This window comes from Lissotriton vulgaris, chromosome 1_1 (genome assembly GCF_964263255.1).
Source record: "Lissotriton vulgaris chromosome 1_1, aLisVul1.2, whole genome shotgun sequence".
Taxonomy (NCBI): Eukaryota; Metazoa; Chordata; class Amphibia; order Caudata; family Salamandridae; genus Lissotriton; species Lissotriton vulgaris.
The window spans coordinates 2005794235-2005866323 of NC_141685.1; the positions used below are offsets into that span (position 1 = coordinate 2005794235).

The 72089-nt window shown below is 45.7% G+C and overlaps 1 pseudogene; it reads left to right on the forward strand.

Moving 5' to 3' along the window:
- Nucleotides 1-20379: 20379 nt before the first annotated feature.
- LOC147751529 (uncharacterized) lies at nt 20380-52390 on the forward strand (annotated as a pseudogene).
- The last annotated feature ends 19699 nt before the right edge of the window (nt 52391-72089 follow it).

Here is a 72089-nt window from a genome sequence, read left to right on the forward strand (position 1 = left end):
AGTTCTGGTTCGCCTATTGTCCTGACGCGTTTCGAAGGCGGCTGCCTTCTTCTTCAGAGGGTGACGAACTGATTCTCAGAGTGGTAGCAGGAAGGACCTTTCTTTATCTTTATGACACGCCCCTGGATGGGCGCCGTGCCTTCTGGTACTTGTATTCCTGCTGTAGTTCTTTAACGCTTGATGCGTCCGAGTCCTGTGTTCTCATATGTGGTGAAAGAGCCCCGGCCAGGAAACCCCTCGCCTGCCAAGCGGCGTCATGGTGTTGGAGCAAGGGGTACGTGTATGAGCATATCCCAACAAGCTGTATCCTCGCCATTTCAGGGCTCCTTCCATCTCGTCGTGTGGCGGTGCTCAGCGCAATGCAGGTTCACTGCGACGCTCAATTCCCATCAGGGCGCTGTACACTCTTCAATGGCGGGTGCGGCAATGAAAGGTGATGGGACCTTTCAAATGTGCAGGCTCGTGTGTTTGAAAAAACACTAACCACACTTGCGGGGCTTCTGGTAAGGGCTTTATTTCCCAACAAGTAGCTCGATAGCGTGAGAGCAAAGGAACAAGGTTCGTGATGCAGTTCTGGTTCGCCTATTGTCCTGACGCGTTTCGAAGGCGGCTGCCTTCTTCTTCAGGGGGTGACGAACTGATTCTCAGAGTGGTAGCAGGAAGGACCTTTCTTTAACTTTATGACACGCCCCTGGATGGGCGCCGTGCCTTCTGGTACTTGTATTCCTGCTGTAGTTCTTTAACGCTTGATGAGTCCGAGTCCTGTGTTCTCATATGTGGTGAAAGAGCCCCGGCCAGGAAACCCCTCGCCTGCCAAGCGGTGTCATGGTGTTGGAGCAAGGGGTACGTGTATGAGTATATCCCAACAAGCTGTATGCTCGCAATTTCAGGGCTCCTTCCATCTCGCCGTGTGGCGGTGCTCAGCGCAATGCAGGTTCACTGCGACGCTCAATCCCCATCAGGGCGCCGTACACTCTTCAATGGCGGGTGCGGCAATGAAAGGTGATGGGACCTTTCAAATGAGCAGGCTCGTGTGTTTGAAAAAACACTAACCACACTCGCGGGGCTTCTGGTAAGGGCTTTATTTCCCAACAAGTAGCTCGATAGCGTGAGAGCAAAGGAACAAGGTTCGTGATGCAGTTCTGGTTCGCCTATTGTCCTGACGCGTTTCGAAGGCAGCTGCCTTCTTCTTCAGAGGGTGACGAACTGATTCTCAGAGTGGTAGCAGGAAGGACCTTTCTTTATCTTTATGACACGCCCCTGGATGGGCGCCGTGCCTTCTGGTACTTGTATTCCTGCTGTAGTTCTTTAACGCTTGATGCGTCCGAGTCCTGTGTTCTCATATGTGGTGAAAGAGCCCCGGCCAGGAAACCCCTCGCCTGCCAAGCGGCGTCATGGTGTTGGAGCAAGGGGTACGTGTATGAGCATATCCCAACAAGCTGTATGCTCGCCATTTCAGGGCTCCTTCCATTTCGTCGTGTGGCGGTGCTCAGCGCAATGCAGGTTCACTGCGACTCTCAATCCCCATCAGGGCGCTGTACACTCTTCAATGGCGGGTGCGGCAATGAAAGGTGATGGGACCTTTCAAATGTGCAGGCTCGTGTGTTTGAAAAAACACTAACCACACTCGCGGGGCTTCTGGTAAGGGCTTTATTTCCCAACAAGTAGCTCGATAGCGTGAGAGCAAAGGAACAAGGTTTGTGATGCAGTTCTGGTTCGCCTATTGTCCTGACGCGTTTCGAAGGCGGCTGCCTTCTTCTTCAGAGGGTGACGAACTGATTCTCAGAGTGGTAGCAGGAAGGACCTTTCTTTATCTTTATGACACGCCCCTGGATGGGCGCCGTGCCTTCTGGTACTTGTATTCCTGCTGTAGTTCTTTAACGCTTGATGCGTCCGAGTCCTGTGTGCTCATATGTGGTGAAAGAGCCCCGGCCAGGAAACCCCTCGCCTGCCAAGCGGCGTCATGGTGTTGGAGCAAGGGGTACGTGTATGAGCATATCCCAACAAGCTGTATGCTCGCCATTTCAGGGCTCCTTCCATCTCGTCGTGTGGCGGTGCTCAGCGCCATGCAGGTTCACTGCGACGCTCAATTCCCATCAGGGCGCTGTACACTCTTCAATGGCGGGTGCGGCAATGAAAGGTGATGGGACCTTTCAAATGAGCAGGCTCGTGTGTTTGAAAAAACACTAACCACACTCGCGGGGCTTCTGGTAAGGGCTTTATTTCCCAACAAGTAGCTCGATAGCGTGAGAGCAAAGGAACAAGGTTTGTGATGCAGTTCTGGTTCGCCTATTGTCCTGACGCGTTTCGAAGGCGGCTGCCTTCTTCTTCAGAGGGTGACGAACTGATTCTCAGAGTGGTAGCAGGAAGGACCTTTCTTTATCTTTATGACACGCCCCTGGATGGGCGCCGTGCCATCTGGTACTTGTATTCCTGCTGTAGTTCTTTAACGCTTGATGCGTCCGAGTCCTGTGTTCTCATATGTGGTGAAAGAGCCCCGGCCAGGAAACCCCTCGCCTGCCAAGCGGCGTCATGGTGTTGGAGCAAGGGGTACGTGTATGAGTATATCCCAACAAGCTGTATGCTCGCCATTTCAGGGCTCCTTCCATCTCGTCGTGTGGCGGTGCTCAGCGCAATGCAGGTTCACTGCGACACTCAATCCCCATCAGGGCGCTGTACACTCTTCAATGGCGGGTGCGGCAATGAAAGGTGATGGGACCTTTCAAATGTGCAGGCTCGTGTGTTTGAAAAAACACTAACCACACTCGCGGGGCTTCTGGAAGGGCTTTATTTCCCAACAAGTAGCTTGATAGCGTGAGAGCAAAGGAACAAGGTTCGTGATGCAGTTCTGGTTTGCCTATTGTCCTGACGCATTTCGAAGGCAGCTGCCTTCTTCTTCAGAGGGTGACGAACTGATTCTCAGAGTGGTAGCAGGAAGGACCTTTCTTTATCTTTATGACACGCCCCTGGATGGGCGCCGTGCCTTCTGGTACTTGTATTCCTGCTGTAGTTCTTTAACGCTTGATGCGTCCGAGTCCTGTGTTCTTATATGTGGTGAAAGAGCCCCGGCCAGGAAACCCCTCGCCTGCCAAGCGGCGTCATGGTGTTGGAGCAAGGGGTACGTGTATGAGCATATCCCAACAAGCTGTATGCTCGCCATTTCAGGGCTCCTTCCATCTCGTCGTGTGGCGGTGCTCAGCGCAATGCAGGTTCACTGCAACGCTCAATCCCCATCAGGGCGCTGTACACTCTTCAATGGCGGGTGCGGCAATGAAAGGTGATGATACCTTTCAAATGTGCAGGCTTGTGTGTTTGAAAAAACACTAACCACACTCGCGGGGCTTCTGGTAAGGGCTTTATTTCCCAACAAGTAGCTCGATAGCGTGAGAGCAAAGGAACAAGGTTCGTGATGCAGTTCTGGTTCGCCTATTGTCCTGACGCGTTTCGAAGGCGGCTGCCTTCTTCTTCAGAGGGTGACGAACTGATTCTCAGAGTGGTAGCAGGAAGGACCTTTCTTTATCTTTATGACACGCCCCTGGATGGGCGCCGTGCCTTCTGGTACTTGTATTCCTGCTGTAGTTCTTTAACGCTTGATGCGTCCGAGTCCTGTGTTCTCATATGTGGTGAAAGAGCCCCGGCCAGGAAACCCCTCGCCTGCCAAGCGGCGTCATGGTGTTGGAGCAAGGGGTACGTGTATGAGCATATCCCAACAAGCTGTATGCTCGCCATTTCAGGGCTCCTTCCATCTCGTCGTGTGGCGGTGCTCAGCGCAATGCAGGTTCACTGCGACGCTCAATTCCCATCAGGGCGCTGTACACTCTTCAATGGCGGGTGCGGCAATGAAAGGTGATGGGACCTTTCAAATGTGCAGGCTCGTGTGTTTGAAAAAACACTAACCACACTTGCGGGGCTTCTGGTAAGGGCTTTATTTCCCAACAAGTAGCTCGATAGCGTGAGAGCAAAGGAACAAGGTTCGTGATGCAGTTCTGGTTCGCCTATTGTCCTGACGCGTTTCGAAGGCAGCTGCCTTCTTCTTCAGAGGGTGACGAACTGATTCTCAGAGTGGTAGCAGGAAGGACCTTTCTTTATCTTTATGACACGCCCCTGGATGGGCGCCGTGCCTTCTGGTATTTGTATTCCTGCTGTAGTTCTTTAACGCTTGATGCGTCCGAGTCCTGTGTTCTCATATGTGGTGAAAGAGCCCCGGCCAGGAAACCCCTCGCCTGCCAAGCGGCGTCATGGTGTTGGAGCAAGGGGTACGTGTATGAGTATATCCCAACAAGCTGTATGCTCGCCATTTCAGGGCTCCTTCCATCTCGTCGTGTGGCGGTGCTCAGCGCAATGCAGGTTCACTGCGACGCGCAATCCCCATCAGGGCGCTGTACACTCTTCAATGGCGGGTGCGGCAATGAAAGGTGATGGGACCTTTCAAATGTGCAGGCCCGTGTGTTTGAAAAAACACTAACCACACTCGCGAGGCTTCTGGTAAGGGCTTTATTTCCCAACAAGTAGCTCGATAGCGTGAGAGCAAAGGAACAAGGTTCGTGATGCAGTTCTGGTTCGCCTATTTTCCTGACGCGTTTCGAAGGCAGCTGCCTTCTTCTTCAGAGGGTGACGAACTGATTCTCAGAGTGGTAGCAGGAAGGACCTTTCTTTATCTTTATGACACGCCCCTGGATGGGCGCCGTGCCTTCTGGTACTTGTATTCCTGCTGTAGTTCTTTAACGCTTGATGCGTCCGAGTCCTGTGTTCTCATATGTGGTGAAAGAGCCCCGGCCAGGAAACCCCTCGCCTGCCAAGCGGCGTCATGGAGTTGGAGCAAGGGGTACGTGTATGAGCATATCCCAACAAGCTGTATGCTCGCCATTTCAGGGCTCCTTCCAACTCGTCGTGTGGCGGTGCTCAGCGCAATGCAGGTTCACTGCGACGCTCAATCCCCATCAGGGCGCTGTACACTCTTCAATGGCGGGTGCGGCAATGAAAGGTGATGGGACCTTTCAAATGTGCAGGCTTGTGTGTTTGAAAAAACACTAACCACACTCGCGGGGCTTCTGGTAAGGGCTTTATTTCCCAACAAGTAGCTCGATAGCGTGAGAGCAAAGGAACAAGGTTCGTGATGCAGTTCTGGTTCGCCTATTGTCCTGATGCGTTTCGAAGGCGGCTGCCTTCTTCTTCAGAGGGTGACAAACTGATTCTCAGAGTGGTAGCAGGAAGGACCTTTCTTTATCTTTATGACACGCCCCTGGATGGGCGCCGTGCCTTCTGGTACTTGTATTCCTGCTGTATATATATATATATATACTAGCAGCCCGCCCCAGCGTTGCCTGGGGCAGAAAGGGGCTGGGGGCAGCATTTGATGCTTGCGTGACCATCCCTCTGTGCACACCCGCTCCCGACCCCCTCCCTCCTCGACTCCCTCCCGCCCGACTCCTACCGCCCGTCCCTCTGTGCACACACGCTCCGACCCCCTCCCGCCCGACTCCCTCCCGCCCCCTCCCGTCCCCTCCCGCCCCGACTCCCTCCCGCCCTGACTCCCTCCCGCCCTGCCTCCAATGTGCATTTACCTTACCTGAGCTGCTGCTTACTTCCCGCGCTCCTCACTTCACCGCAGCTCCATGCCCGCCGCTCGTCATGACGCACCTGAGCCGCCGCTTCTCCCCACGCTCCTCACTTCTCCGCCACTCGTCATCACGCACGTCGCGGCAAGCGGTACGTCGCGGCCAGCACAGCGTCGCGGCCGGCGCTACTTTCAGGGCACTACTTTTAAAAAAAATTTATATTTTTAAATGTCCGTTTTGAAAAAATGTTTTTATCGCCTATGTCCATCTGCACACCCTGGCAATTTCTACAATGTATCGGGTGTGTGGATTGGCGCTGTGGTTCCCGAGTTTACCTGGCTCAAAGGTGTGTGTTCTCTCTTTATAATAGTAGTATATATATATATATATATATATATATATATATATATATATATATATATATATATATATATATATATATATATATATATATATATATATATCGGAAAGTATCTTCTCCCAAAAGAAAAGTGCAGGCACCCGAAGAGGAACGTGAAGAAATGCTTTATTGAGGGTTCTTGTTGGGCGGATGCATTTCGGCGTGTCGTGCCTTCTTCAGCGCCTCCTCACACAGTGTTTCCTCTGCCGTTGTGACGAGTGCAATCCTGTCTCGTTTAAATTCACCCTGCTCCGCCCCCTGATGCTGATGCGGCTCACCTGTGCAGTTCTCCAGTTGCGGACTACACCGACCAGAATGCCGCTGTAAGGTGCATTTTGATCCAGTGAAGCCGGGGGAGGGAAGGCACTCGGGGAACAGGGAAACGTGACAGGCACAGCGCTGGAGGAAACCACGGAGGTAATAGGAGTCCCGCAATCAGCGCTTTCCTTGGGTCCTCTTCGTAACCGCCGCCACCCTTCTGCCAAGTGTCCATCACGGGGGCTAACATGGCGATGCATGTCGTCCAAAATTGGAGGTAAAATACCTACAAACCGCAGTCTCCTCCTGGCGTAGTGGTGGATCTGGACTTAAGTGCAACCACACTGAAAAGTTCAAAGCCCCGTAGAGCAGCCAGGAAGTCCAGACCTCTTTATGCGGCGGGGATGCACAGGGATGCGCACTGGCTGGCGCATCATTTATCGGAAAGTATCTTCTCCCAAAAGAAAAGAGCAGGCACCCGAAGAGGAACGTGAAGAAATGCTTTATTGAGGGTTCTTGTTGGGCGGATGCATTTCGGCGTGTCGTGCCTTCTTCAGCGCCTCCCTCACACAGTGTTTCCTCTGCCGTTGTAACGAGTGCAATCCTGTCTCGTTTAAATTCACCCTGCTCCGCCCCCTGATGCTGATGCGGCTCACCTGTGCAGTTCTCCAGTTGCGGACTACACCGACCAGAATGCCGCTGTAAGGTGCATTTTGATCCAGTGAAGCCGGGGGAGGAAAGGCACTCGGGGAACAGGGAAACGTGACAGGCACAGCGCTGGAGGAAACCACGGAGGTAACAGGAGTCCCGCAATCAGCGCTTTCCTCGGGTCCTCTTCGTAACCGCCGCCACCCTTCTGCCAAGTGTCCATCACGGGGGCTAACATGGCGATGCATGTCGTCCAAAATTGGAGGTAAAATACCTACAAACCGCAGTCTCCTCCTCGCGTAGTGGTGGATATATCCAGTTACTCTCCAATGTGCAATGCGAGCACAAGAAGGGAACGGACAACTTTTTTGCTGGTGCCAAAATGTAAGTTTTATCATTTTAGACAGATAAGTGCACAGTTCATGATGCGTTTCGGGCCTCCTGGCCCTTGATCAAATTATCGTGTTACGCTTGAATCATGATTTTATTGGGTGAACACCACCGGTCACCTGATGTAATTGGCAGTACTACAATGGAGATAGACAAAATACTAATTTGAGTAGTTCTCTTTTATGAGACATAAACGTAATGATAATAAAAACGTACAATAGAGTGTATTCAACACAAACTACATCAGAATCATTGATATATATAATTTCATTATACTTTGTACTTTGAGGGTTAAAAAGAACGAAAAAAGGGCACCAATGCCGCTATGGACACATAAATGTAGATAAATTAGTACTTTCTCTTAATTACCTCGATTCTTTGTACATGAATAAAAATAAACCATAAATAACCACATAAATAAAAAACATATATACATATAGTTTTCTTATAAAATATGGTTTCAAACATATGATAAGGGTGCAAATACCGCTTGTGCAAATTACAGCTAGTGCAAAGAATCCGACCAGTGATGGTCAAGTCACTCATTTTGGATAACTGTGCCAAGCCAAATTAAATACTATGTACTAAAGTGCATAAAGTGTTTGTGGTAAAAAAGGTATAAAAATATACACATAAATGTCAATACTAAAAACGGCAGATACATAAAACCAATTGCTATCTGTTTTTGATATGATCATGACCTGCCGTGCTGGTGCTAGTAATGGGGAGACCCCTTAAAAACTTTATTGATCTGTACATAGGACAAAAAAAAACCAGGCAACAGAACACTTTTTTAGCATATCCTTAACTGTAATTTAAAAATTTGGAGTAAAAATGTATGTTATTGGGATGCCTATAATTTGTGTGACCATATGGATATGTGCAACAAAGACACCATATAGTCCTAAAGTTTCTTTTTAAGAAATTGTGCATATCCTCCCCTGTATTTAGATCCTGGGGGTACTTGGTATCTATTTAGATTATATAACGCGATTCTAATTGTCGTAATCATTTTTCTCGATTACATTCCCTTTCACTGATAGGTACTGAGTCTCGGACACAGTATTGGAGACAATTCAGATTATTAACCTGCTCCAACTTGAAATGTCTGCCTACAGGGTACGTGGGGTCGAATTTGACAATGGCCCGTAAGTGTTGTAATATACAGGTGTACACTTGCAACTTAGGGCTGCCTGTATACTGTAGTCTACATGTACCTTGTAACATGTAGACCGCGTATTCAGTTGGGCAGGCATAATGACCCTTAATCTCAATACTCTCAGTTGAAAAAGCTGTAGTGGTGTTAATGCCAAATTTACAGGCGCGGCAAGAGCTGTAGCTGTAAAATCCTCTTTTTGAGGATAACCAGCTGCTCTTATTATCTAACTCAGGACTCATTTTGACTAAGTCATTATACATAGAGTACGCTCTACGGAAAGTAAAGTTGGGCTTTTCAGGAAGCACTTATTTCAAAGTTGCGTCTGTCAAGACTATAGGCCACTGTTTGGTTATGATTGATTTGATCTCTTGTGCCTGCTTACTATAAGTGGTGATAAGCCTACAGGGAGCCTTGTTTTGTTAATTGTTGTCAGTCTCTTGTTTGGATATGGTACTAGATGTATGGTCGGCACCTCTCTACAGTATTTGTCTATCTTTACTGTTGGCTTTGTTCCTTGCTGTCTCTAATTTTCTGGGACTATGGGGCAGATGTTTCAAAATACCTATTTGCGATTCTCAAATAGCGAATTTTTGAGAATCGCTATTTGAGAATTGCAAAATGGTATGTATCTAAAAAATCGCAATTTTTAAGCGATTTCTTATTATTCCTTATTTGCGAATAGCAAATTGCGAATTCGCAATTAAGGAATAATTTCCCATTCATTTCTATGGTCCAGGAGGCCCATAGGAATGAATGGTAAGTTATTCTCAATTTGCGATTCGCAATTTGAGAATTGCAAATTGAGAATAATTTCAAGTGTGCAAGGGTGTCATACGGACACCCTGATGCACCCATGAAATGTACTTGTGTGCGCATATGGCGCACATACATGCCCTGGTGGCTCTCTGGTTTTCCAGCGATGTTCCCTGCAAAATGGCGATGACCTTGCTGATACAAACCTGTGGTCATATCAGCATAATCCACCCCCTATGTCAAACATAGGTAAGTCAGGATTTTAGCAGACATTAGATTTTAGCAAAAACGGCTGCTAAAATAATGTGGGCTGTCTTGTAAATATCGCAATGTGAACATCAGCGATATTTGCAAGATAGTCCATCCAGGGCACGCCCACTGACGCCCACTTTGCATGTCATTAGAAATGCAAAGGGAGGCGTTGGGAAAAAGGGTGCTTATATGCGATTTTGCATGTTTGCACCCTCTATTAAATAGGGCGATAGTTTTAAAACGAAGATAAAGCGCATGTAAATATGCCCCTTTATTTGTTAGAAGGGTGGGCTGGATCGGAACCTTGCCAAAGGCTCTGTTGGGTGAATGTGAATGTCTTGCTGAACGTTTAATGTTCTCCCATGCCTGCCCTGCAATGGACCTCACCATAAACAAGAGCATAAAGGCACTCTCTGTAGGTTATTTTTATTGTCATTCGAATGTACCCCAACCCAGGAATGGAGGCCCATTTAATGGACAAATACCTCTGAACTCACAAGGTGGAATATGTCTCAAATGCCAATCCCTGTAGTACGGAGCACCTGGATCTTGTTTATGTACCTCCAACAGATTTAGCATCTTATCAGGCTGGAGGAATTGGATTGACTGGGGCAACAGCCAGGGGATTTTGACAGGGCCAATCAAGCTTGGGACCCTTCATCCCCAACCAAGGAGGGTGCTTTGGAGGGTTCATCTGCTATATCCCAACTGACGTTAATTTCCTGGAATATTTTAGGGTTACAGTCCAAACAGGATGATCCATATTGGTTTGCCATTGTTTCTAGATTTGAAATCCTTATGATGCAGGACACCTGGACCACAGATGAGATGATCTGGGATGGATTTGAATTTTTTTTTACAACTGCTATACATGCAACTGTAAGGAGGGGTGAGGGGGGTTGGTGACTATGGTACAGATCACAAACTATTTTACAACCTAACCAATTGTATGCACCCATCCCGGGATCCAGATCTTATGGTTTGTCCATTTCTCCACAATTCATTTTTTTGTATTTAAGTTTTATAATGCTGTCATGGAAATGGGATGCCACATACGTGCACTTTTTAGTTCTATCAGGATAGTCAAGCATTGAGTCAGGTGCAACCTGGACGGGTTTCTGGCAATTGTGATAAGGTATTTTAATGCAAGGCCTGGCAGGGGGGTTGATTGTAGGGGGGGTGCACTACTATGTAAAATATATTGGATTTCAATTTTTGCAACTTGACTGAAATTGGAGGCAGCCAAGAATCACATATTCTAACATTTATAGGCTGGGGCCAAGGTACCACTATAGATTACATCTTCTTATCATAGGAGATAGCTAACTGGATTGTGTACCGTGGAGTTTTCTCAAGTGGTTCTAGTGATCACAACCCTATAGTAATGACACTCAGGGCCCGATTCCGATCTTGCTGTGAAAGTGCTCTGAACGACTCGGATCCAGAGGGCTTTCTGAGTGAAATGTGCTTCAGGAGTCCGACCAAGCGAGAGAAATGCATCTGTATGCTTACGGACTCAGTTCGCTCGGACTCCAATTAACCTCAATGGGAGCCTGTGTTCCGACGCACACACAGGTTCCTATTGCAAAAAGGGGTAGGTGGGGAAAAGCATACACCCTGTGGCACACTTTGCGTGCTTGGATCGGGGAGGCCCATGGGCACCCCCATGACAGATTTGGAGGCCCCTGGATAAAGGGGGGCCTGCTACGACCCCCCAAAGTATGATTCCGATAGCCGTTTTGTCTTGCTGAGACCGAGGCGATGCAAATGTCTGAATCGTGGATCGCACTTGCTCGGTCAAAATCCGGCTCCATTGCGCAGCACGATTCGGCTACGAACGATTCTTACGGACAGGATCGGGGTCAGAAATGAATCAGTGCATACACGATTTTTGCATTGTACTTGGTCGTTTGTACCTGTGTGCAATTCAGTCGGGCGCAAGGGCTACGAATCGGATCCGGGAAAGCCAAATCCGATTCGGAGGCCAACCAAACAACATTGGAATCAGCCCTCAGTCTCCTCATAGGCCATCAACCTGTTCTGCTGAAAGGTGTTACTAACCTGACCATTAATGACAAGCGACTAAGGCTGAAATGGAAGGGTATAGACATCCCTGGCGTCACAGCCAAGTTAGTCATGGCTAATTTGAGCCTGGTCATGGATCACCTCTTGGATGTAAACTGTTCACCCCTACAAACCATTACCTCCTTTGAAATGTTCAATAATAATAATATCAAATCCTCAGGCTTGGGCTGGCAAGCAGCCCTGAGTCAAATGCGACATCTTAACATTGCCCATTGTCATTTTACCCAAGTCAGGCCTGCTTTGTTGTACCTCCAAATGCTATCTTTCCCTATAGTCTGTTTTGGGGTTGTAAATTTTTTAACAAGAGCCATTAGGCGCAGGTAAAAATTGTTTTATAGCAGCCATCTGTTTTTGCCTGTTTTGTTTTCCAGGGCCCATCTCACGCTAATATTGGTAGTTTTACAATACACTGTCAAATGCACTTGGCCTTAGCACTTTGCACTTTATATGATGCCTTCCGTCTCTTTTTACAATTTGAATTTTGTCTTTTATTGATATTAGGAATGTTCCTATTTTAATCTTCTTTTAAGGTTTTAAAGTTTGTTGATGAAATGTAACTTTTTAACATGTTCACTTTTATGGCATTGAGTTGCAGAATAAAGTACCGATTGATTTGATTTGAACCGGAGGTTTCACATACCCTTGCATTTTTGGACATCTCCAAAATAGGTGGTCTTTTTGAGGAAGGAATAGGACGATGATTGGGAGACTTAGGGGCCGATTATGATTGCGGTTTTTCCGCATCCTCGGGGCCGGCGGAAGCCACCGCCGGCCCAGAGGATGCGGAAAAACCGCAGCGGACTGACCAAGGACCCACCGCCACATTAGGATGGCTGGTGGGTCCTGGTTTCCGTCCGCAGCTTTTCCGCCGCGGTCGGCTTACAACCGCGGCGGAAAAGCTCTGATATGGTGACGGTGTCTCTCAGACACCGTCCGCCATATCAGGATGGGCTTTAAAAAGTGCTTTTCCGCGGCGGGTTTTCTGCCGTGGAAAAGCATACGGATCTTCACTGCGGGGGCCCGTTGCGGGCCCCCTAGGTGAAGGGGGGGTGGGGGGTGCACATGGGGGGTACCTATGGTACCCCCCTGCATTTGCATGCAGAAAGCGGCAGGCACCGCGCGGTGCCTGCCTCTTTCTGCATGCAAATGCAATGCGTGCATTTTTAACATTGCCGCGGGTGCAGCTTGAAGCTGCACCCGCTGCAATGTTAAAAATAGAGGATGTGACCGCCAGGGTGGCGGTCACATCCTAATTGCACAGGAGGGAACTCCGCATGCCATGCGGAGGTTCCCTCCTGCTCTGGGGTCGCGGACGGACGCAAGTCCGTCCGCGATCCTAATCGACCCCATAGTCTTAGAAAAACAACATATCACTCCACTCATTTCAATAGGGTCAGCCACATGCTCTGTGATTTGCTCGGAGAAGAGATGAAGGAACCCCCAGAAGTTGCCCTCTACTCACTAATACTGCATGCAGTGTCTACCTGCAAATTAGTTTCCATGCTTTATAGCGCAGCACAATATTTTCAGACGGCCAGATTGGAGTGGCAGACGGACTTGGAGGTTACACTTGAATATGATAAATGGCACTATTGCTGCGAAGTCATGCAACGCATCTCCCTAAATGATAGACACCGTCTTATTCATTTTAAATATCGTGACAGGGTATATTATACTCCTACACGATTGCATAGATACGGCCTTCAGGACTCCGCAAGATGCGAGAGATGTAGAATGGACCAAGGAGGGTTCATGCATTTAGCTTGGTTGTGTCCGAATATTGCTAAATTTAGGATACTAATTGTTTTTAAACTGAGTGATATTATTGGGCAGCCTTTGACGCCTGATCCTCTGCTAGCTCTTCTTCTTCTTCTTCTTCTATTCTGAACATGTTCGGAAAGAAATACGATGACTGGTAGATATGGGTTTACTGCTAGCTAAGCCTGGGGTTGCTGGGCACTGGGCCCTAGGGCCACATCCTACTGTAGTGCAGTGGACTAGAGACATTTCAGCCTAGAGTCTGCTGTATAATGAATCATTTTATTGGCATTTTGTATCCCTGAATGCATAACACCCCGGACCTGTAACTTGATATCGGAAATGTCACCTGATCAAAATGTATGTGCACTGTGACTGCTTTTTTCTTTCTTTATCTTTTAATTTAATCTTGCTTGATTTGTATTGTTAATTTTTTGTTTCAAAATCAATAAATAAAGAAAAATATGTATTATAATAATAATATCAAATTCTCTCTTATAACTACCAACACCCATGTAGCTGTGACCAGCCCAGTGTGGTTTGATAGAGAATGCAGAACCACAATCCAACATTTGAAGGCTGCCCTCAATGCTAGCCCTAGAAACCAGGTTACCATCACCACTGCTAAATAGCACTATAAATCTGCCATTAAAAAACGAAAGGCGGATATCAAGGATGTTGCCTGGAATGGCTTTGAAATGGCATGTGAGGAACTCCCAAAAATTCTGGACAACAGTCAATGATCAGTAGCACCCCACAATTAAGAGAGATGGTTTGGGTTCAAACAGTACTCCTCAAAGCTAGACTCATCACTTTAAACGTATCTACTCTTAGGAGAACCAAACGCTTGTTGGGTAGGTGGACTGTCCCTCTTTCCCCCTAAAACTAAGTATTACCAAACAAAGTGGAAAATGTAAAAAGGGACCTAAAAAGAACACAAAGGAAGTTGCAATCAAAAAAATAACGAAGGGATTACATGGGAAGTATTTTGTCAACTTAGAAAACAATATAAAAAGGTATTGGAATTCAAAAAAGTGAAAACAGAGAGCTTCTGGCCTGATCCTGAATACATTTTTTTAGACGATAAATCAACTGACCAGGCAGCGAAACATTTTAACGTCAAACGTGCAGGAGCAGGAATGGTCTAACTTTCTCTCGCAGAAATTTAAACTGAAGCCATCTAGCCTTCAATTGAAACAACTTATAGTAGACATCTCAAATAATCCACAATCACTGAAAACAGGCGACTGTCAATTACTATCAAAGGGCTTGATTGAGTCGCCAGTGCAACAAGAGGTCCCAATAATAAACAACCCCTATCAAACAACATAGGAAATAACAAATATAATACATAAAGGTAATGGTGACTGGACGCCTTGCCCGAATAGCATTCCACAAGCCACCTAAAAACAAGACTCTGAATACTGGAGTATTCACCTAGGGAAGCTTTATGCCGAAGTTGAGATAAAAAAATCAAATTTCTGACAGTTGGCAAAGATCAACTATTATACCTATATATAAAAGAGGAGATAGAACTAACTCCTCGAATTGCAGGCTAATCACCCAACTGGATATCGAAGCTAACTATTTTGGATAACTAATCAAATCATAAAACATTTATTGAGCGCGCATATCACTCGAAAGTCTCATGGCGCTGGTGGATGTCTCTGAGAGGACAAGAATTTGATGCAGTTAGATGTCAAACAGCCATGTCTTTAAGTTCCTACGAAAATAATTGTGATCATTAATGGTACGTAGACGTAAGGGTAGTTTATTCCAGAAAGACGGAGCGAGGAAGGAGAAAGATATTCCTCCATCCTTGAAGATCTAGTCAACTGGTCAGGGGAACGCAACTTGATCCCAAACATCCAAATAGGCTTCAGAAAGGGGATTGGAACTATACTGTCAATCTCTCTGATAGCAGAAAAATGTAAGAACAAGAAACAGGATCTGCATTTTTGTTTTGTAGACTTAAAAGCTGCCTTTGACAGTGTGGACCAGAAACTACTGTGGGCTAAAATAAAAGCCTGAGACAAGCCTGGGATAATTCTAAGGGATCTATTGATATTTTATACAGATACTTGGGTTAGAGTAAAACTTGGAAATGGCGCTAGAATCTCAAGGAAAGTGTATATGGGCCTGAAAAAGGGGTGTGTGTTGGTCCTGCACTTGTTTAACTTATTCATATCAGACCTATCGGGAAAACTCAATAGAATTAACTCCCATTCGCCCCGCTTAGGTCATCCACAACTTTCTCACCTTGCCTATGAAGACAACATCCTCTCTTTAGTCTAACTAAGGTTTGTCTGGCCAGATTATTAATCCAAAGTTCTGAGTTTTTGTCCGCAAACAAGTTGGAAAGCAACACATCAAAATCAAAAACAATGCTTATTACCAACCGGTTAGCCCCACAACATAACATCTGGCTAGGAGGCAAACTATTGGAGAACGTATCCAGCTATAAGTATTTGGGATATTATATAGACAACATGTTATCGAATTGTGAGCAGAAAAACTACATGACACAGCAAGCTTGTGCCTTAACATTTGCCTTCAGGTCGTTGGCAAAGAAACTGGGGGGACCATCACTAAGGCCGTTGCTCTCGGTTATAGCTGCCAAAACACTACGAACAATAACTTACACTAGCGCTGCTATGTATGGGAAAGTTTCTGTGATTCTTAATAACCTAATAACAAGCATTTACAAAAGGGTTTTTCAACTTCCCACAACCGCCTCGCCAGCGCAAATGCACCTAAAATTCGAGATAATGAATGAATCACTGGGTAGACTTTCATGTTTATGAAGGTCTGGTACTAGATAAAACAAAACCCGGAGGCAAATAGCCTCAACTAAGCACTCTGGTTAGAACTGGAAAAGTATAAAAAGAAATCCCCAGCCAATCAAGTCCTGTACAACCCACTTAAAGTAACCTGTACCAATGATCTCTGGAATAAAAAGATGCCTTTTCCAACATTCAAGCTATCAATAAACAAAGCAGCAAAATGTCATTCTTTGTTTTTGGATAAATGACTTTATTCCCAAAGATCTCATTCATGGACGGTGATTAACAACTATAAAGTCCTAAAACCGGCAGCCTACCTAGATTTTATATTCTCTATCCACATAAAAAGACAATTAATGGCACTGCGGTTTGGAAAGTTCACTACACTGGCAGTACCGTCTTTGCGTCAGTCAAAATGAAGACTTCATTCATCTCATATGTAACTTTAAGAAATTACAACCAGCACGAGTCACTTTCTTAAGGAGAGCTTTCTTGGACAGAGGAATAAGCTCCTGTAGAACTGCCGTCATTAGAGGATTAGATCCATCCAACTCCCAAATGAACTGCAAACTGATAAAGTTTCTACGCGCTCACGATCAAGCAGTGAAAGCAGAAGCATTACAATGAGGCTACCTCAGCAGGGGAGAAATGCCATTCCCATCCCCTCGAGCAAAATCAGTACTGCAAGGAGAAGGAGACGGCACAATCGGTCATTACCGATTGCCTGAAATACTGCATTGGACTACCTTTAGCGGTATTGCCAGTACAATTTTGTTAGTTAAGGGACTAAGGGCCAGATGTAGGTAATTCCCATTTACCGATTCTAAAATACCGAATTTTACCGATTTGGTATTTCAGAATCGGTAAATGGGATGTAGGTAAAGATTCCGTAATCGGTATTTACTGATTCGGTATTTACCGAATCGGTAATTCCCATTCATTCCTACGGGCCTGGAGGCCCATAGGAATGAATGGAAATTACTGATTCGGTAAATACCGAATCTGTAAATACTGATTCGGTATTTACCGAATCGGTAAAAGGTGGATCATTTACAAGGGTGGCAGGGTGTCACATTGACACTCTGTTGCACCCCTGAATGGTGCATGGGTGCACATGTGGCACACATACATGCCCTAAGGGCATGTATGACTGCCACATGCCACTGTTAAAAAAGCACAAAATTGCTTCTTTAACGGTTTTCGTTATTTACCGCCAACTTGTAGTTGGTGCTAAATAACGAATCCTTAAATGTGAAAAGCACTCACTTGAGTGCTTCCTACATTAAGGATTTGGGGCTATATGTATGAAGCAAATTTGCATTCACAAAGGCCGAAATTCGGGCATTGCGAATGCGAATTTGCTAAATGGGATGTATGAATGAAAATTCGGTGCAAAATAAGGAATCGCAAAATTTGCGATTCCTTATTTTGCAATTGCATTTAAGGGATCAAAAATGTTACGATTCCTTAAATGCAATGTATGAAGCTAAAAAAAATTACTAATTGTTCCTAAGGAATCGCAAATTCTATGTCAGGAGCGGAGGCTTCTAATTAGGCTGTCACTTTCTCCTTTATTGTACTCCAGCAGCCATTAAAAGGTATCAACATTCTCAAACAAAACTACATTTCCCATGAGCATCAGGGAAAATGGAAACAGAAAATGTCCCGGTCATTGTCCAATCCCAGGCCAGGGCTCCTCATAACTTCCTCTGCTGGCACTCTATCCTCCTCTTTCTTCGCTGCTCCAGCAGCATACAGATGAGTGTTTTTCTTTACATTTTCTGACTGACTCTATATTATTGGCGATTTAATTGCTGGAATGTACAGGGTCGCGCAAGCTAACGCGCTGATGTTTTCTCCCCTGAGAGGTTGAGGCAGTGACTCTGTGTGTGTGCCGCGGGGGCGTTCTACGCTCCTTTCGCGGTTGTGTTCTCTCAGGCTCTGTGCGCGGGTGGCGTCCCGCCGCTAGGGGACCGCGCGTCCTTCACTGCCGCTCTGAGGAGCTTTACCTCCCGCCGGGCGCGAGTCGTTGAGTTCCGCTTCGTGCTCGCATTGGGAGAAGCGGCTCAACAGAATTGCGCACCACGGGGGAGGACTAGTGTGATTTCTCTTTCTAATTTAGCAGCGCTAAGGCTAAGATACGATTTTCAGAGCCCCTGCCTGGAGCCTGAACACCCGCGAGGCGGGTAAGATATTTAGTGTGATTTCGGGACCAGCCCAAGCAGGCTTCCTTTAAGTGCCTCATAGCAGAGGCTGTTTGGTCCCAGTTTTTTCCTTGATACTTACCCCGCTGCTGTGGGAAGAGATACATCTCAGGACTCTGTCCTGTTATTACCCCCTAATTGAATTGGCTCCTTGCTGTTGCGCAGAGGCGCTATGGAGTATGAGGAATATTATGAGGAGGAGGAAGAGCAGCAGGTCATGTACTTGCCAGTAGATGACCACTTCTGCCAAGTTATGGACTCCTCCATTTTGAAGGCAGTGACGCGGGTGGTTGCACCCCTAGAGAAGAAGATAGATCAGCTTCAGGCACAGTGCCAACCCCTCGGGCAAGGGGCAGACCTTTCGGGGCAAACGGACCCCATACCTCCGGGCCAACCATCAACGAGTACCACAGAACCCAAGAGGAAGCGCTCTGCGGACGCGGGGTGGACTCCGACGCATTCTCGCGCTTGAAAAAGGCTTTTTAGACGCAAAAACGACTGATACCTCTTCGACCTCAAAGGAGGCGCCGACTGGAGACTTGGGGGGGGGGGTCAGGACGATGCGGCCACCGTCAACCCAAACCTCGGAAGGGGATGGGGAACCAGAGCGTTCGTGGCTTCCCTTCCAGCCCACCCAAGAGTCAAGCTCCGAGCCCAGTTCAGACTTGCTGAACCCGGACGAGTTGCTCCACCCGTGCTCATCGCACTGGGTTCCCGCTCCCTAAGTGGCGGCATACATGGCGGCCAGACTTCGTGAGCCTTTGGACCAGGAGGTGCGTAGTTGTCTTCGGGCAGAGTGCCCTTGCCCCACCTTGGAGGGTAAGGTTACGGTTACCCCAGATATTGACCCCAAAATGTCCACCTTCCTCTCAAAGTTTGTGAAGGACCCCAAGAAGGGCATAGACCGATCTTGGAGGGCCTGCGAAGATAAACTTTTGGACATGGCGGGGCCTTTGGCAAAAATCTTAGACATGGCCGAAGACGCCAAGGCCTCGGGATCCCTGATTTCCCCAGAAACCCTTTCCGGTTGGGCGCAAAGGGCGATTATTTTCCTGGGGAATGCGAATGTAGCCATTTCTACGGAGAGGAGAGGATCTATTCTAATCAAGATAGACCCAAAGTTGGGGGAACTAGCCTCATCTGAGGCAGGTCCGATGGCGGAGGGTAACCTCTTCGGAGACCCGTTTGTCAAAGAACTGGGTAAATTTGTAAATACCTTTAATTCTCTGGACAAGGCCCAGACGTCCGTGAAACGGATCTTCACACCACGTGTTTTTGGTGCAGCCAGTCGAGGAAGGGGCCGCTCGTCTGGCAGACCCTATAACAAAGGGGAAACATCCTTTACAACGCAACTTTTACCACGCAGTGCCTTTACATCGCAACTTTTACAACGCAAACCATTACAACGCATTGCGCTGGGGGGGCGCTCTAGGATAGGGAATAGATTTAATTTACTATCCAACACCTTCCCTACTATCCACGGGGACTGGAGTTGGAATAGTAAATTAAACTATTCACTATCCAGCACCCCTCAACACTATGCGTTGTAAAGACATGCGTTGTAAAACTTGCGATGTAAAAGCATGCGTGGTAAAAGCATGCGTTGTAATGTCATACATCCATAACAAAGGCTCCTACAAGCAGGGCGACTCTCACAGGGGTCAATACCAGGATCATAAAAAGTTCGGGAACTTCTACCACACCACAGGTTATACCCGCCGCCGTGGTGGAAGAGGAAGAGGAGATGGCGGCTACAATAATCACAAAGGTGAGACTTCAAAATGTGAAGGGCCTGAAAGTGGGGGGCAGACTCCGGTTTTTTCTTCAGGCATGGTCTTCGCTCACCTCCGACGCCTGGGTCTTACAGACCGTCGGAGGGTTCCAAATAGAATACTCGGGACTCCCCATGGAGTCAGTTCGTCCTAGACCTATCGGATTCACGCCGGACCAATGCTCTCTGATAGACAAAGAGGTTGCGGATCTCCTACAGAAAGGGGCTATTGTGAAGACGGAGCTGCACCCGCGAGGTTTCCTCAGCAATCTTTTTCTTGTGGAGAAGCAGGACAGAGGCTATCGCCCAGTGATAACTCTCAAGGAATTCAATGACCGGCTTATCTACCGCCATTTCAAGATGGAGGGTATTCACCTCCTGTGGGATCTACTTCAGGAGGGGGACTGGATGGTCCGGCTGGACCTGAAGGATGCCTACCTTACGATTCCCATCTTCGCTCCCCACAGGCGTTTTCTTCAGTTTCAGTGGGGTCAACAGATTTACGAGTTTGCCTCCCTTCCTGTCGGACTGTCGTCCGCTCCGTGGTGTTTTACCAAGGTGCTGAAGCCGGTGGTGGAACGCTTGCGCACAGAGGGCATCCGTCTTATAATTTATCTGGACGACATGCCCCTCCTGAATCGATGCCCACAGAACTTGCTGGTCCACCTTCAAAGGGCGGTCAGCCTTCTGGAGTCCTTGGGGTTCATTGTGAACCAAGCCAAATTGGACCTTCTCCCACCGCGATGGATGCAGTTCCTGGGTTTTTTGATAGACTCAGTGGAAGCCACCTTGTACCTGCCTTCTCAGAAATTGTCCAGGATCAGGCACGAGTTGAGACGCACTCTGGCACGTCCGACGATCCTGTTACGGCACCTGGCCAGGGTTGTCGGTCTCTTATCGTCGTCCATTCAGGCGATATTCCCGGGGACCCTTCATTACCGGGCCCTTCAACGCCTCAAGATTTCCACCTCCGCAAGGGCCTTACCTACTCCCAGGTCGTCCCCCTCACGGAAGAGGCAAGGACGGAGCTTCGATGGTGGATCGAGCATATGGACGCTTGAAACGGTCGGGTGATCTTCGGTTCCAAGCCCGATTTGGTGATAGAATCCGACGCCAGCAGCCTGGGCTGGGGAGCGCGTTGAGGCGCTGTTTCTACAGGCGGAGTATGGTCATCCGCAGAGAAGGACCTTCACATCAACTGTCTGGAGTTGATGGCAGGTTCGTTTGCGGTGAGGTGTTGGACGAAAGACAGGATTCAGTGCTGTGTCCTTGTGAAGATGGACAATGTGGCGGCGGTGCGCTACATCAACCACCTGAGAGGAACCAGGTCCAGGGCTTTGTCCGACCTTGCCCGGACTCTATGGGAGTATTGCCTGTCCAACGAAATATCCCTGTCAGCGGAGCACCTTCCCGGCTCAGCCAACCGAGTGGCGGACTGGTGGTCTCGCCACTGGAGGGACGCCAGCCTATGGCAACTTCGCCCAGATGTGTTCGAGGCGATCGGGACCAGATGGGGTCCGTTTTCAGTGGACCTTTTTGCTTCCAGTCTGGACGCCCAGCTGGAGCGTTATTTCAGTTGGCGGCCGGACCCGGAAGCAACGGCGGTAGATGCGTTTCTGCAGGATTGGAGCAAAGAGAGGGGCTATGCGTTTCCCCCCTTTGCGATGATCATGAGAGTGTCAACTCAGGTGAGGAGACAGCAGGCGGATCTGGTGGTGATCACCCCGATCTGGAGATGGCAAGCCTGGTTTCCAGTTCTGATGGAACTTTCCTGGGATTTCCCAATCCCTCTACCCCACGTTCCAGATCTCCTCAGGAATCCTCAAGGGGATCCTCACCACCTCCTGACCACAGGCAGCCTGTGTCTGATGGCCTGCGGGTTACAGGCAACGTTGGCAAGTCCCAGGACTTTCGGAAGACGCTGCCACGCTGTTGGCCAAATCCTGGCAGACAGTAACAACAAGAGATACCGATCAGCATGGTCTCGGTGCAGTGGTTGGTGTCTGCGACTACAGATTGATCCAATGGGGGCAGACATTGTCCACGTCCTTAATTTCTTAGCCTCACTGGCGAAGGAAGGTTTGGTGTACAGGTCAATCAATACCTTTAGGTCGGCCATCTCAGCAGGTCATACCCCGCTGGATAACCACCCGATATGGGAACACCCACTGGTTTGCAAACTGCTGCGGGGGATTAGGTTATCAGTTCCTACGGAACCTCGCTATTCAGTTTTGTGGGATGTGAATAAAGTCCTTAACTTATTTCGGGAGTGGCCGTCCAATAAATACCTGTCGAGGAAACAGATTTCAGCTAAGTTGGCAATGTTGCTATGTCTGATTTCATGTCGCAGGGTCTCAGATGTGAGAGCCTTGGACCTTACAGGTCGTGTCTTGACCACGGATGGAGTTACCTTCCATATTTCCGGATGTACCAAGGGCGATTCCCGATCTATCTCGTATCCTGCATTCCCGGATGTCCCGAAGTTATGTGTGATTAGGGCGCTAAAGGCCTATGAAGTGGCAACAATTGATATACACCCACTGGGTGTCAAACAGCTGTTCATTGCTCTTACTAAACCACACGGGGCGGTTCATCCCCATCTATTGCGCGGTGGGTGCTTTGGGTTATAAAGGAAGCTGGCATAGATATTTCCCAGTTTGGAGCCCATTCTGTGAGAGGGGCAATGGCGTCTAAAGCTTTTTCCCTGGGGGCTCGTCTGGAAGACATTCTGAAAGCTGCAGACTGGTCTTCAGACTCCACCTTCAAAAGATTTTACTTTAAGCCAGTAGTGTCTCTGGCTTCATTAGTGGTGGATAAGCTTTGAACTAGCCTAATCAGAAGCCTCCGCTCCTGACATAGAATGAAAAATTTCCTAGCTAACGTTCAGGAAAGTTTCAATTCTTTTAAGCAGGCAGAGGCGAGGATTAGCCCACCCTGTCTTCATTCGAACCATCCCAGAATAGCTACGTTGGGACGGTAAGTAAAATCTTTATGATACAGTTTTTCCCTAATATGCTGTTGTAGGCTATGACGTTCTTATATCGATTGACTTGCTCAGTGATGCTACGATGTTCTTACGTTGATTGACTTGCACAGTGATGCTAACTGATTTGGTTGGAATTTCACTTCCTGGTGCCTTACTTAGTCTGCTTGTACCGTAGGTTCCGAGGCGGGCAAACAGGAATAACGGACGAAGGACTGTGGCAGTGTCGCAGGAAGATAGAGGAGGATAGAGTGCCAGCAGAGGAAGTTATGAGGAGCCCTGGCCTGGGATTGGACAGTGACCAGGACATTTTCTGTTTCCATTTTCCCTGATGCTCATGGGAAATGTAGTTTTGTTTAAGAATGTTGATACCTTTTAATGGCTGCTGGAGTACAATAAAGGAGAAAGTGACAGCCTAATCCTCGCCTCCGCCTCCTTAATAGAATTGAAACTTTCCTGTACGTTAGCTAGGAAATTTTTCATTACCACCAACTTCAAGTTGGTGGTAATGTGCAAATTTCTTGAAAAGTTCCTATTTTTGCATTTTTATAAGTGCCATGTGATGCACATACATGCCCTTAGGGCATGTATGTGCACCACATGTGCACCCATACTTATTTCAGGGGTGCAACAAGGTGTCCTTTGGACACCCCTGCACCCTTGAAATTATTCTCAATTTGCGATTCGCAAATTGCGAATCGCAAATTGAGAATAAATTCCCATTCCTTCCTATGGGCCAGGAGGCACATAGAAATGAATGGGAAAGTATTCCTTAATTGCGAATTCGCAATTTGCGAATTCGCAATTAAGGAATATCAAGAAATCGCTAAAAAATTGCAATTTTCTTGATACATACCAATTAGCGATACTGAATTCGCCATTACGGAATCGCTAATTGGTATCTTGATACATATGGCCCTCAGTAATTTACCGAATCTGTATTTAAGAATTCGGTAATTTACTGATTCCTTAAATTACCGATTCGGTAAATTACCGAATCCTTAGATTAGGCCCCTACATCTGAGAAGCCTAATACCGGTCGGTAACGGCCGAAATTCGGTAATTTCGGCCGTTACCGACCGGTATTAGGCTTCCTACATCTGGCCCCTAGAGACCTACAGATGTAACTCATAGCCAGGCAGTAAGTAAATAATTAGACAGTGCTGATGCTCAGTTTTATTACAAATGCATTTTTCTTGTATTTACCATTCTCAGCTAATAAACTAAGGAAGCAAGAGCAAAGTTTAATGTAAGTTGGACATGTGTTATACATTAATTTTACATTAGTTCACACTTGTTGCTTTTTACACACCGCATGATAATCATTATTCTTAAAATGCTGAAATGATTTTAAATTGCTAAGTGAAGGGTGTTGATTTATGTAAAAATTGTTACGGTTTTAACTAACAAAACAATAAAACTTATTAATATTACTACTTGGAGTGGCACGACAGCACAACCCCAAATACTGTATCCATCCCAATTGCTTATCTCTCAATGGAGATATTTAGGGCATTTTTGAGTTATGGTCTCATGGCCACCCACACAAGTGGGGTACCGTTCTTATCGAGGGAAAAAAGGGAACTCTGGGTGGGATTAAATCTGTGGTTCCCCTCAGATTCCAGGACTTTTTCATCACTAAATGTGAGGATGTTTTTGAGTTATTTTTTAGCAAGGTTTGATGTTCGCATTATGGTAAAAAGAAAGAGCAACGCAAATCACACACCAGTATACTCCCTGGTTGTTTTGTTTTAAAACATTTACAGGTTTTCTAGCTTTCTCTGGGTGCCGCCTGAGCTAGGGCCCAAATTCCACAGGTACCCACTGTCAAAAAAAAGAATCAGATTTAAGGGGAAGTTTTAAAAAATGTTCAAGTTTGCTAGGTTTCCCCAGATGCTGGCTGAGCTATGGCACAACATCCACAACTACCCATTATGCAAAAAAGGATCAATTTTCAGTGGATACATGTGATGTGTCCATGTTACATTTTTGGCTGTTTCAATGTTAAGTGAGGTAGCATTTTTATTGGGAGACTTAGGGGAATGCTGGGTAGAAGAAAGTTTGTGGCTCCCTACAAATTCCAGAACTTTCCATCACAGAAATTTGAGGAAAATGTGTTTTTGTAGTCAAAGTTTGAGGTTTCCAAGGGATTCTTGGTGAAAAACCATTAAGAGCCATGCAAGTCACCCCACACTGGACTCCCCCAGGTGTCTAATTTTCAAACATGTGCAAGTTTGCTAGGATTCCTTAGGTGCCAGCTGCACTTGGGCCCAAAATCCACAGCTAGTCTCTTTGCAAAAAAAACAGTCATTTTTCAGTGACAAAATGTGGTGTCTGTGTTTTCGTTTTTGGGCCCTTTCCCACTGCAGGCCCTAGGCTTATCCACACTAGTGAGCTACCATTTTTTGGGAAGACATGTGTGCATAAAGAATAATAGACCATTTGGTATTACCCTTTGGATTTTGCTGCATTTGTGCTTCCAGATGTACGCCACTTCATAGGAAAGAAGACATTTTGAAAAACACCATCTAAATCGTATGCTAGTGTGAGTACCCACAAATTCAGAGATGTACAAATTACCACTTCTCCTAAACTCCAAATCTTGGGCCCATTTCAGAAGTATGAATGTTTACTTGATACCCATTTAGCACGCTACATATTTAACCATATAAATTGATCTATACTCTATCCAATAAAACAAGCATTTGCAACGCTATCAGTCTTGCCTTTGGGACCGTCTAATTATTTAGCCATGCTGCATAGGCCAGCAGAGCCGTGGAAGAGTCAGTCATATGTCAGTCATATGTCAGGCTTAGTTATGTAAGGCTGACTGAGCTGGACGAAGTGTCAGTTATATATTAGACCACGCACTGACACTGTGCAGTACTACATCATTACTCCCACATGGTACTTAAGATACCCTAGACTGAAGTCGGCAGTTACAATGTGCTTTACAATGACTCTGACAATGGAATCTTGGAGAAGGGGCCACATGGTATGTGGTGGCTGCCCAGGTGTGTCTGCTTGCCAGTTTAGTCCACAGAATGATAACTGACAGGCTCACATTAAGCAAACTCAGCAAATCACAGACTTGAACATAAACCTATTGAATCACACACCTGAGCTTACTGAGCATAGACTTATCCATATTTGCATCACCATTGCTACTCAGAAAAGATCAACGGGGTGATTGCCTCCTGGAACGTTTTGCTTGATATTTGAAGGTCAGATGATTGCATGCTCTCTTTAATATTAATACAGTACCAATGCTAGGGTGACAAAAACATCCAATATGGAGGCAGGGCACTGTTCATGTGTACTATATAAATGGCGAAGAATAATGATGATAACAAATACCCACTAGATCTACGTTTTTTCTAGGAAAACGTATACATATGATGGTTGCTTGTCATGTGAAGGTGCTGTTTCAACTGCAAGTAAACTAATTTTCTTGTTAAGTACTGTTAGTAATATTGATGAACATTTGCTTGTGAGTTCAGAACACAGTCACATCCACTCTTCTCCTCATAACCACTCAATTTTCTGGTTACCAGCGGGACAGCCAATAGGGATAAAGGATTATTTGATTATAAAAGCTATGGACCCTTAAAGAATTAGGATTTATGGTGGAACAAATAATACTCAAACAAAAAAACATCCCCTGCGCAAGTGTGCCACCAGTGGCAAATGATCAGACGGTGTAGCCCCATTAGGAATAAACCTGGAAACAGACGTTATTAAACTACAAAAGACAGAAAAAGAACATGATGGAATAATCAAAGATCTTATGGCAAAAGTTGAGGATCATGAGAATAGATCCAGACGGAATAATCTAAGATTTCTTGGTATTCCGGAAAATTTTGAAGGAAATGATGCTAGAGGAGCAATGATTACTCTAATCAAAACGTCAATTCCGGAACTGGAGGCCTGGGATATGGATAGAGAGATTCAGCGCGTCCATCGCTTTCCTTTGACTCTATCAAAACATTCTCACAAAACACGGCAATATCCCAGGGCTATGCTGATTCACTTTGGGAACTTTCTTCTTAGGGAAACTATCTATGATCTTGCCAGACCCACAAACCAACGGGAATATAAAGAGTTCAAATTCTTTGTAAGGCCAGACTTTGCACACACCACCGTAGAGCGAAGGTGGAAAATGCATCAATTATTTGCATAATTCGAAAAAATCGGTGCTAAGGTATTCCTACAGAATCCGGCTCGGTTGAAAATCATATTTAAAGGTTCAATCAGAAGCTTTACTAGTGAAATACAAGCTGAAGAATACTTAAGAGAAATTTCAGCGATGGAGACCCAAAACTCGGGGAAATAACTAAACAACATATAAAGAGGTAGCAGAAAAAAACTGAACATAGGGCGGAGCATATTAAGAGTTCAAGTTTAAAAAATCCCATGCTCAAACAAAATGTTCCTCATGTATAAAGGTTGTGGTTAATTATAATCTTTCTATAACTGCCAGGGCCGCGGGGTGCGCTCTCGCGATCTGACCATACGGGCGCCCGCACCTAGGACCCGGAACCTAGGATGCCTCATGGGTTGGTAAGAGGGTGGTACGAGAAGCGGGAGGGGTCAGGGGGGATACGAGGGGCCAGGGAGGGGAAAGCGGGGGGGAAAAAACTTCATCACATCAGGATATAGAAGAAACTAAAGAAGCCAGTTTAACAAAAACAAAATGGGGGAGAGTGAAAATGAAACAGAAATGCCTATGCGGATAGTCTCGCTGAATGTTTGTGGATTAAATGATGGTAAAAAAAGAAGAGCTATGAGGGAATATTTAAGAACATTGCACGCTGAGCTGATCTACATATATAGAGGCTCCTCAAAAGGGACTTTTAGAACAGCTGGGATATCAAATAGTATCATATACGACGCAAGGAACAAAAACAAGAGGGGTAGCGATCTTAGCAAGGCATGGACGTGTGGTTGTAAATAGGCAAAAATCAGACCGCTATGGCAGATGGGTTTTGGTGGAGTGCCAGGTACAGAGCTTTAACTTCACACTATGCTCATTGTATGCCCCCACTGTAGACGACCCGGAGGTTATGGACTCTGTTAACTTAGAAATAGCCAACTGGCCTCTGCCATTAATAGTTTGCGGAGACTTAAATGTTATTGGCCTGAATGGTTTGTGGAAGAACGATCCGGGGAAATTCTCTGGTAGGAAGAAGAGAAGTCACAGAGCACTGATTCAATTGATGTGTGATAACGGTCTAGTAGATATATGGGAGTTGCAAAATAACTTAGGGAGCGGCAGTACATACTATTCTGCCCCCCATAAGGTCTTAGCAAGGCTCGACTATTTTCTGGTATCACCAGTAGTAGCATCCACTGCAAAGATTAGCATACTACCCCGGGTAATGTCCGATCATAACCCGCTTATCTTAGATATAACAACCGCTGCCCAACAAAAGAAGGTGACTAATTGGACATTTGAGAGAGCCCTGTTACAGGATTCAGAGTTTATCGCCCTGATGAAAGAATGGATGATACATTTTCTGGTACTAAACAAAGGCTCTGCTCCCCGGCAGTAGTGTGGGATACCCTGAAAGCAGGTATAAGGGGGGAGACAATCAGGTACTCAATTAGGCGGAATAAGGCAGAGAGGGAGGAAGTAGAAACGAGAATAAGGGCAGTTGCTAGACTAGAACACAAACTTAGTAGCGCAATCAGGGCAAATCAGGATATTGTTAGGATAACACATGAGCTTGCTATGGCTAAGGCAGCGATTGGGGAGCTATTTGTGTCTAAGGCAGCAGGGAGAAAGGATCAATATGAGTATAGTGAGCAGATAGGCCGCATGCTAGCTGTTCGAACAAGGCAGGCTGCTACTAAGGGGGATATTTCTGAGATTAGGACTGAGAACGGAAGTGTCGCAACAACACCCGAGAGTATATGTTCTAGTTTTCGGGACTACTACCAGAAGCTATATGAAGCTGACTATATGGCACCTAACGAGGATATAGATAGTTATCTTGGGAATGTCAGACTAGAGAAACTAACGACAGAGGACAGGGGAACCTTGGAGATGGCATTTAATAAAACAGAAATACAGAGGGCAATCCATGACTTACCATCTGGTAAAGCTGTAGGCCCAGACTCTATACCCTTGGAGTTTTATAAAACATTTTTAGCCGAGATAGAAGAAGAACTATATGAGATGGTTGTAAATATACAAAATGGCGCGATACCTCCGGAGTCATGGGGAGAGGCAACTATGATAGTTTTTCTGAAAAAAGATAAGCCCGCAACTAATCCTGGGTCTTATAGGCCGATAAGCTTAATGAACAGCGATGTGAAAATCTACTCAAAGATGCTGGCAAATAGGCTAGGAGCAGTAATTGGTAAGATCGTCTCTCCATGGCAGCACGGGTTTATCCCCGGGAGAGGAACAGCGGAGCATGTCAGAAGAGTGATCACCCTATTTGATGGCATGGCATCCTCACGAGACCCTATGGCGCTGATCCTTTTAGATGCTGAGAAGGCATTTGATAGAGTCTCGTGGGGATTCCTTTGGGCTGTACTTGAGAAGCTGAATCTGGGGGAGGGCTATGTGGGGGCTCTTAAAGCCTTATACCACAATCCAAGAATAAGGGTCAGAACCATGGGGGAGTTAAGTGGTATAATAGATATTGGACGAGGAACTAGGCAAGGGTGTCCCTGCTCCCCGCTACTTTTTGCTCTATATATAGATACATTCATTAGGAGGATAGAGCAGAACAGAAACATCTTGCCCATAGCATTAAACAAGCATGAAACTAAAATACTAGGATATGCGGATGACCTCGCCATAACATCAAGCGAACCAGTGTCAGCCTTAATAGAAATAGAACAGGAAGCGGCTGCATATGTAAGACTGTCTGGGTACAAACTAAACGCAAACAAGACCCAAGTAGTAATAAATCAGAAAATATCTTTAGCTGATCCAAGAGTGGTAGAGACAGCAGTATATTTGGGGGTTCGTATAACCTCAGATCTTTCTAAAATGGTGTCGAAGAATCTAAGCCCCATTATAGATAAGGCCAAAATTGATTTTGACAAACTGGACAACCTACACCTAACAACAATCGGTCACTGCAATGTTATTAAAATGGTGTTTATGCCAAAAGGTGCTGTACTTATTTAGGACTATACCGCTAATCTTTAACAACAACTGGTTCAGGGAGCTAGAGAAGGTGAAAAATAGATTTATTTGGGCTAAGGGCAAAACACGCCGCAGTCAAAACATTTTGTCACTCCCAAGAGAGAGAGGTGGGCTGGCGCTACCAGACTTTAAGACATATTATTGGGTAACGGTCCTGCAATACATCAGAGGTATGCTGGGGGGGAGTGTTATAGACAGATGGAGAGGTAGAGATGGTGTCCCAGACGTATATGAACTCGTAGTGAAGAACTCTAATCAATGGTTACTTACATATGAGGAGAGGAGTTATCACAAAAAAGTAAGGTTTAAGACCTTGATGGCCGCAAGGTCAGTCTGGTCTGGGATAAAGAGAAAATTAAAACTAGGGAGAATGAACTATTATACCCCTCTGTATGGGAACCCATCACTGCCGGAGGTATTTCATGACCCAGTTATGAGGGGTTGGGATGCATTAGGGGTCAAAACTATTGGGGACCTTATAGGGGTAACCGGTCTGATCTCTTTTGAGCAGGCACAACGCTTATACAACCTAGGGTGTAGAGACTTCTTTAAGTACCTACAAGTGAGGTCAGTTCTGTCAAAGAAACAGGGAGGAGACATGAATTTTCAAAGATTTGAACTGTTGGAATGTGTAAGGGATGAAGGGGGATCCTCCATCTCAAAACTATACGAAGAAATCTGTAAATATAAAAAGGATGATTGTGATAGAATGTATGAGAAGTGGAGAGTCAAACTAGGTCTAACAGGAAATGAGGCAGATAAGTCATTAAAACTGTCAAATTCGGTCTTAAGAGTGGCAAATTTACAATCTCAACAATATAAGACTATGTTTGAAGTTTATTACACTCCTCATAAAATAGCGCAGTGGGGGGGAAACCGCGGGGGCATCTGTCCGGGATGCCAATACACGCAAGCAGATACAATTCATATGTTTGCATCATGCCCCTCTCTGGATATATATAAAAAATCCTTGGAACAATTTTTCGCCGATTCTCTGGGGATGCATCTAACTTTGACAGATGAAGTTATGATTTTGGGTGTAGTGAGGGAGGGTGTAGATGTTCGCCACCATGAGTTTTTGTATTTAGCAATGACCCTCAGTAGACTATGCATAGCCACACTCTGGAAGGATCCTAACCCCCAACATTACAGCAATGGATTTCTCGTATACTGGCCATATACATTTTAGAAATGGCCCTATATGAAAAAAGAGGGAGGGGAAAAAAAGAGGCCGGACGGAGGATATGGGCCCCAATAATTGAATGGAAAAGGAGGCTGGGAGAGATTTAAGATGAAATGGGGGATAGTTTGACGCAATTAAGACTATATGATATTTCTTAAATGATTGTTTTCCATTATTTCTGAGATGAATTTTTTCTATTCTTTAACTCACTCTTCCCAGTCTAAAGCTCTATGTGTTTTTAAAAAATGCTTTATTGGCTTTAAACCTGATGATAATAATAATAATGCTCTCTGAACTGTAAGATGATTTTTTTTTGTGTTGTTTCTGTTTTTCTGACAATATATTATGAATTTGTAATTCTGATGTTGATGTAAAATAAAAATATTAAAAAAAAAAAAAGGAATAAAGGAAACAGAAATGCCATTTGAGTTAGCATGACGCGAGCACATGTGGAGATTAACAATGGAAGCTTTGGAAAAGTCTTGCATAGTGCATCCAACTAATGAGGGCACGTTCTCAGCGAGTGCAAACGTTTTTATTACATACTCTCTCTGCTTTATGGACTCCGTTGGACAATGAAACTAAATGCATTTCTGTGTGGTATTTCCAAAACTGATCTAGCGCAAATGTGCTCTCCTTTCACAGTGAAGTTTGACCAGAGCCAAGACACAATACAGCACGTGTATATATAAAGGTGTATTTGGAGGGGTTGAAAAACAAGATTTTGCCATCTCTCACATTTTAAATGACCAAATGTTGCTGTGAAAAAATGACAAATGGTAGATCAGACATGTCCCTTCCAAAGCCACCACCACTTGGGGACCAGTTCAGCTGGCGTGGGGATAAGGCAACAGCTGATAGAAAGGGTCTGTCCACGTTTTGGCAGCCACGATCCAGCTGTGACGACGGGGAGGGAGCATCAGGCGTACCAACCTCTGCGGAAGATCTCAGAAGATACCGAGGGGAAAGAGAGCAGGGCTCAGATGCAAAGCCGTCCAGGACAGCAGGAAAAGTCGGGCTTGAACCCTCTCCAGTAGCAGAGTCTGCCCCCTCCATGCATATCACAGGCCTACTTACCCTGTGGAAGGTGGGGGCACAAACAGGCAGCCCCAATGAGGGCCGTCGCCTTTGTCCTGTAATCATGGTGGCTCATCCTGCTGCACGGTGCTCAAACTCCCACAGACAAGGGTTACATTACTTCCTCCCCCACTACTCATGGTGGCACAGGCCATACCGCAAGCACTGAACCCAGAGCACAAGAGGAGCTTATACTCCACTTGCAGCTTTGCTTCCCAGGTTAATGCAACAAAGTTAAAGGCTGTACTGCAGTGCTATCCGAATCGTGGTTTACAGCATTACAAAGTAGTATTTCTTTTAATAAATATACAACTTCCACGTCACATCGTTGAAGGAGGCGTAGAGAGGAAGAGACAGCTGCAGCCCAAGAGAGGGAGTGAAGAGCAACTGTTTATAGAGATGTTGTTTTGGGAATGGCAGGAAGATTAAGTGCACTGGGAGCAGCAGCGAGGACAGAGGGAAAGACAAAGTAGTGCACTGAAGGAAAACATATGGCCCATAGTGAAAGGTTTCATGCAGCACGGTCAGTCTCCAGCATAGAACAGAAGGAGGGACTAATAACTGTATTCACCAGTGAAAAGCCAGCATTTCTGAAGGGCAGAAAGAGCAACTAATGAAAAAGATGGGCGTTTGTTGAAACCCATATCTGGATACTACATGTCTCTTCAAGACAGTGCATGCACTGCCTAGGTGAGACCTAAAAAGCAGTGCATTGACTTTACCACACATGGGTAGGACAAAGTCAAGATGTAGCCGATTACACTGTTTCTGCAGTCTGCAATCGAAGGCCTGCGGTCAGTAGTTTTCTTGGGTCACTCAGGGTGGCACAAACACTGCTGTAAGTCCTGGGGACCCCTTTACCACTAATGCCATGGCTACCACTGGTACCATATACTAGGGACTTAAAAGGGGGGGTAAAGTCCTTGTAAATTGGGGTTGGCAATTACACTCGTCAGTTCTAGGTAGAGAGCACTGACACTGGGGCTTGATTAGCAGTCTTCCGTGCACTCCCAGAGTCAACAAGTGTTGGACTTGGCCCTTTTTGGCAGGTTCACCCCTGAACTTTATGCCTTAAGCTCTGACATGGTGTGAGTGATTTTAGGCCTCGGGGCACTTTAACACTGTTGATGATGATGATTGATGATTGGCAATTTATACCGCGCAACTTAGCCCAAGGGCATCAAGGCGCACAGACTAAACAGATCGTCTCAAATTCACTGAGAACACATCTAAGAATACGCCTGACAGAAAAACCAAGTTTTCAATTCTTTGCGGAAACGCGCCAGAGAGGGTAATCCCACCAATTCAGGTGGGAGAGAGTTCCAAAGCTTCGGAACTACGGTGACAAAGGCTTTCCCTCCCCATCTTGTGGCCCAGTGTAAAGTGCGTGTGCTCTGTGTTACATTTAGTGAGATTGGCCTGCCCTCCAATAGGAATGCATGGGGGATTCCCTTGTGGGTCAGTGGTAAACCCTGATATGAGAGGCACAGCGTGGTCAAGTCTGGTATGTATGAAATGGTATTAATAAATGCTGCCCAATGTTGTGCGCAGATTTATTGTGGTTATTTTAGAAATGCCACTTTTAGAAGTTGGCATTTCTGTGTGCTATGTGTCTGCCTGCCTGATGTGAATTGCATGTCTGGCTTTTGAGTGACAGGGGTAGGTGAGGTGTGGGTGGCTTCAGGAGGGGCAGGGTGAGTCAGCGTTAGGCTGGGAATAGGGAAACGTGGGAGGAGAAGTCCCTGGCCCTTGAATAGGAGTGTGCCTGCCCTAGTGAATGCTGGCTCTCCCCCCCTGTGGTGTGTCTGATGATGAGCCCCCACCTAACAATAGGAAAGAGGAGCCTGGTAAACAGAGTGCTCCCAAACCAGTTGCATCTGGTTTCCCCAGCTCTTTGCTTTTCTGATAAACGAAATGTCCTATAAATGAAGGGGCTGTGACCCCATGAAAGTGTTGTGTTGTTCTCCTGACATAAGGGGGGCCTGCTGCTGCCGGGCTCCTGTAGGAACTGAAACAAGGGACTGCCACACTGCTGGAGGGCCCTGCGTGCTGGCCTGCCTGGGCACAGGCTTTGCCCCCCTGGACCTAAACTCTAGCGCCTTGTGAGCGCTTTATTTTTATTTCTGAAGAGCGCTTTACTCTTATTTTTCAGGAGCGCTTTGCTGTCCTGAGGAGCGCAAGGGCTTTGCAGCTCGGAGCTGCACATCGTGGACAGGGGATCCAGAGCATAGGGATTCCCCCGATTTGCCAATTGCTGAGAGCTGGTGCCCACCCTGCTGTTTATATTTACAAAAAGGGGTGGTGAGGGACAGAGTCTCTGAATTAAGCAGAAAGCTCTCACCCAGTCAAAAGATCAGGGCTAAATCCAACACCGTTTTTTAGCTCACTGCACCATCCCAGTTTCAGAACCTGGCTGTATGCAAATTAGTCTGTTCCTGTCCCAGTGCATGATGGGAACAGGACAAACCAAACTACAGAAGCCAATTCTTACACTGGGAAGGAAACAAGCTCCCGGGGACCGGTTTCTGGCATTACAGCCGTCTTCGGCCCGGTTTGCTTGAATCCTGATGGTGCAATGAGCAAGGATCTCACATCTGAGAATACCCTTCCACGCTTAGGGTGGACAAAAATATTTACAAAAAGGGGTGGTGAGGGACAGAGTCTCTGAATTAAGCAGAAAGCTCTCACCCAGTCAAAAGATCAGGGCTAAATCCAACACCGTTTTTTAGCTCACTGCACCATCCCAGTTTCAGAACCTGGCTGTATGCAAATTAGTCTGTCCTGTCCCAGTGCATGATGGGAACAGGACAAACCAAACTACAGAAGCCAATTCTTACACTGGGAAGGAAACAAGCTCCCGGGGACCGGTTTCTGGCATTACAGCCGTCTTCGGCCCGGTTTGCTTGAATCCTGATGGTGCATTGAGCAAGGGTCTCACATCTGAGAATACCCTTCCACGCTTAGGGTGGACAAAAATATTTACAAAAAGGGGTGGTGAGGGACAGAGTCTCTGAATTAAGCAGAAAGCTCTCACCCAGCTTGGTAGTTTAGTCTGCCCTGTTCCCATGATGCACTGGGCCAGGGACAGACTGATTTGCATATAGCCAGGTTCTGAGCTGGGATGGGGCAGTGAGATAAATAACGGTGATGGATCAAGCCCTGATCTTTGGACTGGGTAAGAGTGGTCTGCTTAACTCAGACACTCTGTTCATCACCACCCCCTTTTCTAAATCGTTTTTGGCCACTATAGGTGTGGCAGGGTATACTCAGACATGAGTCCCTTTCTCACTGCTCCATCAGGATTCAAGCAAGCCGGGCCGAAGAAGGCTGAAATGCCAGAAACCGGTCCCTGGTAGCTTGTCTCCTTTCTGGTGAAGAATTGGCTTGGTAGTTTAGTCTGCCCTGTTCCCATGATGCACTGGGCCAGGGACAGACTGATTTGCATATAGCCAGGTTCTGAGCTGGGATGGGGCAGTGAGATAAATAACGGTGATGGATCAAGCCCTGATCTTTGGACTGGGTAAGAGTGGTCTGCTTAACTCAGACACTCTGTTCATCACCACCCCCTTTTCTAAATCACCCCGCTGTTTATGGCACAGCTAACTTTATCTTCCTAGCCGGTGCCCACCCCCAATTGGTGCCGTTCTGGCAGGTGCCCACCCCTCACTGGTAAAGAAAAGGAATCACTGCTGCAGCCCGGGGAGATGGAGCGCCACAGTTGCGACGAGGAAGCCTGGCAGCCTGACCTGGAGGTGGGCGGGGCCACAAGATGGAAGCAGTCCGGAGCCTCGCGCACCAAAACAAAGTCCCGGTCCCAGGAAGGGGGACCGGGTGAAGCGAGGCTGGACTGTGGCGCGGGGCTCCCATGAGTGGAGAGAGCCCTGCAAGTGCAGTCGCTGTCAAGGAGTGAGGCGGAGGGGACCTGAGCCGCACTGTCAGTGCCTGCCCCCAAGGAGAGAGATGACGCCAAAACCTCCCCAGTGAGGAAGAAGTCCGGTTGAATCCCGCCGTGGGAGACCAGAGGAGGCAGAGGACACCCGAAAGAGCCCCGGTGAGTGGGGCCTGCATTTCAAGGGTTGTAGTGCCCCCGTGTGTCTATTTTCTCCCAGCGGCGGCGCACCTGCGGGCCACCGCAACGGCTGGGCATTTCCTTTTCACTTTAGAGTCCCAGTGGGGGCTCTGGATGCACGGTAGTGCCAGGTGGCATTTTCTCAGCCACGCCGCAGAAGCGGGCAGCTGCAACGTTTTGGGGCAGTTATTTTGCGAAGTCCCGAAGTGGGACTCAGGGGCATTCCTTTGCAAGGCACAGTGGTGCTAGGCCCAATTGCAGCTGCACCCCGAGAGAGAGCGGGCAGCTGCATCACGGGGGCACTTTCTTTTGATGATGAGTGGGGTGAGAAGCACCCCATGCCCAGTGCCATAGGGCACCTTGTCGTTGCTGCTTTTTGCCGCCCTAGGGATAATTAAGTAGCCCTACCTACGCCCTGACATTTCTGGACATAGGGCATTTGAGCCCCATTGGAAGGTCAGTTGGCCAGGGGGTCAGTTGAGTATTAGTAGGGCGCAAGGCCCTAATGTGATGGCCAATGTACTTATGTTGGTGTGGTGCATAATGTGTTTCTATGCCTGACCTGATATTTTCATTCTATGCCTACTGCAAACGTGATTTATGCTAATGAGGTATACCTAATGTTATACCTAAGGTGTTGCTCATGCTTTTATGCTAATGATGATGCCTCTATGTTCACATGTTTATGCCTACTTTGATTTATGCTAACGTGGTGATGCTAGGTGCATGGTCTCGCCAGTAGGTACTGGCTGTTATACCTTTGCTACTGATGGTTGCATTTACTCTTTCAATTTTGTGATGATCCTGACAGTGGCTAAATGACCCCGTCAGGTGTATATAGTCCCCTGTAAATATTGCCTAGTGCCAGTTGGCACAGTGTATATTGTGTGATTACTACTCTAATGTGTTTCTGATAATACAAAAGATATTTTTGATATAACCTTGTGTGGAGTTACTTTGGTGGTGTGCCTAGTGCGTTGCTGCTGTGTGAGTGTGTTGCGCAAACACCACCTTGCCTCTGGTATAAGCCTGACTGCTCGTGCCAAGCTACCAAGGGGGTGAGCAGGGGTTATCGTCGGCATGTAACTCCCTTGCCCTGACTAGAGTGGTAGTTTGTGCCTGGCTTTGGCGCAAGCCTTAGCTAACCAGAAATCCCATTTCTAACAACAAGCATTTGCAATGCAATATGTCTCGCATTTGCTAGAGTTTGAGCTATTGGCATTGTAAATGACAATGCCTTTTTGTTATGTGTTTTGAAAACCTGCAAGAGATGTGTAAGACAACTGCCTTTCTTAAAGGTGAGGAAGGCTGCCGTTTGCCTACAAGCAACTTACCGTGGCTAGGTTATCCGTAGCAAAACCAAAAGCAACATACTCCTGCTGTGGTGCTTAGGTCCTCCTACAGGGAGGTACTGGCTCAAAAACTGTTTGCTTGCCCTTAATAAAGATACATGAATTTTTCCCATATTAAACACAAATGACAGAGGCTAGTCCTGCTTGCAATACTGCAGGTTTGGTGAGAGAATGTTGCATAATGGCCAGAGCTGTCAACATGGTAACTGTGGAAACAGACTGAGTGCAAATCACTTAATTTCCCTGGAATTATACGACATAGACAACTCGGGTGGCAGTGTTTTAGTGACTTTAGATCTGTTTAAGTGTGAACCATTTTTTTGTTTACATTTGCAAATTACGAGGAAGATGATAGATGTGTGGCACGAAGCTCGATAATGACACAGAAAAGACCGCAGCCACAGAGCAGCAGAATTCCAGTGGCCCTGCATTTAAACCATCATTACCTAATAAATTAGTTCATGCTCACTTGTTACAGTGTTAAGTGTTATGAGCCATACAAATGGAAAAATTCTGCTATACAAACGCACTTAACATATAGGGACTAATTTAGGTTTTTCTTGTCAAAAGAAATTTGAGGTTCACATCTCAATTCGCTCCATAAGCACCTCTCTCTGATAGCAGTTGCTACAAAAGACCCGATTCAACAGTACTCATTGAGTTGACCTTGGAAGGATGAAAGTCTATGATGACCCTGCTGGGAGAGCCAAACTTCTAACCTTCAAATTACACACAGATGTGTGCAACCGGCAACGCACACAAACCCACAGAGCAAATCTGGTGATTACCTCCTGCACACTGATGGCGCCTGGTCCTGGGCCCCTCCTGTGACGCAAGGTCACAGGCTGGGAAAGACCATCAGGGGGGCACTGAGAGCAGGTTAAGTGCTCCCCTTAGCCCTGTGAGTGTGTGCGCTAGTGTCTGTGTGAGCCTGTATATGTTTTGCTGACTTCAAAGAGAACGCTTTCCGCTTATGCGTGCATTTTTATCGGTTACAACACACGTGTGGAAGAAGGGGAAACTCTTAACATGGCACAGCTTAGTGGTGACGAGGATTGCTTTCCATGACTTTCAAATATGGTGAACAGTAACCATGCTGCTATTCAACATGGCTAAAAGACACTGACGTGGGTAATGCCAATAGCTCTCAGATTACTATTCACTAGCGGTTGTATGTCGTTACTACGTATTCCGTTGCAACGCATGCCTTTTCCACGCATGCGCTACAACGGAATTCGTTTTCCCTGCATCGCCTTTACCACGTCGCTCGTACGTCGTAAAGAGGAAGCGGAAGTTTATTCCAGCTTCCTCTCTAAAGACGCTGATTTCTTCGGCACGGCAGGTTCGTTTTTTTATGGGGGGGCAGACCCCCCAACCCCCCTTTTATAATCCTACGCTTTTTTTTTCTCGACCAGAATGATTATTGCATGGTAAAGACGATCATTGAAGTCATACGGGTGGAAAAGCCGTTTACGTGGTAAGTGCCCCGTAGTAAATGTTACGCGTAGTAATGCCTTTGTTGTTAATGATGTTTCCCGCGCTAGCACCAGCGTAGCTAAGGGGGGTGAAGGGAGGGGGGCGGTCCGCCCCAGGCAGGACAAGTTTACGGGCGGCAGCTTCGCGGCACGGCACTGGTGCAGGCCTTCCAAGTATGCATCAGTTGTGACTACGGCATTTCAGTGTGGTGCTCCGCATCACCACACTGAAATGCCGTGTCACGCATTTTTAATGACAGTCTGAAACTGGCACGCATCGATGCCAGTGCGCGCAGCTTGTGCCTCTTCATCTGTGCGCCGGCTCTGTTGCTTCCCACAGACTTGCCAGCAGTAGATGGCTCAGTAAGGTAATGGTTAAAGATCTTTAACAGTTTGCTCAGCTCTGGAGTCAGACTGCTACAATTTTAGATTTCATTTCCTGCCCGCGGCTCCGTGCGGCTTTCAGACACCACTATGACTCACTCTCAGGGGTCGGGGGGGGCTGCCCTCATCCGTGGGTGCTGCTGGCAGCAGTAGGTAGCACCTTTGGGGGCCCCGGAATTGGTTGTGGGTGACCTCGTGCGTCGTGCCTCACCACATCCTGGAGAAAGTGAGGTAAGGTGGTAGGCAGGTCACGAGAAGCAGCGGGGGACTCGAGTGGAGGAGTCCTGGTGGTGGCACGCTGCTGTCTGCGCAATAAAAACTCATGTTACCCCTGGCATCAGACATCGGTGAATACAGGCATGATTGGGCCTGTCTGAGAGCACCATGAAGACGTTAGTGCCCTACAATTGAACATAGCACTGGGGAAGAATAAAAACTTTAAAGTGACACCACTGAAACGTCTTTTTTGGTGTAGGCCTGCCTTGAAAATACTACATTCACCTGATCTGTTTAATTTGCTGGAATGAACCTCGTCATGGCTGTAAATATGGGGCCCTAGGCCCGCATGATGGAAATAAGTGTGACACGAGACACCAGTTTGGGGATGGTAATTCTTGCCACGAGCACGTGCGCTCGGCCTCTTTTATTAACAGAGTCACCTGACCCAGTGACGTCTGTGGTGGATGGGTGTTCAGTTTAGGGTTACACTTCGGAACAACTAGACTGTGTCCTGGCAGGACACTACAATGGCCCTATCCTGCCTCCTCCATGGTTGCCAGTGAAGGTGTGTGTTGTTGCAGATGGTAATATAGCCGGTCGTGTTGTAAAGCATTTCCCGCATAGAAGGGACTTTTCAGATCATGGTCCTCGTGTTTGCGCTGACCGTTATGTCACATCCTGCATCCCCCACTTGTATGTCCTTTTTTGTTTCTAGCTCAAATGGATGTAAGCTACGAAAAACATATCGACACGCGTTGATGTGCAGTGGAGAACCCTTGGCAAATGTTTACTAGTCACACCTTTCTTTTGCTTGTGCTGTATTTCAGTGTCAGACTGGTACAGGCAAGGTGAAACCTTTGACTACATAGTGTTAACGCGTAAAAATTACAACATTATGAGATAATACTATCACACAATGTGCCGCATTATACCATATAATTTCTTTTCTTGCTGCATAATTTCGTAAACTGATGACAAATTTCGTTCTCTCCGCCGCATACTTCCAGTGGTCCTGTCTAGGCCACCCTTCTTTTAATTTTTTCACTCTCATAAACTCATACAGTCTTTGTTTGCCAGGGAAGGTGTGTGTTGTGGCAGATGGTAATATAGGTCATGTTGTAAAGCATTTCCCGCATAGAAAGGACTTTTCAGATCATGGTCCTCGTGTTTGCGCTGAGCGTTGTTTCGTGAATGACGTATTAACAGATAAACATAGTGCCACGTGATGTAGGCAATAGATAGGAACAGCTCATTGGTTGGAATAGCCGGTAGGAATAGCCAGTAGGGGACATGACCACATGCATGCAACCATACACGAACAGCATCTGTGCAATGTTTTGCCCTGTAAAGGTCTCATAAAGTTTCAGATATTGGCATTTCCGGTAGCTTGAAAACCTTTCTTGGCAATGGATAATTTTCAGCGGCGCTCAAATAATGTTGACCCTGATAGAACCGAATGGCATAGATATTCATGAGGCCCTCTGTGCAACATTCAGCACAGAAGAGCACCAGCCCGATGACATCCTAGCTTTCATCCTGGTAGTGAGTTACTGAGGCGGCACTACAGGGGAGTTGTGCTGTGAACTGGATAAGGACCAGTGGCTAATAATAGGCCAGTACGACCACCCCCTTTCCCACTGATTAATTAATCACTTTCTCCATTTTTGAAGATTCTGCAAAACCCAAGACTTGATAAACAGGATCTTATACAAATAGTCCGTATTCATTTTAAATGCTGCTTTTCTGCCTTTTACTACTTTATCTGTCACAGACAATCAAAGCAGCTCTGCAACACATTTCAAACTGCTTTACTCGTATGTTTCCTGTTTTAAATGGGCACTGATAACAGGAGAAACTGCCAGCTTTGGGTGGTTTTTGTGCAGGGACGCTAAAATACTAGTCAGGCAGACAAAAAAAGCCAAGTAGCAGTTCTATCAGCTGGTTCTTGTTGCTGTAACTGGGATCAGAATGGCTTGAACTGACATGGCTGCATGGATATAATGCTTGCATGCACAAGGCACGGCTGACTGGATCATTTTGGGGAAGGGCCCCTAGATGAGACAGGTCATGGCGAGGCTTGTACTGTTGAGGGTATTGTGGCCTACAATGGACTGGGCAGGGCACACTGGTTCTTGTGGCTACAAATGGAACTATAATGGAATTCAGATGGCTGGGATTACTCTTGATGAAGGCAAGGGGGTTAGAGTGCATTAAGCAGGTGTAGATCTGCTGTAAGTGGGCAGGGTTCCAACACACTGGGCAGACAGTCCAGCTGATTAAGTACTGCACTGCAGCAGTCTCACCTAGTTCGAAAGCTGCACTTCGTGCCACAAACTTCCTCAGCAATCCCCCCTCCGCCAAGTACCTATCATGGGCGACAATCTGATGGATAGCCCCGGGCGCCAGAAACTCTAGCTACGCCCCTGTGCGCTAGCAGTTCTGGCTCAACTGGTTCTTTCGGAGTGGGCCATAACTGATTTCCATATGATTGGTCCCCCCCAACTGTATAGGCACTGTTGCAAAAAAAAAAAAAACATAAAATGCAATAAGGTGTACCCTGAGCATTTTTTTGTGGTTCGTCAAAATCAAGAATTTCTATCCACCTATTTTTAGCTTACTAAAATATAGGAGTCTGATATCATAAACTGTTCCTTGACAGCATAAGAGGCCTTTCTGAAATAACACATGCGCCCACAGACATCACAATAGAGGTTTTTTACTTAACAATAGGTCTCGGGTGACATTAAAAGAGTAGTATGCAAAATTGTAACCTCACAATAATACCCCCTTACAATAACATATCTTTATGCAGTTATGAAGTATCGCTCATACCGAAGAGTTATCTTGGCTGAAAATCATGTTTTCTCCTACTTTGCTCCTCAATCCTGGACCACAACCAGCCCCTGCACAACAATGCCACCTCCTCAGTTCTTGAATTCAACAAGAAACTGAAGACCTAGCTCTTCACCTATCCCAGCCCATTTATCTCATTGCTACGCATGTGGACACCAGTCCTGGTGAGCCGTGCTCTAGACAAATACGTATAACAAATAAGAGCACATGATTGTAACCCAGCTCATAGGTACCCGGTTTATATACACCTCAGAAGGGTTTGAGTGGATTCTAACATTTACATTACTCTCACATTTCTGCAGCACATGTATTAGTCCACTGAACTATTTAACTGACACAAGACCAACCAGACGGCCCGGACAGATGTATTCCATTTGTTCTGGGCTGCTGAATTTAAAGTGACGTAACCTAGTTCAATTTAGGTCTATGCTCAGTTGCCCATATGCACTGGTGTCCTCTCAAATTACAACGTATGGCTTGTCGGCCACAAACGCTGCAAGTCTGTAGCCATAACAATATGTTCATATTCTAGATTTCTCTGGAACAGTTCCATACATTCTTGTCGGAGCAGGACATTTCCTGCGATGCCCTCCCCCGCAATGTGGTATGCACATATGCCAGCTGCACCCGGCAACGTGGGCACAACTAGACATCTTCGATTCCATGGCAAGAGGGGGTCGGGAGCCTGTCAGCTGTCCAGCAGCTGCGACACACGGATTCCGTCGGAGCTGTTAAAGTAATGGTTGGAAAGTCTAAAAAAATTAGGTGAAAGTCGCGGAAAGCTACGCGAGGTGGGCTTTTACATTAAAACTGGAGCTATATTTTGCTTAAAAGAGCATTGTGCCCATTTTAGATAGAAAACCGCTCCATACTGGCAATGGGTGAACGCGTACAGGAAGAAAAGCTCACATCAAAGAAAGCAAGGTGCAAGGGGTGGGTGGTGGTGGAGGGTGCAAAGCGGCCGTGCAACACGTAGGAAAGTGGCTGTGCATATTAAACGTAGATGCGAACCAGGCACCATGGCAAAAAAATAACGAAGTAGTCCCTACATTAAAAGATACTGGCCTACAGTGTAAGTTAACTGTAGTTGGACGATGCTGCTTCCTCCAGAAACTAAAGAAAACGGAAGTGACAAATCGAACCACTAGCCAACAATGAGCGAAATAAGAAGAGCAATGCAAGATTTCACCAATGGCAAGCGACAAAACAAAGAGAAATGCAATGGGTGGAGTTTCACTAGTAATACTGATTACTTGATGCCTTGGAGAGGCAGCGCATGTGCTGCCTATGCAAGACCTAAAAGATAGCAATTAGTAGTCCAAATGGGGCAAAAAGTGGGGGGACATCTACATGAAGCCTAATTTTCTTACATGGCCCTTAAATAATTATCTGTCCACGCGAATCCCGCTTAAGCTTTGAAGCGAGGGGTTCACGATGCCACTGATTGTACACATTTCCATGCCATTGGCACTGAACCTGTTGCTGGGTAACAGTAGCCCTGGGAACACAGCCCGACTGGAGCACAAATGTTCAAAGAGGTGGACATGGCACGCTCAGCCTGTTTATCAGTTGTAAATAACAAACCAGTAGAATGTTAGAGCTGACACCCTGAACACGCAGGGGGTGTACTGGTTATCTGAGGACTCCAGTGGATACTGTACATTGACACATTAGGCACTTATGGATGCATATATGACTGATGATTGGGTATGGTCTAGCAGTTACCAAGGAGCTCGTGTGGACCCTGTATGTAAGGAACCATTGGGTCGTGTTGCATGTTGTGCGATGTTGACGTAGGTGGTTTCACACTAGGTGCAACTGACTATCACCAGGTATCTGTATCTCAGGGCCTCCTAGGCTGTACATCGAATTTTAGTATTTGCACCAATGCTTCTTTTAATGGATTCCAAACCATCAGTACCTGAAAAACAAGGAACGTTCTTAGCTCATAACCTGGTATGTGACACTGGGAAAAGAGGTAGGTGCCTGAATAGGTAGTTCTCCCAAAGGCTTTTGAGAGAGGAACTGCTATTCTGGTTAATGTGTACAGTCATGCTGGCACCCTTTCAAATCAGTCTCATTTTGAGGACATAAAATGGCTGTTATTTTAATCCTTTAAACAAGCTAAATGGCCACCAGTAATACATGTATGTTAACAGTTCAGAGAACCTTTTCCACTCCCCCAAAAATATTTCTCCAGCTTATAATTTTATCCGATCAAGCTCCAAAACTAGAAGCTGGCACTAACCTAGAGGTTGCAAATGTACAGAGTAATGAAATACTGAGATGTCACATCGTTGATCCTAATATACAAAGGTAAGTAAGACTTTTTGAGGTTTAAAACACAGTTACTTTTCTCCCTAAAGAAACAGTTGAACACTTAGAACATTTTCTGGACAAAAATCATAACATGGGTTCCTAAGGGAAAAACGTAGATAGCAACTGCGGTAAGTAAAACAGTTTACAGTACTGAGCTTTTGGGTGCTGGACCAGGGTCCAGCAAAATTAGGTTCTGCACTGAAACTGCACCCTCAGTGGCACTGCGATGGCCGGGTGCAGAGTGCAAATTCGGCACTGGGGCCAATGCTAGCCATCAAGGCTAGGGGCACCACGTGTTGAGGTTGCTCACAGACAGGCCAATCAGGCTGCGGCGAAGATCTTATTGGGTTTTGGTAGAGCAAAGCGGACCCAAGACCGCACCAGTATCGCACCACCAGCGGCACAGGGCAGCCGGGTGCAGGGTGTTTTCACAGCGTCTATGAGGATCTTCAAAATCGTTTTGGGCTAAAGGCATCAGTCAAAGGGCCAGACGAGGGAAATCATCAGCCAGGTAAGTATCTTCAAATGCAGGAGGGCATCTGGATCTCTTTGGAAATGGTTGACTGGACATAAGGCCAGAGGCTGCAGAGATGTCTTTTGATGTTGGGTTTTCTCCTTACTGGGAGGTCGTAGGTGTCGACCCTGGACCTTGGAGGTGACACCCCTCGATGGTTCGGAGGTCAGGACTGCTGGAGAATCAAATCAGGACCAATACACCCTCTGGACACTGTCAAGTCAGTTGGGCTTGGAGTCTTCACAGCTGCACCATCTTCAGGTTCCAGTCTTCGTAGGTCGTCAATCCTGAATTCCTGGGTTCAGGGCTGCCCCCAATCGCTACATTTAAGGGCCATTTTAGGAGTCTTGAGGTAGTAGCGAATGGGCTATTGACCTTAGGGTGACTACACCCATGGCATGCTCACCCCATGTGGGGGAGTGAGCACATTCCATAACTCTAATTGGGCCTAATTCTCCAAACCAAGATGGAGAATTCTGTGGTGAGGGGTTCACCTCTGCTCCTGGCCACCTCAGGGGTGTGCCAAGCCAAGGTGGACACTTCTACCATGTTTACTAATTTTCCCATCTGTCCTGCTACCAAAAAGTGGGGCGAGGACAGACAGCAGAATCTCCCCTGGTTGGAGCGGCCCAGATCAGCATAACACATGTGGAAGCTTTGAGGCTCACCGGGACCACAAAGGCTCCCACCCCAGGAGGTCAGAAACCTGAATGGTGGCTGCTAGCTGGCAGAGACTAGAAGAGGGCTATTTTTTAGGGGGCATCTCTAAGGTGCCCTCTGAGTGCATTTTATAATAAATCCCACACTGGCTTCAGTGTGGATTTATTATGCTGAGAAGTTTGCTACCAAAATTCCCAGAAATCAGTAAAGCCATTGTGGTCCAGTGGAGTTCATAATGAAAAACTCCCAAACCAGAGGCTGCCAGCACGGATTGGATGTTGGGTGGCACGGGCAGGGGCAGGAGGGCGGCGAGGATGCGGGGGAAGTGGGTATTAAATAATAAAATAAAAAATGTACCTTCCCTCCGCTTCCTCGTCGCGCCTCTCCTCCATCGTCCTCCCTTGCTGGCCTGAATAGGAAGCACACTGAGGCTCCTAGTCAACCAATCATAACACTGCCTTAGCAGTGTTGTGATTCGTCTCAGCATCACGTTTCTGTGCTCAGATGCTGACTGGGAGCCTGGGCATGTTCTCCAGGCAGGCTGTGATGCAGCCTGTATGGGCAACATGTGAAGTGTGCAACTGTTTGGCCAGCACAAGAGGGCCAGCCAAGCAGTCATTGCACACCGAGTAGAGTGCTACCACTACTTCCCAGCCCCCATCTTCTCACGCCAAACGAAGGGATATCCTACACAAAGAATCCTTACAGGTCATGAACTCGTGATCGACCTACAACTTTACTTCTATGCGTGTGCCACTTGCGTTTTGATATATAATTAGTACTGCACCATGCAAGTCCTAAATTGTGATTATAGTAAGTGGAAGATTTGAAAATTTTAATTAAGTCTCACGTACTTAGTTCACTCTCCTCGCTTGCAAGGATTATTTCTGAAGTTAGAAGGATTTAAAAATGCTTTTTTCACGAAGGTCTACTCAGATTGATTAGTTGACTAAACAGACGAATTTATCAGCCCTGAAGAAGTCTTTTGTGTGTTACCACACAAGACAAAACATGTGTTGGCTGTTTTCTGTGATCGTCCCATTGCATCTAGCTGTGTCTTGGAATTACTGCCTGTGAATACTGGACACCTGAATAAAGAATTGGAACTTGAAACAACACATAAAGACTCTCTTAACTATATTGGACTAAAAACATTAACCTATTGAGTGCTCGGGATAGACCCTTTGTTTTTGCTATATCCCTTCTATCATGGGGATTTATGAGTTTGAATTAGTAACCCACCCCACTCTCCCTTGAGCACCAACCACTACTCATTCATGTATCTCTAAACTGCCCAATACTTTAGTTGAGTACCCGCACCTTTGGTTTCTTGCCTGGTTACCAATTAGTATTTTCTCAGAATGACAGGATGTTGAGCGTCGTTGATGAGACTCAAACCCGGATCCTCAGCTTCGTGGTGAACATCTCTAACCGTTACGTCACATCCTCTCCCGAGAATGTGGAGCTTCATCACTACAATATCGCCACTGTGCTTCTGCTTACTGCCATTTATACTACATTCTCTCACACCACACTAACTCTTCCAGTAATGCTCCACAACTCCTTCCAACACACTACTACTACCAAGCAAAATACCTCTTACGAGCTTTATTCTCCAGACGTCAGCACCACACTGAGTGCCACACACCAGCACCACACTATTAGCTCCAAAAGACACACTACTGTCGCCCCCGCACAATACCCACACCCTCCAGATTCATTTGACGGATGCCCACCATCCTGAATCACCACCCACGTCAGACATTCTACTGAACTTCAACCCCAGCACCCGACTACCACTGCCAGAACTGCACTGCTAACCTCATGGTCACCCTGCCGGCCCACGGCATGGTATATCCCCATCCACGCAGCTACTGCTCCTACACCGCACTTCCACTAGTTCCACGCTATTACAATATGTTGTGCTATTTCTTTAGTAGAATTAGCGATGTGAAATCAAGTTGATTCATGTTGGCGATGCGCTAAACCATGAAATATTTAACGCAGGATCGATGTTTTTAGTTTTAGCGAAGGATGCAAAAGTGGAGCAAAATATATATGAGGCAACTACATTTGGGTGGATGTCTTTATGCCAAATGTAATTGTCTCGGAATTTTTAGTTTTTGCAAGGAGTTAAAACCATTCTAAACGACTCCAACGCCTGCTCGTTTCGGTGGATGAGAGTAATGATAACAAGCATTTGCAAGACCTATTGCATTGCATCACAGACACTGGGAGGGGGAGCACAGACAACAGGAGTGCAGGTGGGGGAGGGGAGAGAAGGGAGCGAGAAGCCACAGACAAAGTAGTGCTCATAGTCTAAATAACACATACTGTACCATGTAACACTCGAAGTAAAAGGGCCAGTAGCCATTGGAGGGTACAAATTATGACATTGCCGTCATAAGGAGGGACTGAAAAGTCTCATAATCAATCAGAAGGCAGCATTGGCCAAAGACAATGACACGAGCCAATTAAAAACATGGGCAGAGAGTGGGCGGAGCTTCCACTCCATACTTCATTACTCCATGCCCTGTAGAGCGAGCAGCGCATGCATGCTGCAGCTACAGGCTCGACCTAAAAAACACTGTATAGTGCAGCTCAGTTGTTGGCTCAGGTTCCTTGGATTCTCGGAGAATCCACAAACACTATATATCCTCACAACCAACAGGGTCATTTTTCCTTAATCATTGTCAATAGTTCTTTATTTCAACAGTTACTTTCTTTAGGGATACCTTAAGGAATCTACACATATTGCTGAATTTGGAATTGTGTCTATTTTTCACAAATGTATAGCATTTCTGGATCACCAATGGGTTTCATACTTTTTTCTGGAAGTAGGTTGAGAGCAAAAAAAATGGGAACATTCAGCTCGCCATATTCCTGAAAGCTGGGAAGATGGTGACGCAGCAAAATGTTTGTTGATGCCTTTTGTAGTGGAAAGAAGAGACACTTTTATCCATAGCATGCTTTTCATATTTTTTCCAAAACTCAAAATGTTGCTATATTTAGCCTATTTTCTTGGTCCCCTCCAGGGGAATCCACAAACAGGGTACCCTTTAGAAACCCCGGATGTTGGAAAAAAAGAACGCACATTTAACATAGATACCTAATGTGGACAAATGTTATGGAGCCCTCAGTACAAATTTCCCCAATAGACAAAAAAGGGTGCAGCACTGGGGAGAGTGGAGAGGCCCAGTAGTAAAGGGGTTAAAGTGGGTGCAGTTTTGTTAGAACAAAATTCAGAAAGCACTGAAATTCACCCGTTTTGGCCCTGTACACTAACCATAACTTGTGTCCCTGTCATGCACTTCTTATGGCCACACAGGATTAATCACTGATGACATGTTTATTGACAACATTCATGACATCACTGATGACATCTCAAATGACATCATTGATGACAACACTGATGACTGATTCATTTGGGCGGGCGAGGGGTGTTCTGGTCTTGCAAAGCTGAGACCAGTGGCCTCTCACTGTCCTGACCATAAACTTCTGTAGTCCCCAAAGCACCTCCAGGAGGTGGCAAATTTTCAGTGAGGCGGCCCAGTGAATGCTTCGAACAGCAGCGGTTCACGATTGAAGCCACTTCTGAGATAGGGAATTAAACATTGCCAGAAACCACTTTAGAAAAGCCGGTACATATGGGAAATAAATACCTCCAGGTCACTAAAAAACGTACAAGCTACTCACAGCACCAGACATAAGCTTGGAAGCTTGAACCTATCAAGATTTCTGTTATGAGCATTCTGTATTATCTATTGATGTAGTATTAAATAGTAGTAATAAAATACTTTTTTGTCATAAGTAAAAGTATTGACTGAACTATCCATTATTTGGTGTTACTGTGCACACTTTTGAGTTCTGAGGCAATTAAGGAATAGCTTCCCATTCATTCCTATGGGCCTATAGGCCCATAGGAATGAATGGGAATTGCATGTGCAATTTGCGAGTACAAAATAGGTACTCGCAAAGTGCACATGCAATTTCAAGGGTGCAAGGGGGCCAAAAGAACACCCTGATGCACTCCTGAAATTACCATGTGACCACATGTTGCGCACACACATGCCCCAAGGGCATGCGTGTGTGCAACATGGAACTTTGAAAAATACACTTTAGTACAATTTTCAAAGTTTCGCAAATGACCATCAACTTTAAATTGATGGTAATTTGCGATCCCTAATTGCGAAATCGCAATTTAAAATTGCATCATGCATTGCATTTAGGGAATCGCAATTTGCGATTCCCTAAATGCATTTGCAATTTAAGTAATTGCAAATTTTGCGATTACTTAAATTGCAAATTTGCATTGGGTTGATGCATCCCAAATGCAAAAATACCGGTCGCAAAGGGGCGGATTCTGCAAATCTGCCCCTTTGCGACCAGTATTTAGAATGAAGCATGTGCCCCTGAGTCTCTAATACAACACCAGCTCAGTTGTATGACGGAACCCCCCAAGCATTTACCCTGCAAACATTTACAATGCAGTCAGAACCATGCCTGCGACATTACCATGTGTTACTTTAGCATGCAAGTCATTAAAAAACTTGCTTTAGGGGGTGCTGGACTTTTGAATAGTATAAATTACTATTTCAACTCCAGTCTATGCAACAGTAGGGGGAGGCATTGGACTCAAAAATCAAACACCAGTCCAACAACGTGCCCCTTATAACAAATGGTTGTAACGACTTGCGTGGTAAAGTAGCACATGGTAATGTCACATGCGGGGTACTGACTTTGCTCTAAAGACTTGTCATTGTAAAGACTGTGGGGTAAAGGATGTTTCCCCACCAGCTCCCTTTGGAAGCCTTGGACTGCTTGCCTCCCTTCCCTGAGGGTTAAGTGCTGAAAAGGTGTACTCAGTAGGGCAGCCATAGGCAGGGCCAGACTGGGAAAGCAAACCGGCCCTGGCAATTGAATTTGGCTGGCTGCAGGAGGGATGGGGGGGTCAGAGGCGGTGCATATAGAAAACACTGCAGCTGCTTTTGTTCCTGGGAGTCGATATTGCTGTCATGCTGCAAAACTGGCCCCGGTAAGAAAAACGCCCCTCAGAGGTTGAAAACCGGCCTTCACCCAGGCGGCTCAACGGGGAAATGCCCGGTGCCCACTACGGCCAATCCAGCCCTGGCCATAGGTTGCAGAGGTAAACCCACTCAATCACCTAGACTGTGACCTAATAAGTAATAACCCCCAAGTGCAATGTGGGCCCTAAGCCAGTTGTAACATAGGTTACAGATTGTGGACTGCTTTGAAAAGTGCAACCTCGAACACCGTAAAGCACATGTAATTAATTTAATTGTTTTAAAGTAAAATTACTTGATTTACAGTAAACATTGCAAATACTGATAGTTTCACAATGCAACATGCAATGGTTCTGAAATGTATTGGTGCTGCTCATGGGGAAACTGATATCTACATAAGCTCCATCATTGTGGATGGACATATTGAGTCTCTTTTACAACTTTCTCATGCAAGGCAGCGCAGCAAGTCAAATTGCGGTGCTGCCCTGTTTCAAAAGAAAAGGGCAGGAATGCACAGTATCTATGGGATATTGTGCCTTCCTGTTCTCTTCCACTGCACTGGCGCTCAATTGGCTGCCTTATGCAGGCACCCTTGCATCATGGTGCAAGAGTGTCAGTGTTGTAGAAAGTATTGTTTTTGCAGGTGTCCCTTCCTGCACAAAAATAATCAATGGAGGTGTTTTCCTCCTTCTAAGTGTGCTTCAGAATGGAGCACACATGGAAAGAGTCAAAAATTAGGAGAAATTAAAAATGTCTCCTTGTTAAACCTGCTCGAGGGAGGCGCAAGGTTTTGGCACAGGCCCAGGTTTACGTGGTATTGTAAATCTGAGGCAGCATCAAAATCCATGGTTTTTGCATGGGAACACTCACCACAACGCCCATGGAACGCCTCTTTGACACAGAGTAAGTCAACACAGTGGCTTGTACTGAGTTGCCTTACTCCATATCTACTAGGCCATGAAAAGTCACACAGAGTGGTTTTTCGTGACTTTGCAGATATGGTTTTGCCCCGCTGGTTTATCAAAAAATGTGACGCACCAGCGATGCACCAGCAGCACAAGGGGCTTGTAAATGAGTCCAATAGTTTTAGTGACTGAGATGAGCAGTAGAATGTCATTTCACTTACAATTGTCGCATGTTAAAGGTCTTGCTCACAAACAATACATTGTACTAAAATTGTTGTTACAATTTTTAACTTACGGCGGTCCATAGTCACATACAAAAATGATAGCATTCGACCCTGATGGGTGAACCTTTGGGCAAAAGTGAGCAGCACAGCCAACTTTGTAACTATCAGCCCACACCACCTGAAAGAAACACGTAATTGTTGTGACTAGCTTGAACGTTGTAGGCCTAATTCATGAAACACATGCAGCTGCTTACTTTAAACAACTAAGATACATTTTGTAGTATTATAAAAATACAGGTGGGAACAGTCTTATGGTACATTGATGAAAATGTGATTGCATCACAGTTAGTATTATATTTTGTCTATCTTTAAAAAGGAACATAACATTTTGATGATCACTATTAAACCTCCAACTGTGATGCCATCCTGACATTCTAAGCTGGAACAGACCATGTATACATACATAGATGTCGACAGGCATATATAGACATCCATTCGCTAAAGACTAACACAAATACCAACATGTACAGATCATCAGACCTAAAGGTACACATGCATATACGGACACGGTCCTCTCCACATTCAGTTATCTATGTGAACAGAATAACAGACCTCGGGGCATATGTACAAGCCCATATTGCCACCACAGCATCTCTTTTTCTGACGTTGTGGTGGCGATAAGGGCTTAGCCTTATTTACAAGGCAACGTTAAGCCACTTAACGTGGTTTAACGCTGCCTTGTAAATAAGGCCCCCTTACAGGCCATGGTTAGTGTGAGAAAGGTGGGAAGTGGGTGTTGCAGTGGGCATTCCACCGCAACACCCATTGATTTTGACACTGCCCCCTATGTACAAGGGCAGTGTACAAAGGAGGCAGCACCAAAATTAAGACCAGGGAAACAAGGAGAAATGCATTATTTCTTCTCATTTTTTGCTTTTTCCATGTGTGTTGCCTTGTGCAGCACACATGGAAAAAGGAAACTGCCATTAATTGGTTATGTACAGGAAGGTTCCTGTACATAAACGATTTGTACATAAAATGCCATTTTGTGACTTTTATGTGTGCACGAAGAAGCTCACATAAAAATGACAAAATGGCTTTTTAGGATTGTTTATGTGCAGGAAGGAACACCTTCTTACACATAAACAATCCTCCCCTGCACGCAGACACCCTGCACGCAGACACCCTTGTACTATGGTGCACCTGCGCAGGGGGAAATGCAAGGCTGCAAGGCTGCACCATATCCTTGGGAATATGTTTCAGCCTTGCGTTTCTGAAGTGGCGGAGTGAGGCTTTAAGCCATGATGGCTAACGCCTCACTCTGCCACTTCCTCGTACATATGCCCCCTGTTTTTTATCTTTAGAGTTCTCCTGATTTTCAGTTTTAGAATTTAGGTGTATCCCGCTCAATTGAAGCACAAACTCTTGAAATAATCTTCGCTAACTTTAGTTCCGTCTGTTTAGGCAAAGTAGCGGCATAACTCTGGCAGGTGACCAAAAGCACTGTGTAACTATTCACAATAACAAGAGCAATCGTGTCTATAGTCCTAATTAATTTCATAACAACATTCACTTCTGGCAAAGCACTAGGCTTTTCCTAAATATATCTGAGTACCTCTGGTAGTACCGCATTTGAGGAGATCCGATTGTGTGGGTATATGCAAAGAAGCAATTATACTTTGGCAATTCAGCCCTATTGAGGGTTGGGCAACATTTCCATAGGAAGACACATGGTCGATATTATACTATTTTGCTGCTGCATGGTCAGGAGGTACACTGCTTCAAGCTGAGGTTTTTCTAGCAATACAAAATAGAAGCTCATTCCATCTGGACAGATAACACCAAATTGTCATAATGATAGTTTGACAGTTGATAGTAGGAGCTTGCGTCGCAGTGGGAGCAGGGCCAACAACCTCCATCTATATTCTGCCCAGTCCCGAACAACCAGAGTAGGTGGCTACAATGGACATGTCTGTCCCACTAATGTGAATAAAACCAAGACATGTAGCACAAATGGCATGGGAAAGTCTATCATGGAACAACGTCTTGTGTCCATGTTAAGGGTATGTTATTTGAATTTGTACAGTGCACTGTAACCTGTGAAGGTATCCTGTCACTGTGCAGGGGCCTAGCCTCAAGGAAGGGTGGGGTTATTCGAAGACCCAGGTCTTCAGCTTCTTGTGAAACTCAACAAGAGAGGGGGATGCTCTGATGTGTATTGGGAGATTGTTCTATACTTTAGGAGCAAGAAGGCTCGACCACCTTTTCTGATTCTGTGTATGCTTGGGATATCGGCGAGAAGGAGTCCGGCAAACCGGAGGTGTCTGTAAGTTTGATGGAAGAAGATGTATCTGATTAGGTATTGTGCGCCTGTAATGTGAAGAGCTTTGAAAGTCAGGTGAGGAGTTTGAACTGTTTCCACTTGTTTATTGGGAACCAGTGGAGAACCTCTAAGTGTGGTATGATGAAAGTTCGGTGGGGGAGGTTGAGGGTAGGTCTGGCTGGCGGGAGCGTTCTGGATAGTTTGTAGTCTGCTGGTAAGTTACTTTATGATTCCACTGTAGAAGGCATTACCATACTCCGGTCTGCTGGTGATCAGGGTGTGGATTTTCCTGGTGTTGCTTGGAAGCAACTTGAAGATCTTCTTCAGTATCCTCATAGTGCGAAATAAATCTTTTCAAAACTAATTAATTAGTCAAAGCATAAATTTAGAGTTATAGCATTTAAATCTAAAAAAAACATTTCTATGTGTTGCTCTCTCTGCATTTCTGCCACTCTGATCTACACAAGGAGTGAGACAGCCCACCCTTCACGGACCACAAAGGAATGTGATCTGCCTTGCCAAAAATATGACCTTCATGGACTCTCTGAAAAAAATATGAGTAACCCCCCCTCTCCTCAGAGGCAATCTCCTCCCAGTCGGCAGCAATCTCCTCCCGCGACGTTTCTCGTACCTAACCCATATGTTGTCTTGTCTAATCTGCTCCCTCACAAAAATGTACAGTTCACAGTGGCCTTGACTTCTTCTGTACTTGAGGCAAGCTGATATAATCTGCGCATGCTCTCTTCTTTTTAATGCAATTCACAGCCTTGCTGGATTCACAGGCAGCCATTTTATCTTAGGCCCAAAAACAAAACAAACACAAAAATAATATTAATTTACAAAATAAAACCCAGTATGTATTTTCCACCCCATACTAATACCCTTTATAAATGATTATCTAGCAAAGCTATTAGTTTAAAGCAGCTTTTCTCAATGTTTGTGCACAACGTGCAAAATGTGCAATGTGCAACATAGCATGATACATGCACTAGTGTAAATTTTCAAAGCGTGCGCAGTTAATACATACTCATAGCAACATGCTTTAATGTTTTAGATAGCTTTTCATGCAAAAAGCGTTTTCCCCGCGTGTAGTGTTTGGTGCATGGATTAATTAACACACATTATAATAAGAGGTGTTATAAACTGAACATATTTATCCAAATATGCCACAAAGCCAAAATCTCGTAAGACAGGAATAGAGAATGTAGATTGCAAGGAAAATAAGTTGGGAAGAGAGAACACATTCTATGGTATCCTCAAAGCCAAAAGAGGCCACTGAAATCACAAGTTTTCTCTACACTGCAAAAACACATGTTAATTCAGCACAAGCATTTCAGACTTACTAGGCCTCATTTCATGTCTTCATGTGCTATGTGTTTTCCACTTACAGCAAAATGTGCGTGTCAATTTAAATGCAGTCTGTCTGAAGCACAAAAATACAGCAATGCCTGACTCCAGATTATATCTGCGCTCCATCTAGCCCGCCTGCCAGATTACGATTGTAATCCATGGTGGTGGACGGTGTGGGTCTGTCTCACAGCGATGGTATGTTAGGCTCATGCATAGTGTGCATGCATGCAACAGCTTGCAGGGTCAGGGGTGCAATTCCAGGGGGCAAAACATATGTCCACCTGAATGCACCCCCAGGCGCAGGAGTGGTGGTGGCCTTGGTAGGGCCCCTTTAGTTGCTTCTCTGCCACCCTTTTCATGGCAGGCTCATCACCCATGAAAAGGGCGGTGGAAAGCCACCTTGTCATATGCTCAGCTCTGCCAGCTTGGGCGCCGCAGCATCTTACTGTGCCTTTCCAGGCTGCCGGCGCAGCGGGAACCTTGATCCCTGTGGAGCTGGTAGTCTTGTGATGGTCCAACTGCCTCAATCAGAATACGGCGGTGGTCAGATCGCCACCACGAGTACAGCAGTTGTAATAAGGGCCCACGGCTATCATACTCATGATATTGCTGTGTCTGTTACAACAGTTTAATAAAAACAAATTGGACAAGTGGACACTTTCCTACCACTGAGGAGCGTGAAATACCTAGAAATTTGTCCAAAATGGTAATGATGAGTGATTTTAAGTACGGTGGTCCCTGGCCTTTAGGGGGAACTCAGGGAACTGACTTTATTTAAGCAAAACCTATTTTTGGGTGTCTCAACTGGTTAGATACATTAAGGCAAAGAGACACGTGTGAAACCTAGACCCCTGCGGAGAAAAGACCTTCACTTCCCACCCTCTCCTTTGCTGCTATTCTCGAAGACGTAGTGGAGAATTTAGAAAAATCAGAAGCCTGCCAAAGAAGCTGTTGTAGTTGTACATAATAAGGAGACTTACCCTGGACTCAGTGAAAAATTATATACACACATTTACATTTTAACTGTTACTGGGTATTTATATAACGTTAATGATTTTATGCCATGGCAGTAAAAATAATTATGATTCAATACTGCGCTGTTTAAAACCACTATCCTAATAAACACACATTCACACGTTTATTACTATAGTGCAGAGGTCAAGTTGTAGTTTATTACCACAGTAGAGTGAACTGTGCATGAGTAATGACATATACATATATGCAGATGCGCATAATATAAGCTATTTATGACCATTTTTGAGGGGGGGCGTCCTGATGCACTTGAAGTTTCACCTCTCATGACTCCTGGCCCTTCCCACTTTCAATAAAAGCAATAAATAGCATATTAGTCTCTGCACACCTGCATATGTACCATGTATTAGGATGGTCACAATAATAACAGATAGCTTAGCAACCAGGAATAAAATGAGAATGAATAGAATACACTCCCCATAAATTATTTTATCATCCACCCCATACGTATTAGTCTAATCTCCGTATTTGCCCTTTGGCATTTTATTGTCATGCTGCCTCGTTGCCAGACAAGCAATACCCTCCCACATACTTCCTGCATACCTGATGGTCTTCCATGTATCAGAATTATAGTCTCTTGGGCTAGATTGTGTCCCAGCTTCTTATCTCTTTTTCACTCCTCACTAATTGAGGGGAGCTTAAATATGTTACGGGACAAGTCGACAGACTACGGAATAGGTATACTTAAATAAATAAATAATACTTATTCCTTTGTCTGTCAACTCCCCCACCCCCACCCCCTCCCTCCTTTGCGCCCGCCCCACTGTGCTTACCTGTGCTGGCTGCCACTGGTCCATAGTAACTTTACGAAGCTGGTGGGACACCTCCCTCTTGTAGGTTGATCAAGACTTAAGTAGCAATGTTTGCCAGACCCAGTTCTTTCATCAGAAGAAGTTAGTAAATGTTGCAACTGTATGCACCTCTGCCTCATATATCTCTTATGTGGAGAGATCTTCACTACAATTGAGATCTCTGCTCATAAAGGCATACATTTTTTAAGAAAATGTGGGTTGTGCAAGAGTTGTGCCTGGAAAATGGGAAACATTTACTTCAAAAATGGGAGGAGTTTAGTGAAACTTAAAGTAGGTCTTAGGAAGAGACATGCAAACACAAACACAAACACACACTGACTAATGGCTAAGACCCTTGCAAGTCACAAAATACACACCTACAACCACTACAGTGCTACTAGGGGCTCAATGTACTCTAGCCAACTCACATCATCAATCACTGATGCTGCAACACACTCATATCAAAGGAAGTAAGAAATGACACCAACAACATACAGAGAAAACAAGCATATGCAATAGGTCTCGCATTAGTGATAGTTTGAGCTATTGGAGTTGCAAATAAAAAACCTTTTATATGGGCTGCAGCAAACTGGCTATACTTGTAGATTGTCCACACTATCAAATGCCATCTGCTGAGGTAAATGTACTCACATCCTGATATTGTGAACCAGGACCTGCCCTTGTTAAAACAGATGACACTCTTTGTGCATCTAAACGCAAAATTAATGAGCAAAAAATGTGGTAAATTTGTGTTTGAATATTTGAATGTGTGTTATGTTTGTTACACACGTTCTACATTTTATAGACTAACCCAAATTGTTGTATGACAAAAAGCAATAATATTGAAGTAAATGGACTGCAATTAACGAGAAAATGAATGTGTTCATTTGCAATCAGCTGTATGAAAGTTGTGAATGTTAATTCCCAAGTATGTGTTTTGAATGTAAACTTAAAGAGCTACTGGAGGATTGTAATGAAACAAATAAACTACTGTAATAACTGCTCTTTGTATATCCAGTGTGGCTACTTCAGGTGCGCTTGACTGCTAAATATGTAGTCTTCTTCAGCAGCACTCATTTGTACATAACAGGGGTTGAGAAGCACTTGTGAGAAAAACAGGGTTTGAGAAGCACTGCTTTGTGCATAACAGGGTTGAGCAGACAATTTACATGAGTTAGGAAAATCTCCATCCCTTCCAGGAAGCACCATTAACAGGGTGAAGTGTGTTTTTGCCAACATAACAACACAACAAACATGAAGGAAGTGGAAATGATTGGGAAATGTCCGTCAGGTCACAATTATATGCCCTTCAATTGTTGCTCTTCAGAAATGTTAAAGAATGTAGGGAGGGCATCTGCAGCCAGATGGGCAGGGAGAAGATTTGATTAACGAAGCTGGATTTTCTTCCAGTTCTGTCCTTAAGAAGTGACACCAACTTAACAGGTACACGTGGGAGAAGAGTGAGCCACATTTAAAGTGCTAACTAAATAGCACAATATTTTATTATTTTTCATGAATCAATTTATTTTTTAATAAACTGTCCTTTTGCCAAAATGGAATGTTTTATTTTCTTAAATAATCACAAATTTCCTAGGCGGAGGACGATGATGATGCCAAGCGCAGTCCTTACATGGAATTTCGAATGAAGGAGAGTTGTCAACACATCCCGAGGGTGGAATTGTGACCAATGTAAACAAAGACTCGGCCACTCACATAGGAAACTAATGTTACCTTTTATTGCTGAGGCAGGAGCCACACCAGAGGCACCAGCAGGAGAAAGTAAAGATGAGCCCGACCCGTGCAAGCAGCTGCGCACGAAGCCTCTCGTTACGTGGCTCCGCCTCCAAGAGTTTGTGGGCAACGCCACCTGTAAGTTTTTAAAGTAGCGCTACGTACAGTAAACAACTACCAAGGGCTTTAAATGTTCAGCATATGAAGCTGTGAATCCCGTAGAACACCTTCCTTGTTCTGCACGCTATGTAAATCAGTCCAACTGTATACATCGCGTTTCCTTGTGATTGACCCCAGGCGCCAGTGACATGACAATGAATAGTACCAATAGTGTCGCAATACCGTTAAAAACACAGACATTGCTTTTAAAACCCCACCCTCCAGCAGTGTATACAAACATTATGTATAAAGAACAGGCTACTCCACGGCACACAGCCATTTGCCCCATACCCTCCGGTATTTCTTAGGACACCCCCATGCCTCATACATGGGTTTTTCTTGTGCCGCGCACCAATCCACCCCCTTTGCCATTTCTCGAAACTTGGTGGTGTGGGAAGTTTCCAGGAGGCGGCTATGTCCCGTTTGGCCACAACCATGGCTGTGCTGTAAAGTAACTTCTCGTTCCTGGACCCGACTAGTCCATCTGTAATCCCGAGAAGGAAGTGATGTGGGTCATGGGGAACCTCCCACCCCAGGACCTCGGTTAGCTCACTTTCAATCTCTCCACAGAACTGCGCCAGTCAGGGGCATGTCCATATCATGTGGAAGAAGTCAGCCGGATCCTGACCGCATCTCGTAAACAAGGAAGATGGAGAGAAGCCGGCTCGATGTAGGCGCAGCGGGGTTAGGTATGCCGTGTGTGAGTAGTATAATTGGATCAAGCAGAGTTTAGCAGATGTGGTGACCATCCTGGGCGACATGAAAGCATCCCGCCAGTACTCCTCACCCAGAGGACCCACCCATTCCTCCCATTGGCCCCTGAGTCGGTCTAGTGAGGTCGGGGTGTTGTTGACCAACGTCCTGTAGATGTGGGAAACACCCCCTTTCCCCAAGTCGCCCAGCATGGTCTGTGCCTCGGGGGGACTGTATTCAGGGGTCCTGGTATCATCCGGTATATATGTGCTTGGAGGGCATGTCGCAATTGTAAGTATTTGTAAAATTGTGATGGGTGCAGGGAGTATCTGGACTGGAGGTCTTTAACACCTTCAGCGCGGCGTGAATTTTCGCACTGTACTGAAGGTTCTAATGAGCCAACGGGCTCATGACTGAACGGTTCCGTCATGAGCACAGGCCAACCGGCGCTCATGATGGAACCGTTCCGTCATGAGCATCGAAGGGGTTGAAAGAGCCCATATGGCCACTCATTCACACATCGCCGAGATGAAAGATCCCGTGTTCGGAACCCCTGTAACCCACTGACCTGCACGAGCCAAGTACTATGCCATAAAGGTGTGTGGTGAGTGAGTTTGTGCGTTCACTTGGTATGTTGTAGAGCCGCCCGCCAGGCTATGAGCACGGAGAGCGTGACGTCAGACAGGGTGGACGGGATAGATTCCCTGTACGTTAGGGATTGGATTTTGAGCAGACCGAGCTCACTTATTTCAAGCCCCAGTTTAACCAGTCATGAATACTCAGTAGACGAGTTGCCAAGTAGTAGAGGTATAAATGTGTCATCCCCATGCCCCCGTCGAATGATGGAATATGACAGGTACTTAACGCCATCCGGGCCCTGCCTCCCCCCAGAGTAATTTGGTAGCCATAGTATCTAGCTCCTGAAACCCTGCCTGTGGAAAACAAAAAGGGGTGTTTTGGAGGACGTAGGGAAGTCTGGGAAGAATCATCATTTTAAACAATGCAACCCTCCCCAAGGGGTTCTAGGGCAGTGTCTGCCATCTGTGGAGATCCACCTTAGCTTTCTTGACGAGCAGGGTGATATTAAGGGACCATCCCAGTTCCGAGAGGAGAGCCACCCAGATCCCAAGATATTTAAAGGACTGAGGCTGAAGCGGTATCGTTGACTGCCAGTCGTAATATTCTCTGGAAAGATGGAACGGAACCAGGACATACTTAATAGAGTGCATTTGAAGGCCGGAGGTTTGTCTAAAAGAAGGCAGGATCTGGAGACAACAAGGACCTGACTGGGCGGGATCGGTTAAGAAGAGTAGGACATCTTCTGCACAAAGAGCGATCTTGTCTGCTTCAGAGTTGGGCCACTCCCATCCCCGAACAAGACTTTCGGATCGAATCAAGGTCACTAGAGGCTCCATCGCCAACGTGACGAGAAGAGGCCAGAGGGGGCATCCCTGTCTCGTTCCCTTTTGAATGGGGAAGGCGCCAGAAAGAACCCTGTTGACAAGACGTGCGCTTGAGGCCGGGTGTACTGGACGCAGATACTTCTCGGGAGTATGCAGACATCTTGAATTGTGATGCAGTCCGTGGACAGAATAAAAATTGCATCTATACTCGCCTGCGTGTGATGTGCGGCGGAGGTGTGCGTGAACAGTTTAGAGTGTGGATACCAGATTCGCCATGCATTGCAGAGGCCAAGGGATTCTGCCCAGTTTCTTAACTGTTTTGCTGCGCCAGCCTTGAAGTAGATGGACGGCTTGTTGTGTCAAGAAGCGGGGTGGAGACCGCATTAAAGTCACCCCCAATAATGGTGGACCCCAAGGAGAGAGTGGACAGCAGAGCGGTTGGATTGTTTTAGAGTTGTGGAGAGCATCGAGGTGGGTTAAGGGGGGTGCCCCCAATTGTACAGCAAATTATCACAAACGTGCCCTGTGGGTCATGAATAACTTGTTTAAGCACAAAGATGAGGGTGCGCTTCAGTATCATGGCCACACCACGAGAACCTCGAGCAAAGCCCGAGTGCCAAACCCTATCGTAGCCGTACCGTAGCCGTAGGCGCGTCTCTTGAAGCAGAAGCACGTCTGTATTGAGGCAATGTGCGTATCGCAAGACAGCCGTTAGTTTGTGGATGTCTAGTAGGCAATTAACGTTCCAGGATAAAACATGGAGGGCTACCTTAGGAGATGGTGTGTCAGTCATGAGGGCTGGAATTCGTTACAGTGGCTCATCGGACCCTGGAGAGCCGACGGCAAATGCGGGGCCTGGAGCAGATGTGATGGCGCACTGGTGGGAAGGACCTTGTGTATTGTACCCATGAAGAAGTGGATCCGAGTGTCGTGTCGGCATTGGTGCAACAAAACAGAAATGAACCAATAATAAACCTTGGAAGCAAACGTTCCCAGCCACCAGCAACAACAAAGAAAAAACCCAATTCCAAACCCACGTCCTTCCCACTCCTCCCACCCTTTACTTCTAGAACGGAAGCATCTGTTGACCCCCAATTTACTAGACCAAACTAAAACTCTCAGGAAAGGGAAAAGCATGGAGGATCCCTCCTCATGTCAGGATGTACATACATTAGTCCTTTGGGAAGAAAAACAATAACACTATAAGTCCGGGTGCAGTCTCCGGCTGAGGAGCCAAGCCCGGCAGGCAGAGAGGAGTTCACGCAGGGTCTCTCAAGAGCATTGGGTTACAAGAAAGATCTGTATCTGGGAGGTCCAGTACTGAAGGCCGGGGGCGAAGCAACCCCGCGGTCCAGGTGGCCCGATGAGCCGGATCGCCTCATAGCCGAGGATTCGTCAGAGAGCATTATAGGCTGTCGAGAAGGACCCAATGGAGAGTCCGACCGGGCTCATCCTTGACCACGGCGCCTGCTGGAGCAGTTGTGCTGAGGCCGTGAGACGGAAGGAGCGGGGTGTACGGGCCAGCCGTTCATCTCCCCAGGCAGTGGGTTCGAGTCTTGAGTCGCAGAGGACCCTCCTCCATCGCCTAAGCCAAGGCCTCAGTAGGAGTGTCGAAGAACAGAGTCTTGTTAGCGAACACCACCCGCAGTGTTTCACAGATTTCTCTTCTCACTCATCTGCCTTTAAATGTCCAACATTTGTTGGGCAGTAAGTATGCCTCAATACCTCTAGATAGACATTCCTCCTACATGATTTCTATGATTATTCCTTCTCACAGCAGCCATGTCTTGTTCTAGGTGTTTCATGACAGTTATACAGTTCTTAAAGAAAGGTTTCAGAAAGTGCTATAAATACGTTTAAAAAAAATTCAGGCACAGATGAGCTCTGGTTGCAAAAAAGCCTTCTAAGTACACACTACATTTATTATATAGATCTTGGAAATTAAGTAATAATAATAATAATAATAATAATAATAATAATAATAGTAGTAGTGTGTTCCCACATTAGAAAACTACTGTCAGACATAATTTTTCACTGCACTGTATTCATACAGGTCTTTGGTATGGGATGGAATATTATTACACAAAAATGTCCAGCTTTATCTCCATGAACACATTATTTTAGTGTAGTGATGATTAGCACAGTATGGTTGTCTCCTTCCTTGACTATTGTGAACAGAGGCAATAAGATTTGTGATGTTCATTAAGCATCCTATAACCAGCACATCTGAAGGGGTAATATGTAAATGTTCTTTCCTCAACTAAATATGTGCACAATTTGTGCATCAGGGTCTCTTTTCTTACCCTTGAACTCTAACATTCAACCAAATGGAGGTGCTCAGAAAGATTAGTCACCATCTCCATGCAAACCAAAAGGCCTCATAGAAATATACACCTCACTTCATTGTGTAGGTGTTTTTCTCCAGCTACTGGAATGTGAATAATACAATTCCACCGGCTTAGAACATTGTTCTCTTAGCCCATCTTGTGGACGGCAAGGCAGGGGCTATTCAAACTGATTCTCACTGGCTAGCCTTACTGTGCATCAGTAGGAAACAATGTATATGTAAGACACAGGCCATTTAAGAACAGCATTAATGGACACTCAGGATATTAGCACAAAAGACTATGCAAACACATAGAACATGTATTGATTGTCCTAACATATTAATTGAATACCATATTATCTTGAAACCGCAACGTGGCCATTAGTACAATGTCTAGTTTATTTCTCTCAAAGGCAGAAGCAGGTGTAGGACCTAATTCATGGTGTCTGCTCACACACTATATTAGCTTGATTGGAGATTGTACTAAATTAACAGAATACCAGATGTCTACATAGGAATTAAATGTCCAAATGTTCTTGAATTCTTTATAATAGACTAGCTTACCTGTCGCGCGTTGCTGCGATCTCCGAAGAAAGGAAATTCAAGGAAACTCGTTATGATAACATTCAATTTACATTGTGTAATTTTTTATTGAAATGTATTCATTTTAATATGGAAACCATTTCAAAGTGTTGTTTTAATTCTATTTATTTATTCGAGTGCTTGTGGATACACGGTTTTTTGTTTTTCGGTCTTGTGCGTACATCAGTATTCAAAAGATTATGAGGGTCCTGGGGGCCGATATTTAAAACATTTTTATGCCAGAAACCTTGGTGGGAGTGTACTCAACAACTTCCCAAAGTTTCATGGCGATCGGATGAATGGTGTTTTCATTCTATTTATTTATTCGAGTGCTTGTGGATACACAATTTTTTGTTTTTCCGTCTGGTGCGTACATCAGTATTCGAAACATTATGAGGTCCCTGGGGGGCGATATTTAAAAAAAGATTATGCCAGAAACTTTTGCGGGAGTGTACTCAGCAACTTCCCAAAGTTTCATGGCGATCAGATGAATGGTGTAGTAATGCATAAAGGACAAACAGACAGATAGACAGACAGACATACTTTCATTTTTATATATATATAGATGTGTTTTGAAAAACTATTCAATAAAAGTATTCAATATGTATTTTTGTGTGTTTATTTATTGTTTAGGCGCAGACTATACATCTAATGTAGTCAACTCTGAGGAATCCATCACTTGGAGCTTCCAGAACCATCTCTACCCTCCCTGGATGAAGATACTCTTGTCAACCTGATGGATGATTTGGACAACATCCCAACAAGCTTGGCAAGGGAAGAAAATGTGATAGTGTCTGCCACACAACAACCCTCTTCTTCCAGAATAAGAAGACAAATGTATGAGCCTGTGGATGTGGAAGAGCCATCATTCAACTTCGGAAAGCACATCCAGAACTCACAGTAGGGCACAATCTCTGAAATAAAGTATGGGATGGAGTGTGCCAATGTCTGAGTCTTATTGATAGCTTTGCAGAAGCCATTAAGGACACACATATGTGGCTGCATTGCATTTATTTGTGCAGATATTACAGGGCACATAAAGGAACACTTTCAAGCAGCAACAATCAGTTTTAAACACACATCTAAATCAGTTTAGGGAATATCAACATTTCCATTATAATTTTTCAACATGGACTGCAAAGGAAAAGGTACTCCTTCAGTGATATAATTAGTGTCCTAAATTTAAACATTGTCTCTGCTATAGTGTCCAAACAAACCCTTCCTGGAGATACCACTGTAGCATTTAGTCATCTCACTGATGTTTTAGAGAGCATGTGCTCTAGAGTATCAACCTCTGGTGTTTCCTCAACACAGGCACCTACACCTATGTGTGTTCCTGCAAACAAAACAAAACACAGACAAACATGAGCAGACATCAGAATATCACGAACTGGATATGGATCAACTACGCCACAATTTGAAACAATGCAGGCATCAGTGTGGATGTTCTGCCCCCTCAGCTCCTTATTTGTATGTTTATTATCATGTCACCTTTTCTTTCCATTAACACAGTTGAATAAAAATGTGTGAGAATGGGGGCAAAAGATGAGAAGGTACTTTGGTGACAGTGTCGCAGTTATTTGTTTTGTTCTTTAGCACGTGCTTATTATCTAGGGTTGGGTTGGGTAGGCAAACCTTGTCCCCTTCCTTGCTGGGGGGGGGGGGAGCAAATTAATTCCTGTTCCAAACCATAGGACACACCTGGGCGCTTGTATCCTGTATACGGACTGATTAAGTGCTACACCATTACGCCCTTGTTGACCGAACTGTTGGTGTAGTGCCACCCATGAACAATCGCAAATTAATTCTGATTGTACTGCAGTGCCTTTTGTATTGTTGAATTTACAAATACCAATAAACAGATTTCACACAAAAAAACACAGTTGAATAAAAATGTGTTAATACCCTGACTATTTAAATGATTTACTCAGAACTGCCTTAATACCTATTAAGAGTTTGTTTTTTTTAAATTATAGAATGGTCTTTACTTTTGAAATTTTTTTTATTTAAAAATCAACTTAATTTGTCAATCTCCGCGGCCGAAAATAAGGAGCGCAGGATAAAGAGGGATGAGCTTACTGACAGAGTCCGGGAACTTGAGTTGATCCACCGCAGAACTGGGGCTCCGCAGATTTGGCGGCAGCTTAAGGAAGCAAGGAAACTCCTTGCCGCCTTAGATGTAGACCGGGCGGAGTATGCGGCCCTCCGACTGCGCCACGCATTCTATACTGGGGGGGATCGCTGTGGCAAACTTCTGGCCAATAGACTCCGGGCCACTAGACAGTGCCAGTTGGTGAAAGAACTTTCTGACCCCACGGGCGGTTCAGTAACGGACGATGCCTGCATCTCGGCCGCGTTCCGAAGGTTCTACGGAAACCTCTACACTGGTGACCCGTCGGATGTACCGGCTATGACCTCCTATCTGGACTCGGTCACTCTGCCCTCCCTGGATCCTCTACAGGTGGATCACTTGGACAGGGACATTAGCATAGAGGAAGTAGTGACGGCCATCGCCAGACTCAAGCATGGCAAAGCACCAGGTCCGGATGGCTACTCTGCCCTCTTCTATAAGACGTTCTGCGGGTCGTTAGCCCCAATCCTCACCCGCCTCTTCAACTCTTTCACGGAACCTGGAGCCATTCCGCCTGATCTCCTGAGGGCCTCCGTCACGGTCATCCCCAAACCGGGGAAAGATCCTAAACACTGTGGGTCTTATAGGCCGATATCTCTCTTGAACGTCGACCTGAAACTCTATACTGGGATTTTGGCCAGCCGTCTGGCGCTCCATCTACCCGGTCTTGTCGACCCGGATCAGGCGGGTTTTGTTCCGGGGCGGCAGACGGTGGATAATACAAAACGGGTGGTCCACCTGCTGGAAAAGGCTTCCCGGATCCCGGGTGAGAGGATGATGCTCGCGGTTGACGCAGAGAAGGCGTTTGACCGCGTGCATTGGCCCTTCTTGGAACAAGTACTGGTGAAGGCGGGTATTGGAGAACGGTTTCGCACTATGATCCTCAACTGCTACAAGGAACCCTCAGCAGTGGTCCGGGTGAACGGCCACACTTCCGCAGCCTTCCCCATCGAGAGAGGCACCAGGCAAGGCTGTCCACTCTCGCCTTTGCTCTTTGCTCTCTATAGAGAGCACCCTTTGCTCTCTAAGTTGGCACCCTTTGAGCGAGCGGCTCCATATAGGAGCCGCTCGCTCAAAGGGTGCGAACGCGACCGGCAGTAGAGGGGATACAGATGGGTGGATTTACCCATGTGGTTAGTCTCTATGCTGATGATGTCATCTTCACATTGGCTACACCCCGGACTTCACTTCCGGCCTGTATGGAAGAACTGGCAGCGTTCGGCATGGTCTCGGGCTTTAAGGTGAATATGGGGAAGTCAGTGGCTCTGGATATCTCCCTGGCGCCTGACATCAAGGCATATCTGCAGAACAGGTTCCCGTTACTTTGGTCCTCAGAGGCAATATCATATTTAGGGATTCAGATTGCTCCTACGTTGCCAGCCATGGTCTCGGCCAACTACTTAGCCTTGGGAGTCAAGATTAAGAACGAGCTAGGCCGCTGGAATCGCGGCATCCTCTCCTGGTTGGGTAGGATTGCTGCCGTCAAGATGACGATTTTGCCGCAAGTGCTCTACTTATTCAGGGCCCTGCCGCTTCTGCCACCGAAAGGATGGATACAGCAGTTGCAGTCGGACGTGGCCCGTTTCATTTGGCAAGGGAAAAAACCTAGGTTACACAGGACCCTCTCCCTTTTGTCTCCTGACACTGGAGGTCTAGGCATTCCCGACTTCCGTAAATATTTTCAGGCGACGCAATTGAGATATTTGGTCGAATGGTGCAGGTGGGAGTCGGATAAGCATTGGCTTTTCCAAGACCAAGTGGTGGCGGGGCGGCCTCTGCAGGAGATACCGTTCCTACACCGGACCCACCGGCCTAAGAATCTCTACACCTCTTTTATTACTAGGGTACCTTTGCGGGTCTGGGATGCGACCTACCTTAGGTATGACCTCACCACGTTTCCTTCGCCGCTCTCGCCGCTAGTGGATAATCCTGCCTTCACCCCCGGAATGGAGAAAGGAGCCTTCACACATTGGCGGCAGGCAGGATGCAGAGCATTATGTCACCTGTATGGCCCCGAAGGTGTCATCCCGTTTACACAATTTCGGCGGGATTTCTCACTCCCCGAGACGGAGAGACACCGTTATATGCAGGTCCGGCATTGGGCTCTTCAGCCACAGGTGAGGGACGTGGCGGATAGGATGCTCTCACCGTGCGAGAGATGGCTGTTGTCCCATACATCGGACTCGAAACTAATCTCGGACTTGTATAAGTTCCTGCAACTACCCTCAACACACTTTCACAATCCAGGGAGGGTTAGATGGGAGCGGGAATTTGGGAGGACACTAAGCCCCAAGGACTGGGACCACATATCCTATAGGGCGCGCCACTCAGCATATCACATGGTCCTCACTGATACTTTTACTAAAGTGTCCACTTACTGGTATTATACGCCTGAGCGGATCCATGAGTTTGACCATAGTAAGACAGACACATGCTGGCGGGGGTGCGGACAACGGGGTACGCTCACGCACATTCTATGGGACTGTCCTCTCTTAACTGGTTACTGGAAGGAAGTGCTGGATGAAATTGATTCTCATTTCGGCATAGAGCTCCCGCGCTTCCCGGCATATACCCTGCTAGGACTCCCAAATGATCTAATGTATCCCCTCAAGTCCAGAAGAGGCAGGCAGATCGCCATTGCACTCGGCTCTGCTGTTCAGAATATCTTGATATACTGGCGCACAGACACAACGCCCACGATTACAGGCTGGCTCCACAGACTTTGGCACGTGCTGGGTATGGAGAAATTGTCTTTGGTGGTGGCTGGGGATATAACCCAATTTAATGAACTGTGGCAACCATTTCACTCTCTGCTGCTCACGGAGTTCAGGGAACTCACCTGTCCGAGATACCTCCGCCTCCTGCGGCTTACGAGCCCGCTAGCGCCAGATCAGTGAGCCGGATGAGACCCCCCTCCCCAATTACCTAGAGCCTTGGGAGATAGGCTGCATGTTAGTGGCACACTGGACAGTGGGTGGGGTGAGTGGGGGGGGTGTTGGGTGGGTCACTGGGACGTTGGGGTGGCGGGGGGACGTTTGTACTAAAATGTCGTGTCATGCCAGACTTTTGCTCTTTTTCATTTGCCGATCTTATACTGCTGTATATTTGTCTGGATGTGTCACGCTGAATAAAATACTTTAAACCTAAAAATCAACTTAAGCTTTCAAACAGCCTCTATAAATCTGTATGCTCCTACATTTTTTAGAGAATGTATCTAATACTAAATATGTTGCTTCCATTAAACAATTAACATTGTATAATATAATTTGTTTGTATAGTTCCTTTTCTGTCAAAAAGTTCTTATTAATATAAGTACAGTTATATACAAATTGGTGAATAGAATGAAATGTTTTCAGATGTATTTTATATCAATTAAAATACCATTACTTAGCCAGTTGTAGCCATACACATGTCACTATTTGCATCATAACTATAATCAAAACACTCTGACCAGTTCAGGCCTCCCAGGTGAAAATTTACTAAAATACATAAAGATTTTATCAGGGATATGGAACCAATCAGCACTAATAGAATATAGTGCCACTGACACACATGTTCAAAGATCTCAATCATTGCTCATTTTGATATGTGTACACCAGGCACAAGCTGTACGTAACTACTCATGTACCGATATAGGCTAATCTCTTAGCTCAATAGGCAGCCAAATCTCTAGGTACTTCAGGACTGGTAGAAATGTCTTCATATAATAATAAAAGACTTGTGTGAAGTTCCATTAACTATGTGAAGGCACACTTAGAACAAATGGGATACCGACATACAAACACTATAAATATGACAGGAGAAAAACTTCACTGTCAGGAACTGTATAGTTTGGTGGAAGTGACTATTGTTTCATACAATAGTTAGGCTCATTCAAAAACAACGTGCATGTTACTCAAACCCAGCAAAGACGTAATGATATTTTCTTTAAATAAGTGGGTGGTATGCTGCAATAAAAGCAGCACAAAATATTTTTTGATTACTATGATGCCTATTCACAGAGGCATTCTGGAGGTTACAAAGTAGCACTCCTGTAGTTCTCTTACACATACTCTTATATATGTTAGCCTAAAAACATCAGTCTTCAAAGTAAACACACAACAGGATAGACCATGGTCGGTTATAGACGGCATGCTTGGTGTGTGCCTCAAATTAAAATTAAAAAACTAAGATTTTTAATGTGTCAAGTGACAAGCCTAGTGCTGTGACCGGATACTATATGTGTATGATGTGAGTTTAAAAATATATACTTTTTTTTAAATCTATGCAAAGAGAATAATCAATAATATATTTACATATATAAATTATTAAACTAATATGACAATATCTGTCTATGAAGCTATACAGAGATAGCAGTTTGAATGTTTTAAAGTTAATACCTTTTATTTAAATCATAAGTACAAATATTTTTATCTAATTATTTATTATTAGGTATAACATTTAATAGTAAAATCTGAAATGTATATATTGACAAGTATATAAATATCTTCAAATTTTTCCAATAACACGGGCTCTCGTACAACGGAAATCGTATTATGGTATACCATATAAAATTTTCATTGTATGAAACTCTGAGAGTGCCGGGGTTTGCACCACCGGAGGTCATCGCGCCACCGGTCCACAGGCAGAGCTCCCAAGAGGGCTGCCTTTTGTTGAGAAATGTATATAAATATATACATTTATTTTAAAAAACAAGAACTGCATTATTGAATTTAAGACATTTCGATATTATACCTTTATATTAAAATATATACTAATGCATACATTTTATATATATTTTTAGTAATATTAAATGCATGAATATTTTTATTGATAGTGCCATGTTGCATCCATTTCTATACGCAATTGAATGCATTATGGTTTTTATCAATTTGCGTAAGAAAAGCCAGGCAATGTAAAGCAAAACATCATCACATCAGAAACAAATACGTAATGGAGCCAGTGGAAATTTTCTTTTGTGAGTTGTGTAGTAGCTTTTGGCCTCATTTACAAACGTAAATGTACACTTTAGTGTAAGTTTGCTACCTTTCAGTATTCACAAACTACTTGCGGGGTTTAACGACTCTGCACTTCCTACATCTATGATTCTCTGGGTTCAGGGTACTCTGCACACAAAAGTATAGGTAGTGTGTGGTCGTACAACTCT